The sequence below is a fragment of the Chenopodium album genome, chromosome 2, assembly GCF_948465745.1.
Source record: "Chenopodium album chromosome 2, dcCheAlbu1.1, whole genome shotgun sequence".
Taxonomy (NCBI): Eukaryota; Viridiplantae; Streptophyta; class Magnoliopsida; order Caryophyllales; family Amaranthaceae; genus Chenopodium; species Chenopodium album.
In genome coordinates, this window is record NC_137835.1 from 14257524 (window position 1) to 14329612 (window position 72089).

Here is a 72089-nt window from a genome sequence, read left to right on the forward strand (position 1 = left end):
ACGTGAAATCACATATTTAAAAAAAAAATTGAGAATTGGTGACACTGGCAGCATTCAGAGCGCGTCACGTGTCACCATGCATATTTTTTTTGGTTCATGGTTAAGAGGAGTATGCTGGAAATTACTACGTATTTGTTTGATTTATGTATATGGGAGAGAAAATATTTTTTTTTAATGTATGTGAATAGTAATAAGAGCAATTTTTTTATATTCATGAATAAGGATGCTCTTATCGAACAACGCCTTTAATAAAAAAAATTTAAAAAATAAAAAAAATAAAAATAAAAAATTGAATAGCTTAAATTGAAGATATATATATATTGAATAGTGATGCACATCTATTGTACAAACACGAAGCTTGAATACTCCTAGGACCGTAGAAGATAGTAATAATGCACAACAATCTTGTCCTGTGTGTTACTATGTAAAAAGGACCTACATGTCTAGGTAATATGATAACAATCAAACAACGTTTATATGATTCCTCCTTTAGTAGAATAGTAGTCCATACTATACTAGTGTTAGTATTGCCTTTTAGATTTCATCAATTTGTTCTTCTAATTGCAACAAAAAACACAAAGCCAATAACCATCATATACATGAATTCCACTTTTTGGGTTGTAAAAATGAACAAGAATTGAAAGATTGAAATTTAGCTAGTTTTTCTTTTATATTGGTCGCTAATGTAGAGACAACACATGACTTAACTTATTCATCTTCTTTACTTTGTCATGGTTCATTGTTTGTTTAACACTACTATACAAGTATTAGAGTTTATAGAGTTATTCATTCGTCACTCTTATTATGTTGCCTTCTTCTTTGTCTTTTCTTCTTAGTTTTATACTTTATTTACTTTACTTCTTACAAGCATTATCAAATTATACAATGTCAAGAATCTTCATAATTTTGCTCCTATAAAACAGCTAATAATACTCCTAATGTGTGCATGTCTAGTGGTAAAGCAAGGAAAATCCAAGCTCTAAAACACAAGGATTAAGAATAATGGCCGGGGTAAAATAATGTTAATTACATTATTGAGTTGCACTATGTGTGTAGAGACCTCAAAGGACCAATCATTATTAACAACAACTATATTGTGTTGGTGCATTGCAGGCCGATCATTGGATATATTACATATTGAAGCGTGATGGTAAACCTAAGTTTAATTTGACCCAATATGGAGATAACTAATGAAGTCACACTAAAATCTACAATAATTTTGCAAGACGAAGACACATACTAATTGATAAGAACTCCTATACTCATTAGATAGTATTTTAAGTCTTGACAACGTTATGTATTCGAAAGACATTAGCAACGTATAATCCACATACTTAAAATCGCAAAATATATTTTCAAAAAAAAAATAAATATAAAATAATAGTCACAACTCATCACAAGTAGGGCATGTTCTCTTACGTTGAAATTCAGTTCAGTTCAGTTCAGCTCCTAATTTCCTTCTCTTATAAAATATTCATTTCATTTCAGTTCAGTTCAGTTCAGTTCAGCTCAGTTCAGTTCAGCTGAGTTCAGTCAATGAAAACAGGCCCGTAGTATACGAATATTAATCAAGCTCACAAACATGTTTTTTAAGTGATGTGTGTTAACCAGTTGGGTGAATGGTTAATGGATGGAAGGGAGCATCACCTAGATTTAATTTGTCACCCGCTTCCCTTTCATTCGATCATTTTATTTGAATTTTCATTCATTTATTTAAAGCAGGCCGGGTGAACAAGATAAACATAACATATACCTATTTAGTATTGTCATCCTAATATAAAAATGATTTTTTAAAGAATTTCTAATTTTAAGATTACAAAAAAAAGTGTGTGATACCTATATGAATAAGGCATAGTTAATCAGCTAACATTGAAATGTCTATCAATAGATTTAAAACCTAACCCACCCTCATCCAACCTAATCACAAAATAGTTTTATTCAACATGAATGTACTTTAGTCTCAAGTTATAATCAATTATCAAATAATATCTCGTTGGCAATATCTTAATATGTTTGTAGATTTGATTGTGGTGAACATTTTTAAAGGAACTTTGTCCTACATTATTGACAATTTAGCATAGGAGATAAGATGAAGTGTTTAAGATACTCTGTTATTAGGGTCAAATATGGGTCAGATTAGGCCTCCAATTAGTCAGCTACCATTATCATTATGTCATTTTACATAGCTCTAACCTCTAATTATTTTTTACTAAAAGCATACTCTTATGGTCTTATTCTAGCATTAAAAAGTCATAAACATCCTGATTAAAGTGCATTTACAAAAAATTAAGGAAAAAACAAAATTCCAAATTATTTTAGACAAAAGCACCTAACTTACATGTGAATTGTAAGAAAACTAAAATGAAAAATAAAATTAAATTTTGGGGTAAGAGTAGTAAAATATGGATAAAGTTGTTGTGATTAAGGACATGATTGCAACATGGTCTCCACTCTCAGCTCTTGTCTCTAGGTGATTTTTTCCCTATTATCTATGCTCAATTAATTATTTTAACTTGTATTATACGAGTTTATTTTTGTCTAAATACAATGTCGTCCATTTTTTTTTTCACTAGTACAGTACAAGATTTCCATGAAAACACAAAAATATCAATATTTCTTTGTCCCCATTTCCCCACATTTAAGGTGTAAACATCACACCCCAACAAACAAAATAAACCCCAAAAATTTAGAAAATGAAAAATACTTCTTATATTTATATAAGAAGAGGGAATGTTATTGTCTAATAAAATATTTTTGCCATATTAGCTAATTACTAATTAATCACGGAGTACAATTTATACTTATTATTTATCACTCCATGTAATTCTAATATATCTACCCTTTGCTTATAAGGGGTTTTTTAGTTGTTTTTTTTTTTTTTTTTTAACTTTTACAAGTATTTTATTCATTTATAGTTTATACGGTGTACGAAATAAACTCATCATCAACTAAGGCTAAGGGCATGTTCTAATTTACTGAGCTAAATTGAACTGAATTATACTAAACTGACCTGAATTGAATTATTTATGAGAGAATGAAATTAGAAACTGAACTAAATTGAAATGAAATTAAGCTGAAGAGAACAAGTTCTAAGGGCCTTTTCTTTAATCTGCTACATTACTAGCACACTACATGAGTTGTTACAACATACTGTTCAACTCCGGCTGACTTTTATTTTCTAGTTCTTTCTCATTTCGCATTAGAATTTCTTTGTTTTTTTTAACTAGCTTATCTCTCGTGCGATGCACTGGTTTAAATAAATAAAATTTGCTAATTTTGTTTGTTTTATTGAATTCAAATTGACTGTCCCAAATAATTATTACTTTAGCCGTTTTATATTGTTCTTTTTTACTTGGGCAATTTGTCTCACAAAAAAAATTTAAAAGTAGGAAGAACTATATAAATCGAAAAGAGTAATATTCTTAGTAAGCCTGAATGACAATGATAATATAACATGGAAATAGGAGTATTAGTTAATTGTGATAAGTACAGTAAGTAATAACTTATTGACAAACTTTTAAATAAAACGGATGTTAAGTAAATTACTGAACATCCGGTATAAAGTGACAATAAAATGTGCAAAAGTTACAATAAAACGCACAAAAGTTACCCTGACATATATAAAAGTTATTTATGCTTCATTGATAAATTTGACAAAAGTGACACTAAATTTGACAAAAGTGACACTAAATCTGACAAAAGTGTACCTGATGTTCAGTAAATTACTGAAAACCGGGTGTATACAAAAGTTTTCCTAACTTATTTAATTATGTAAAATGTATGTAAATTATCACGTAATTTTTTTATTTTATTTTTTTTGTAACATGCTATAAACTTTTGGGCGGGAATTTTTTTTTTTTTTAAATGTTGACACGTGTATAGTTTTGGAGGAAAGTTGACATCAGTGGTTATTACTTTAGTATATTTATAGAAGATTAGAGTTTTCTAATGTTTTCTATTTTCTTACAATAGTAATATGCAGTCCAACACTCCAACTCCATACATTTTACTCCGTAGTATTTCACAGATAATTACGGAGCATTAAAATATGGAAGACTGTAATAGAAAAAAAGGTAAAAAAATTACTTGTAATAAATTGTACAGAGAAAGCAGGTAAAGAAAGAAAGATAAAAATTCAAAAAGAGGAAAGCAAAAGCATCTGAAAACTCTGAACCGTTACCACCTCACTCACTTTCTCACTATCACTTCACTCCACTTTCTCTCTCCTCCATTTTCACTCTTCTCTTCTCTCAGACTACTACTCTACTCTACTCTACTACCTCCCCCTTTCTCTCTCCTCTGCTACAATCTAGGGTTTATGGATTCCCCCAATTTCCCGATAATGTGAGTTAGGGTTAGGGTTTACATTTTCCTAATTCCTTCAAATCTGGCCCCAAATCCATGGGAAATTGCTGCAGATCTCCGGCTGCTGTTGCAAGGGAGGATGTAAAATCCAAGCAATCCGACAACAAGAGGAGAGAGAAAAACAACCAACATTCTTCCGCCAAGAAGTCGTCTTCTTCTTCTTCGATCACTGTTTTGCCCGACGTTCCCAAGGAATCGATCGACGAGAGGTATTTAGTTGATAGAGAGTTAGGGCGAGGTGAATTCGGCGTTACTTACTTGTGTATCGATCGAGGTTCGCGTGAATTGCTTGCTTGTAAGTCGATTTCTAAGCGGAAGCTCCGAACTGCAGTCGACATTGATGATGTTAGGAGAGAAGTTGCGATTATGAAGCATTTGCCTAAGAGTTCGAGTATTGTGACGTTGAAGGAGGCTTGTGAGGATGATAATGCGGTGCATTTGGTGATGGAGCTTTGCGAAGGCGGCGAGCTTTTCGATCGGATCGTTGCGAGGGGGCATTATACGGAGCGAGCCGCGGCGGCCGTCACTAGAACGATTGTGGAGGTGGTGCAGCTTTGTCATAAGCATGGTGTTATTCATAGAGACTTGAAGCCGGAGAACTTTTTGTTTGCTAATAAGAAAGAAAATTCGCCGTTGAAGGCTATTGATTTTGGCCTCTCAATATTCTTTCAGCCAGGTATATTGGTTTTCTTTTCTTTAATTGGTCATGAAAATGTAGTTTTCGTTTTCTATTTTTGTGTTTTACTATAATTAACTGCTCTGGAGTGGAATGTTCTGTTTTGTTAGTGTTTATACGGAGTTTTCGATTGCGGTCAGTGTGATGTTTGTCAAGAATTGTGTAATATGACATCTGAATTAAAGGGACTTTGGCACATTTTTTTGGTGAAATTTGGGGTTTTTATAGTGAATTTAAGGAAGGTACATTAGGTTTAAAGCGTAATATGTAGATTGTGGAGGTAAAGAGGTTAGGGGTTTAAGACTATAACAGGTTTCGAAAATGCTATGTATGTCACTCAATTTTCATCTTTCATAGTGGGCGGCTGATGATAACGAACCTATGTTCTATGGATCAATCTTTGTAATCTTTCCTTTGATGTTATCAAGAGACCGAGTTGTTGTGCTGTGTACTTGAAGACTTGATTGATTCTATTGCAAAATGAAATTATAGAGATGATGGTTGAAAGTGTGCTAAACTCCAATGGTACTACATCAATAGCCTATGATAAAGTCTAACTTTGAAAGGGAGGTGAAAATTGAACACAGAAGTCAAGTGAAGCATTAAAAGTCGTATTATGGTTTGATTACCTCTGGCCTCCGACAAACATCTTGTTGTCTCTTTAAGTACATTTTCACTATGTTCATGGATGGATTATGCAGAATTAATTTTCTGTTATATTATTGATCCTGCATAGTCTTATATCCAAACCCTGTCGTCGTCGGATCTTGTTACACCTGGAAAATATGCTGTGGCTTTGTTTTCACCATAAGATAGGTACAAATGTAATTCACTAGATAGTTCTGTTGAACTGATTTCCGACCTTGAGTTTAAATGTAGTCCACACAATAATTTCAATGTTCCTAAATCGTGTTTCCATCTTTTGATTGGGGATGGGCAAATTGGGCAACACTGATCATTTTGATTATACTCTTATCTTCACTCATATCATTGAGATGAGGAAGTTGGAAGCTATCATATATTATTTTCATCCTTTAAACAAGGTTTTGTAGAAAATTGTTTATTGTAATCCATCAAAACATTTCAAAGACTTAAAATCTATGCATGAACTACTGGCTTAAAATGTCCTGCTACCATTTTCGTGAGTCTGATTATAACATAAAGTGGACTTTTCTTGCACAAGCTTAATGAATTTTATTTGAGTAGGACAGCTACTCTATGTTCATTCTGATTGAGTTGTAATGTTTAGTCTCTTTTGTTCAAGTTTGGAACAGTATATGTTGCTTATGATGTTATATACCAATGCTGCCATACCATTCTGATTGAAGGTCTTGCTGCACTAGTACCTGCACAGAGCATTAATGTTACACAAGCATTAGAATGCAGGCATATATTGATCATATGTCTAAAATTTTTGTTCTTTACACATTTGTAGCCTTTTGTGTCTGTTTTTGATATCACTTCTTTGTTATTACAAATGATCGTTCATGTAATGTCTGTTTAATGTTGCTTAGTCGTGAGTCCTAGATTTTGGTTGTATAATAATATTATTCGTGTTGCCCATTTTTCCATATGTTCTTATGCTTTTTAGGTGAACGGTTCTCTGAAATTGTTGGAAGTCCCTATTACATGGCTCCTGAGGTGCTCAAGCGAAATTATGGTCCTGAAATTGATATATGGAGTGCAGGGGTTATTCTGTATATATTATTGTGTGGAGTTCCTCCATTTTGGGCAGGTAGTTATCTTTTGTTATTGTCTCCCTTCATTGTTGTCTTTTCTTTGCTTTGAGTAAAAGTTGTAGCTTTTATATCATTCCCCTGGCCATTTTGTTGTACTAATGTACCCTATATATCTTTCATGTTGGAAGCTGCATATTTCTGTATGACCTCGATGTTTCCATTGTGTTGTTATATTTTATTTACTGTTGTGAACATTTTGCAGAGTCTGAGCAAGGTGTGGCACAGGCCATTCTACGTGGTGCTATAGATTTCAAACGAGATCCATGGCCTAACATTTCAGAGTGTGCAAAGAGTTTGGTTAGACAAATGTTGGAACCTGACCCAAAGAAAAGACTAACAGCAAAACAAGTACTTGGTAATTCCATGCCTAGAATTTCTCTCACGAATATCCATTCTTTGATTATCATTTAGTTCTTGTACAGTAATATTGTTTTCTGCTTTAAGTCTTACTTGGAAATCGGAAAACATTGCACTAATGCATGCGTGTGAAACTAGACTGTTAACTTGTCTTCAAATCCTTAGAACTCACCTTCATGCACTATGGAAAGCATTAGAAACTGAGCTTCAATTTTATGTTGAAGACATTATCACCTTTCTAAAGAAATAAAAATGCTATTGAAGACATTATCAACTTTCAGCTTGTCTATATAACACTTCAGCAAGGCAGGGCCGAGGGGATGGTAGGAAAGAAGCGAGGTTTGTTCATAAAAGGTTGAAGGCAAACAATCCTCTCAACAATGGTTTGTTATCCAAGCAATGGAAAATAAATCCCCTTTTATTCTTTTCCCTTCCTACCAAACCCTTCCATCCAAAATATCCTTTGTTGATATTGGCCATAATTTAGGGAATTTCTGTCCTTTTGTGCTTATAAAGATTCTACTTTTGTCCGGGATTTACTTTGGAAAACTTAAAGGTTATAAAGGGATCTATAAGTAGAAAAATTTATTATATCTAAATTGTTTTAACATTTAAGTTTCTTATATGCATATGCACTAAGAAGCTCTTATTTTTAACTGGAAGATGTGTCAAAGTCTCACCAAGTATTTATCCTTAGGCCTTTATCCCTTGTAATTACCTAATTTATACTTTCCCTGTTCCTTTTTACTTGACCTGTTTTTTTTTTATCACGCTTGCCAATGCAAAACTTTAATGAACAATAACTTTAATTCTTCTTAAGTAAAAATTATAAAAGTTATATATTATGATAGTACTTATTGAGACGAATTTAAAAAGACCCCACAAGAATATGTTTTTCCTTGCATATTATTCACAAAAGGTGGTGAATATCGTAAAAGTCAAAGCGGGTCAAGTAAAAAAGAACGGAGGAAGGACAAAACTAAGCTTACCTATAAAAGTAGTTATTTACAGCTTGTACACATAAAAATGAATTAATTGTTTGGAGATGGGACTTTAGGACTATGAAAAGTTCTATGCAGTGAAAGAATCAATAAGTTTTGTACTATCCATATTCTTTATGTTAATAAAGTCAGTTGTCATTTTGATTTTGTTTCTCTAGGATTGTTTGCAGTGCTCCAGCTGCTAGCATAAGCTTCATTGTTAGTTAAAAGCATATTACAGTTGTGTTATGATGATGGAGGGTGATCAAGGCATCAAGCCTTTTGACTTTATTATTTTGGACCTCTCATTAGGCTATTTGGTGACTTTGTTAGAACTAGTAATCTGAGGCCAATTTATCTCTTCAGCTTTGTGGTTGGGTATAGCAAATAGTATAATCCTGGGAATGGGCTTGGCCATCCTCAATTTGCAGTTGATGTTCTGGCTAATTTTTTTTTTAATGGTAATTAGCCTTCTATTAGTGTTGTTTAATTAAAAGGAAGATTGACGTGATAAAAGGGATTGAGGAGCAGTCCTCCCACCCTAATTCCCCAATCTTCCACATATCTTGCTCATTCGACATGGACAGAAACAGGCAGATGGCTTTGCTATAATCTTTTCAGGGCAAAGTGGCAAACACTTCTGGAAACCCCCTCTGACTAAATTTAAAATCTAGAAAAAGCATGGATTTGGAAGAGGAAAAATAAACACGCTTTAGCTGAAAGGCAAAAGCCATGTACAAATGTCTTAGTCCCAGACATCAGCTATTGAGTCGGCTCCAAATCTCCAATAACCTTTTGTATTCGTCTTCTTTTTCTCCTTCTCATAGAATGCCATTCAGTTACTTCTTATAGAATTTGTTATACATGCCCCATGATATGTCAGAATTTACTTAACCACTCCTAGTACTTAAAGTACTAGATGGGGTATTATAAGCTCAGCACATTTTGTATGCAAAAAAATCATTTGTTTGACAGATACAAGGGACTGAAAGTAATGAACATCTGATGCAGATTGGATATTGTTGTGCCTGCGCCTTTCAAAGTACTGTTTAGTGTGCAGGCTATTCCATTGACATTTCATTAAGGAATTATGTTCCTGGTGCAGGATATACTCTTTTGCAAAAAGTATGTCGAAAAGCTTCAATTTAGTACTAACCTCGAACCTTCTTCAGCAGGTGGAAGAGAGACATATGCTGATGCTTTCTGATTCTTTTCTTCTCCCCTACCTCATTAATTTTGGGTGTATTCTCCACATATCTTCTTCTGTGCTCTCTTATCTCCACTACATTTGATTAGGCATCACTTATTGGATTATGGGGCACTACCAAATATAGGGGAACCGACACTCAGTTTATTGGAGTAAATGGATGTTATTGGAAAGGTGTACATTGTAACATAGCCAACAATGAGGTGCTCTATCCTTCTTGGTAGCCTGATGTTGTAGAAACCTCTAGTTGATCTACGAGAACCTGGAAACTGCCTGAGGCAAGACTAAACTCATACCAGGCATTGCCAGTATAACAAAAAGTACAAGGAAGATATGCAATTGCAAGTATCAATTCATATTTATTTTTTAAATGAACTGTCTTGTCACAACTAATCTATTTATTGACCTTATTCAATCTAAGAACCAATTACTTGAAGAGGACTATATTAGAACCTGGGAGTAGCTAACACTTCAATTGTCAATGAAAGTTAAATGTAGGAAAGTCTTCTTGTTTACTTGAGTGGACTAGCTTTGCTGATAAGAAGGATTGGAATTACATAATTGCAACCCCCTTTGCCCCTTCACTTAGAAGCCCTATATCCTCTTCTATAGGAGCAGAGCATGGTTTAAAATATAAATTCACTAGTGATGTCCATCAGTGATAATGTGATTAACATTTAATACACTCTTGAGTATTTGGGTAGTCAATCTATGTTGCTAGCTTGCTATATTTGCAGTCTTTGCTTGCAAGCTCTTTACAATCACGTTGGTTCTTGTGCACCACTACCATCAAATAAGTTGTTGATTCAACGTCTTAATATAGTTAATTTGTTCCATTTGACTTTGGCTTGTCCTTGAGTGGTTGGAAATAACAATTTTTGGCACCATTGGTAGATTCAACTAGAACCAGCAGCCTTGCACCAGCCAATGTCAAAAACTGGATGTTTACTTGTGAGTTGTGACACTTGAAGCTGAAATCCTGAATGCTAAGATGAAATTACCAAATTATATTTTGTCAAAAAAAAAAGAAATTACCAAATTATAGAACTGTTTTACATGGTGCACATATCTATTATCTAACATAATGAATCCCTAAGGTTGCTTATGATTTTTCTCTCAAGTTTCTGTTGGAGTGGGCTTGTTTAATTATATTTGAGAGTTAAAATTTTGCTTAATGTTCTAATTACTTAATGATGAGGCAGTTTGTTGACTTATTTGTTGGCTCACAGCCTATATGTTATTCCATTTGTCTGTGTACAGCTTTACATATGGTTTGCTATTATAATGAGGGAAAAAGTGCTATTCATGACTTTTAAAGTTGGAACCAGTTCTGATAATAAATAGTACATTTTAAAGGCTTTCTCTGGGTGAGAGTTATTCGTTATAAGGCAATGCATGTATATTGTGTTGGCTCCTTTTGATGAGTTTCTTGGATATCTTTGTTGGATGCATGTCATCCTCATTTTGTGTATATTATTTCCTTGCTTTGCAGAGCATTCATGGCTACAAAATGCCAAAAAGGCTCCAAATGTACCCCTTGGAGATGTTGTAAAATCAAGGCTAAAGCAGTTTGCCATGATGAACAGATTCAAGAGGAAGGCTTTGAGGGTTGGTTTCCTGCTTCTGCGACTGATTGGATTCTTTATTTCTAGAATCTAGTTGTGATATTGACATTTTGAATGACACTATTTTAGGTCATAGCCGAGTTCTTGTCTGCTGAAGAAGTTGAAGATATAAAGGAAATGTTTAAAAAGATAGACACAGATGAGGATGGAATCGTTTCTGTTGAGGAACTGAAAGTTGGGCTTCTTAAACATGGCTCTCAGCTTGGAGAGTCTGAAGTACAGCTGCTTATTGAAGCTGTAAGCACTCATCTCAAACTCTTCCCCTACCCCCCCCCCCCCCCCCCCCCCCCCCCCCCCCGATTCCCTAAATAGGTAAGATCCATGTTTCATCTATGATCCTTCCTTTTGCTTATATGATCATGTGTCCTTTATACTTTATAATTCTCAGTGGAGGCAAGATGATTTGGACAAGCTAGTTTGTGCTGACATGGGCTCTGTAGCCATGTAAATAGTGTAAAATTGTAAATAACTATAGTATTTTATGATCACCATCTTTGCCTTCAGATAGTTGTGGAAATGCAATGCACAATTTAGGGAAAATTTTGAATGGAGCTGCATAACATTTAGAAACCTGTTTCCTGCGTATATTGTCTACTATAATAAAAGTACAAGGTTTGGATGTTTGATTGATCTTTTTCTACATGTATAACTATTAAATCTATTGGAAGGGGTTTATACTTTTATGGGGTGATTAGACTCTGTAACTTTGTAATTTTTTTGGCTTTTGCTCAAGCTGTATCTATATGCTCGCAAGGTTTAAATATCTAGTGTTAATATATACTGGAATTTTTTCTCCTTTTTCTTCATTCCCTACTTCTCTCTATTGGGATTGGTCACATGGAGTGTGCCTAAATAATGGGTAATCACCCTTGGGAGATTGTTTAGATGAGAATTGGATCCTTGAGGCTGAGAGATATTTGATTAGTAGGGTAGGTTTCTAGTTTGATCAAGCTGCAATTCTTGTGTTCAATATTGATTGGTTAACTCTAATGCTGTTCTCTAGTAAAGATATCTCTACTGGAGTTGTAACCACCTATGGCTCGACCCTTTAAAGGGCACTCTAGCCTTAAGTGGAACTATGGCTAGTCCAAAATAACCTTAGTTGGATTAAATTGTTAAGAAGCAAGATAGATCACAATCAAGGACAATGAAATTTATTGATAAATGACTGCTCTTCCTGTTGTAAGAAGTTGAAATATTGCTAAAAATTTGCCTCTTCATCACATCCCATCTCTACCCTTCTAATTGAATTCTTTTGGTGATTTGTATAAATCTCCAGTCAGTCAATGGTTTGTTGAGCAATGTATTATTATTGCTGCAGGTTGACACTTTCGGAAAAGGAACGCTAGACTATGGAGAATTTCTTGCTGTTTCCCTTCATTTACAGAGAATGGGCAATGACGAGCACCTTAGAAAAGCGTTTTCCTACTTTGACAAGGATGGAGATGGCTATATTGAACCAGAAGAGCTCCAGAATGCCTTGATGGAAGATGGAGTTGAGGATTGCATTAATGTTGCCAATGACATCTTCCAGGAGGTTGACACAGATAAGGTAATGACCTTTATGACTGATTAATCATTCGCATATTCAATATTATATTTGAAATACCTTTCTGACTGATTAATTATTCGCATGTCCAATAATATATCTGAAATACCTAATATGAGATTCATAATTGCAGGATGGAAAAATAAGCTTTGATGAGTTTGCTGCAATGATGAAAACTGGAACTGACTGGAGAAAGGCCTCTCGGCATTATTCGAGAGGAAGATTTAACAACTTAAGCATGAAGCTTTTGAAGGATGGTTCTTTGAAATTGGGAGCCGAGTGATTACAGGTTTAGGTTTGTGTTTGTCCCCTCCTACACGACCTAATACTTGGTCATTTTGCATATATTTGGACCTGTTTTCTTTAATCATGTCATTGATTTTTGGGGGGCTGCTGATTGGATTGAGTAGTGTTTTCTGGCTTGCAAGGTCAAATCGGAGTTATGTTTGTAAAATCTCTTGTCAAATATGAATGAAAAGACTGCCTTTTTGGCCTTAGGTACGGCGATGTATGATTATGTTCCTCTTGCTGCTACAGCAATGTGTATTCGTTTTTGGTGAAGAAAATATCAGGGTTTTATCCTCTTATATGTTCTTTATTTCCTCCCTATAGCGTAACCTAGTCAACATGAACTGTTTTTCGGAAACCTTGTAGTAAAATTACTAATGGAATGAACAAAATTTCATCCATAGAAATATATCCTTAATTACAAGTTTTTGCAACAGCAAAGAGAGGAGTATTCCCGGACAGACTAATCCCAAAACGCTCACTCATGTCCAAAGTATCACAATCTACACCACCTGGCAATGTCCAATCGAACTTAAGCAAAAGATTAGCTAATAAAAACTCAATGTTTGCCATGGCAAGTGATATTCCCGGGCACATCCTTCTTCCTGCTGAAAATGGAATAAACTGCAAGTCTTGTCCTCTGAAATCTGTTGAGGAATTCAAGAACCTTTCGGGTTTGAACTTCTCTGGTTCATCCCAAGAAATAGGATCTCTGTGGATTGCCCAACAATTGATGGTAACGGCTGTCCCTGCAGGAACATCATATCCGAGTATTTCTGTATCTCGGGTTGGTTGTCGGAATATCAGCAGCGGAATTGGAGGATGTAGGCGAAGGGTCTCCTTGATTACCGCTTTCAAATACTTCATTTGCTCCAAATCACTATCACTTACATGTACATTTTCTCCCATAATTTTTCTAACTTCATTTTGCAGCTGTTGCATAACCTGAGGATGCCTCAGAAGTTCTGACATTGCCCATTCTAGCAGGATTGCACTTGTATCTGTCCCAGCTATGATCATATTCTGCATTAGACGACACACGATTACTTCACAGAGTCAGTTATTTAACAATTAAGGCTGGGCATAAGGATAACATGCTTAGCGAGTTAATTATATCTAGCTAAATCAAAGCATATATGCACACTTAACACTTACCAATACAATGGCTTTTACAGTATCTGTGTCTATGGGAACGAAAACGATTTGGAGCTTCATGAATGTTAAGTAAAACATCGACGAAGTCCTTCACTCTTTCATTGCTATCATCTTCAACTAATTGATCTTGGTGTTCACTGATCATCTTTTCAAAAAATTGGTCCAACTCTTTAGATACCTTATCTGCCTTCGAGTCCCACCCATTAAGGCGACTAATCCAAGCAAGCCAAGGAATAAAATCACCTATGTTAAAATCACCTAGTAACCTTACAACCTCATTAACAAGCTTATTAAAGACGGCACCATCACTAAGCTTCCTTCCTATGACCAGCCTACCGAGCACATCCTTGGTGTAATCCTTAAACATCTCACTCAAATTCACAGGCGATGATCCTGCTAGCCTTATCTTCTCAACCAGAAGAGCGGTTTCTTCTACTCTTGCAGTACTCAGAGAGCGAACCTTGTTGTTGTTCAAGAGGTGTAGCGCGCATATACTCCTCGTCTGCCTCCAGTGTTCGCCGTAAGGTGCTGCAGCTACATCCTTGAAACTATATAGAAGCTTGTTGGCTCTCTTTGTTATGAGCCTACTAGCAAAAACTATATCATGGGTTATCAGTACCTCTCGAGCTGCTCGAGCAGACGAGACAATGAGTGTTGGCTGACTGCCAATGCGAAGCATCATAAGCTCTCCGTGTTGCTTGGACAGGGATTGGAGAGAACGGTGAGGATGAGTGCCTAGCTGATGAATATTGCCCAAAATTGGAAGCTTTGGTAGAAAAGGAGGTAAATTTCTTTTAGAAACAGTTCTATTTTTGAGCCATAATTTATAGAGGATGTATAATAATGAAATGAATGAAAGAATTTTGGAGGGTTCTAACCATGATATAAGTTTCATGATAATTCAGAAAGTAATGAATGAAATGAATGTTTAATTTGCTGCTCGGAAGTATGAATAATCCTTACATATAATGAAGCTTACATGATATTTAATTATATAAACAATGACTTAATTATTATTTATAGTCAAAACTAAATATTTTTTTATTTATGTTGATTTAAACTAATAGAGTGTTGGTGAATTTTAATTATTACTAGATGTAAGCCCGTGCGATGCACGGTTTTTAAATATTTCATTTTGTATATATATATATATTTTTTTTTTGTAATTTCTTAATTTTTTTTTGTTTTTATTTTCTATTCTATTATTTTAACATTAATTTAAGGTAAAATATTTTGTTTAAATTATTCTTATTCAAATTTTACATATATAGAACTTGAATTTATAAATTGAAATAAATATTATCTCATTCATCGGGTAGTTAGATAAAATCATTAAATCAAAATATATTTTTTAATTTCTAATTATTTGTTAAAATAATATAAATCCTAATGTAAAATATAATATAAAAGATATATTTTTTATTCATAATTTAAATCTTAAATTACTAATTTTTGTTTTTAATTCTCAAATTTCATTTGTTAATTTTTTCTTAAATGGCGACTGAAAATTAAAATACTAAATTAATATATAAATATAATTTTTAATATTACTTTTGCTTATGTGGCGTGCGATGCACGAATTTTTATATACATTTTGTATATAAATAATTTTTTTGGTGATCTCTTAATTAACATCAAATGATAATTTATATTTTTTTAAATATCAAAATATAATTTTTAGTTTTTTAAATAATATAAACCCTAATGTCTAAAGATAATTTTTAGTTTTGTAACAAATAAAAATGATAAAATTTAGTGTTCTTAAATAATTAAAATCCTAATAAATTACTATTCGTTGTTTTTACCTACGTGGCAAAAATTTAAAATTTCATTCGTCACTTTTGTTTAGGTGGCGAGTAATTTTTTTAATTCTAAAATAAAATAGAAATCTAATTTTTAATTGGTCAAAAATATGCCTTTTCTTATGTGGCGCTCCCAATGCTCTCCAAAAATACCTATTTTATTTATATATATTAGATTAGAACTTATCATTACTTCATATAAATATCTCTAAATATAATTGAAAAAATCAAGTTATTACTTAACAACATAAAAAACAAAATTAAAAATTGTTCGCCATGTGTATGAATGTGACTATGTGACATGCGGCAAGCTCAATTGATGTTGTGACACTATAAATAACTTTATTGAAACATCATAATAATTATCCTTCTATAATATTATAAGTAAACCTATTAGTGCATGATTGGTACCCTTTTTTTTTTTTTTTTTTTTATACAAGACGAACTAAGAAAAAACAACACGACTAGAAGAAAAGAATAAAAAAAGTAAAAGGACCAAAAAAGCAAACGGCGCTGACGAGCATGAAATGCAAACCAATGAGCCGGAGCCACCCATTGACGAGGGACCTTCCAAAGTTCACAAGCTGAGAACTGGAGGATAATATCCCTGATATCCTAAGTAACCAGAGACAGGAAATTTCTCGACCACTTTTATGATGAAGAAGAGTAAAGAAGTTCGAGCAGTCAGTGTAATCAACAAGCGCCTATACCCACGACGATCAGCTGCCTTAAGAGTCCAGAGACAAGATTGTAATTCCGAGTGTAAGGGAGAAGATGACATAAAATCTCTTGAGGCACCACCCAAAACCAAATCCGAATCAGGATCTCGGAAAATCCAACCAGCACCAGCAATATGATCTTGAGCACTATAAGCACCATCAAAGACAATGCAAATATCAAATGAAGAGAAGGAGGGACCCTGAAGATAGCAGGGGGGAATTGAGGATTTAGGCCTATTACACGACTCAACATTTGACGAACGAATCATAACCCTGTAATCCTGAACTGCAAAACTTCTAGAAACTCATTCCTGCATGTGATGAAGAACTAATCAAGGAGAAATCACAGCCTGTCAAAATACCTTATGATTTCGAGCAATCCAGACAGCCCAAAAGAAGGAAACCAAACTTACTAAAACCTCCCAAGACTTGGAATGCCTTAAAGATAACACCAAAGCTGTAAACCAATCAGTGAAAGGCTTGTCTCGACGATCTTCAAGTGACGAAAGTTCAGTTGGAGCAGACTTCCAAATGGTGGAAACAAAAGAACAGTCGCAAAAAAGATGTTCTATAGTTTCCTGACCACCAAGACAAAGGACACAAGTTGGATCCACTGGAATTCCTCGAAACTGCAGAATTCCTTTGAGAGGAAGAGCGTTGTGAAGAAGTTTCCAACAAAAACACCGCATCTTCGGTAAAAGAGGCACACCCCAAAAAGACTTCCACCATGAAAAGGGAAAAGAGTTCGCTTCATCTGAAATAGCGGATTGACGAAGCAACATAACATAAGCTGACTTAGTAGTGAAATTATCATCCCTTGAAAATTTCCAGTAGACAAAATCATCCATCGGCCTACTGGGACGTTCCAGAGCCAAAATGCGACTGGCTGTCAAAGAATCGAACATCCTATGGACCGAAGTCGAGTCCCACGCGTTAGAACGCGGATTAATGATAGAAGAAACATGAGACAGAAGAGGTGTCTCACCATGATCAGGAAAAGTCAGAGGTTATCTGGGAACCCAAGAGTCCTCTTGAATACGCACCTGAGACCCAAAGCCAACCTTCCAGGCGATACCATCGAACAAAACTGACAGACCTTGCAACAACCCACGACAACCCCAAGAGGAACCTGGAATCTTCCTTGTCTGAAAAAGACGAAGGGAAGGATACCTTGCATTTAGAAGTCTTGACACAAGAAGTTGAGGATGATGATGAATCCACGACCAACATTGACGAGCCAAAAGAACGGAGTTGAAGGAGCCCAACCGATGAATACCGAGACCTCCTAAACCCTTAGGTAAATGCAGCAGGGAATTAGACCGTAAGACTAGACCACTAGAGTCTAGAGTGAGAATCAAAATTCCACCAGAAGCGGCCCAAAAGGTTTTCCACCTTTGAACAAATCGAAAAAGGAGTCTTAAATATAGAGAGCACATGATTAAAAGAGGCAACCAACTGAATTTATAATAACTAATTTCGCTGCTGAGCAAAGACCCAGAGATACCCGACAGTCGCTGAACCACCTTGTCAATTAAGAAGCTAAACTCAGAAACTTTACTACGTCCAAGCTCCACAGTACAAGAAAGCCCAAATAAGAACCCAGGGATGATTTGCTTTGAAGTTTCAAACTTTGGGCAAGAAAATCTCAATAGTCTTTCGGAGTGTTGGGGCTGAACTTTACAAACGATTTTTGAAGATTGATCATCTGACCTGACAAAGAGCAAAACTCGGATAAAAAGGCCGTAAGATTCTCGCAGGCTTCAGGAGTTACGTGCAAGAATAAGAGGGAATCATCAACAAAGAACAAGTGAGAAATCGCAAGAGCTCCTCGAGGGATGCTAATCCCTTTAAAGAGAGAGGCTCTTTCTGCCTTTTGAAGCAAAGAGGATAGGACCTCCATACAAAGAACAAACAGATAGGAGGAAAGAAGGTCGCCCTGACGAAGACAACACTGAGGCAGAAAGGCTGGGAGAGAGTCACCATTCAGCAAAACCTGGTAAGAAACCATAGACACACATTGACGAATAATATGGATCAAATAAGGAGGGAAACCATACGCTTGAAGTAATCGAAACAAAAACTCCCAATTGACCCTATCATAAGCTTTGTTCATATCTAATTTGATGGCTGCAAAGAACGTTTTTTTTTTTTGCTTTTGTCTTATTCATATAGGAAATAACCTCATGAGCAATCAGCGCGTTATCCGAAAGAAGACGACCCGGGACAAAATCATTTTGAAAATCACCTACCGAACTAGGTAAAACATGTCAAAGACGGCTCGTAAGACACTAGTGAGAGTGACGTACGATGTATTATGAATATGTAATAACTTCGGTTCTTTCTAACATGTTGATGGAGTAAGTAATGCAACCAGAAAGGTTTTGTCTCAGACTGAATTGGGTTGGTTTGTCTAACCGAGCAGGTGAACGTAACTCCTTGGTTGAAAACTCATTATTGTACAACTATCCGCTACATTGTTGTGTACCTTGTACTACATGACCGTGTGACATACATGGTCGTATACCTTACTCTACACAGTTGTGTGGTTTTGCAGACGAACCTGTCTACACAACCATGTATCCTCTTCTACATGACCATGTGTGTCAAATATTGTTTGGAGTGACTATCAGTTGGGTCTATTTGATCACATCATAAACTGATAGGTTGTTTAGATTTATTGGTTTCCATATATTGGAACTTTATAAATACAAACAAGAGCCTCTTCAATAAAAACAACTTTTCGAAAAACCCTAAAAACATTAAATACAAACCTACCCTTTTGAGATCTGAATAATTCTTGAGCAATTCCAACCTTTGATTCGGATACACGAATTACAAATGTAGTTGTGTAAAACTTGGGGGGTGTGCGTCACTGGACACCTGTACCGATTGTGGCGAATTTCGCTTCTAAGTCAGTAAGTTCCAAACCACTGCACAACAGAAGGAGTTGAGGACATGTATATGATTCAAGTATGGCGATCAAATTTGTTCTAGGGAAGTTAGTTCTTGATTTGTGTATTATCATTCATGGGATCAACAATTATTTTTCCAACAATTTAGAAGTGAAATAGTATTTTATTATACTGTTGATATCTTGAATTTGAAGCAAGCGAATTTGACGATATATATTCAAGAACCCTAATTTTATTATGAGACTTTAGTATAGTCGGCAGATTATAATTTATGTATTCTCTGCAAATCGGATGAAATCTATGGAGGAAGACTCATCATAAGTTTATACAATAAGTTTATTTATTTCTCTTGCGATCAAAATCAAGATGGATCTTGTTTGTGTTCGGTGTGGAATATATTGGAAGTGCTTTCTCTGATATATATGTTAATCGGCTACACTATTCAGGACCTGTTCTGATTGACTAAATTGAGCTAAACTGAATATTTTATGAGAGAAGGAAATTAAGAATTGAATTGAACTGAACTTATTAGAACTGAACTGAACTGAAATAAGTCTAAAGAGAATAGGCCCTTAATTCTAGTAAGGAAATTTAATGGATTAGTGTCAGAGTATGAATTCTTGGATTTACAAGAGACAAACCCCACCAAAATTTCAAGCCTTAAGTGGTATTATGTGTGTGGTTAATTAATTTGCTTAAGTCAACTGTACGTAATGGTGGTTTGAGGTGTTGACGTAATACAGTAATAAAGTTCCTTGAATTGTACTCGTACAAAGTATTTCTTTTGTTAATAGGAAGATACAAAAGTCAAAGAACAAAAAGCACAAAATAATTTTGAAGATTACAATAAAATTAGTTCACATTTTGACTACTCCTACAATCCTACCAATTAAGAAATATTTTATCTTTTTCACATTTTGACTTTGACCCTATTCATTAATTTAAATCTACTATTTCGTACTTCGTAAGATTAGATTTTGTCATTTATAGTTACAATAAAACATAGTTGTGAGGGATTTTGATAAAACCGTCTTAAAATATATTTTCATAATAATAATTTTTTATAATTTTTGACTTATTAATAATTAACTAGGTATAATAATCATTAAAATTAAAATAGCATATTGGCGAATGTTTGTGTCAACTAATAAAAAACAAAGCAAGTAAGTATAAGCTAGCACTCCGTATTCACAAAGCATGAAATCAATCTCCCTTATAGTTATACATCATTTCGTTCCACAATAGTTAACATATTCAAATTTGATAATATGTTAATGCACTGGTAAAGTATGTTAATGAACCAATAATCAACTACGGATTAAGCTTTATAAATTAAATTAATTGAAGACAATTTCATAATGGAATATTTACTGTATTAATTAAGTTTTTATTACAAAATATATTGCATCTAGTCATACAACACCCATATTATAATTGAGTTGAAATTAACAAATACAAAATACATATTATATAAAATCAAATAAAATTTCATATTTAAGAATATCTGAGTATATACAAGTGTTGTATTATCAATCCGACAATTCTCCAAACCATCTAAGTCAAATAAATCCATATCGACAAATCAATTTTAGCTAGACTAATATTATTAACTCAATAAAATTAACAACTCATGCGTATATCCCAAAAACTTAATAAAATAAACAAACACAAACAAAACTTGTATTGATTGAACAACAAATCAATTAGTGTTTTAAGCAACCTATGTTTTAGGGTCTTAGCCTTTGTTCTATTCAGCTTAATTTCACTTAAGTTCAGTTAAGTTCCTAATTTCCTTCTCTCACAGACAATTCATTTCAGATCAGTTTAGTTCAGTTCAGTTCCAATCAGTTCAGTTTAGTTGTTTTCAGTAAATCGGAATACACCCTTAATCGCGGTATGATTTGTTTGGGTGGATCAATAATTTGGCACAAAAGAAGACCTAATTTAACAATCCTTATTGAACTATAAATTACGCATTAGTTTTAAAACACTGGTAATGAAATGTACTTCATACATGTTGTACGAAGTAGTTATTAAGGAAATAAGTAATGCAAAAAAGATAAAATAACAAATTATAATATGATAGATCATTTAATCAAGAAACAATGATTGTAATATAACACATCAATTAACGTATCGCTACATAAAATCAATCTTACATAAATCATACCAACTAATTAAGTGTACTCCTAAACAAGATCAACTATAATTAATTAGTACCAAGGATAATCTTCTACTCTAGTACCAAACAATGTGAGGGTACGTTTAGGACCAAGAATGGCAAAATTAATACGATTCTCCGATCGAAACGACGCGACTCAAATGTTATCCCCTATCTTCAACCCCTTATCCAATCTCAATTTGTTCCAATTGTGCTTCAAAACGTATCTATATGAACCCTTGTTGTAGTTCCATCGACTTAGATGCATATTGTACACGGACGACCCAATGATCACCTTCACGTCGATGTGAGCGTTCTTTTTAACACCAACTTTCTGTTCAAGAAATAAATCTTCACCACGGCTTAGAAACACTGGGACAACTTGCTTCTTAGGGAGTGATAATCGCGCTTGTTTACCATTCATGTCGGATTTTGTAAGCTTCTTGTCCAAGAGTATTTTAGCATCACTAATGTCTTTAAAATCCATATTATTGCTCTTGATGTGTTGACGCAATAACTCTAACAATGCACCATTATTGTTCTTACGAATTTTTTTTTTTTTTTTTAAATCAAGTAACAAGTAAATAATCAATCCATATTAACCTACAAAACCAAAAGCAGTTTTAATTTACGACATGTCGGCTAGTAATATACAAGTATAATCAGGCCCGTCTTTGGACATGTTTTTCTTCACAAACAGAGTAGGGCCCCCAAATATCAGGGGCCCATAATTTTTTCTAAAAAAATCATAACCTACCACCATTTCCAAACTAAAACCTAAAAATTCATCCTAAATCTTTGACTTTGCCTTTTAATTTTCAAAACAAAATTAAATTGATTATGAAGATATAATTGAGGATTTTGCGTCAAAAAATATTAGAAGGATGACACTTTTTAAATAAAATGTTTTTATTTGTTGTTTTATTGAATTACTATTAAACTTATTAGTAATATGAATATTTTAGCCCTATAGTAATTTGTAGTACTGTACTTAAAAAAAAAAAAAAAAAAAAAAACCATTTTATAATAATAATATTTTTAACCTTTTAAAATAGTCCTCTAAAAATTAAAGGGCCCAATTTTATTAGTTAGAACAGGGCCACCAATTGTCGGAGACGGCTTGAGTATAATTTTATTTTATTTTTTCAAAAATTGGAAGCAATAGTATTAATCTTTTTCATTTCTTATCATATCTTGCAAATGAATTTGTTTGGTCGAAGGATTTTTGTTTGCAAATTGTTTTCTCCGTCCCAAAATAATTGATACCGTTGGTTGTTTTTTATCATTAAGTTTGACCATCAAAATATATTATATGTAATGCGTAGTAATTTTTTATAAAAACTTGATGTTCCAATCCAATAATATACATTTAGGTTAAATCCAACCTATTTGTTTATAACATTTTACTTTATATAATATATTTTAAAAAAAAAAAAAGGTTAAAGTTGAGAAAAAAAGATAAGTCAAGTGTATCAATTATTCAAAGGAGGAGGGAGTATTCTAACATCCTTATTGATCATTTCATTTGTTCTAGTGCTTGTGTTTTTTTCCTTTAGTCACTTTTCAATGCAAAATTGTATTGGATAATTAAGATATCTCAACATATACTATCATAATATAAAAATTATTTAAGAAGTTTTCAAAACTAAAAATCGAAAAGAATAATCTAACAAAAACTCACTTGTTTGTGTTTAAATGAAGAAAAATCAATTAATTATAGATCCCATTCGCATTGGAATCTTGAAGAATCCAAATAAGAATAATGGGAAAATAAAAATGGAGGGCATATCAAAACATTTTAGAATCAGAAAGTTTTAGTGCAAAGTTTAATAATAACATTATATAACCATTATAACAATAAACTAAGGAATAGCAAAATATTACATACACCAATTAACGTTTCTCAACATATAAACATACATTTCACCAACTAATTAAACAAGATCAACATTAAGTCTTTAACATATACTCTACTTCTTTTTACTTCCAAGCACTCTTAGCTTTCATACATCACACCAAGTAGTTAATTTAGTACCAAGGATAATCTTCTACTCTATTCCCAAACAATGTGAGGGTACGTTTAGGACCAAGAATGACAAAATCAATACGATTCTCCGATCGAAACGAAACGACTCGAATGGTATCCCCTAGCTTCAACCCCTTGTCCGCTCTCAATTTGTTCCACTGGTGTGTCAATGCGTATCTATATGAACCGCCCTTGTCGTAGTTCCATCGACTAAGATGCATATTGTATACGGACGACCCCATGATGACCTTGACCTCAATGTGAGCATTCTTGTTAACACCAACTTTCTTTTCAAGAAAAGCCTCCTCATCACGGCTTAGGAATACCACCGGGACTATTTGGTTCTTAGGGAGTGACAATCGCGATTGTGTACCATTCAAATCGGATGATGTAAGCTGCCTATCCAATATTATTTTAGCGTCACTGATGTCTTGGAAATCTATATTATTGTTCTTGATATGTTGGCGCAATAGTTGTAGCAATGCACTACTATTACCACCAATAATAGGTTGATTACGGTTAACTCTAGGACGTTTCGAGGCATAAATTCGCTTTTTAGGAAGGGGTTTGTGAGCCTTCAAAGTGTCGTCGGGTTGATTAAGAATAGGAGTTTGTTGATTAGTAGACGAAAAAGCCGAGGCGTAGGTTCGTTTTTTAGGAGGAAGAAGATTGTTGGGAATCATACTTGATTGAGGTAAAGGAAGTAGGAGGAAGGGATAATGAGGGTTTAAGGATGGGTTTGGAGTAGAGATAATGAACGAATGCTGAATAATGTGTACGTAGAGTATATATAGGGGGAATGAATAGCTTAGCATGCACTAATTAGAATAGGATTAGGAAAATTTGATGTTTAAGATAGAGTTAATGAACTTGATGTACAAGTACTTTCCAAAATTAACTTACCAAAAGAAATTACTACGAGTAATAGATTTTGCGCGTAAACATCCATGGTACCAAATCCAAACGGCTATCTTTTTATAATCAAGTAATAATCTATCACTATCAATCAATTACATACTACTAAAAGCGAATCTAAAGACACACGTGTCAATGTATTATTAAAAAATTTCCCGCCAAAAATACCTTCTAAAAAAATTATTGTTACTTAAGGAAAATAAAAATTATATCTAAATTATGACATAATTTGTTTTATATAAAATATAAATCTTTTCCTAAAAGATTAATGTTTTTTAAATATTTTCTCTTGCATGCTTTTATTTTTAATATACTCTATATTTTTTAATACTCAAGTCATTATATTAAAAAATTTATAATAAAATTGTCAAAAATATTTAACAACCGTGCATTGCACGGGATTTAACCTAGTTCTCTACTAACCAATAATATTAACATTATGGAATTTAAATTTATATAATGCATCGTTAATAATCGGCTAGTAATAAATAATACAACCTCTGTTAATTTTTATGTGCAACTTTGGGGTATTATTTGTGAGATATGCACATAGTAATTCTTTTTTAGTCGGTTTAGTTAGCCCTGTTAACCACACAAAAAAAAAAAAAAAATAAAAAAAAAAAAAAAAAAACATTTAGTATATTCTAGGTTAAAACCCATGCAATTCACCATTTATATAAAACCTATTTTTAATTTGTACACTTTAAAAATAAATCGCTATTTTTTTTTTTTGAAAGAAGAAATAAATCGCTATTATGCATGAATATAAATACATATTACGTATATTTTGTAATTTTAAAATATTTTATTTTCATCAAAATTATTATATAGTATCTATTTATGTTGTACAATAAATTGATAGGTTTTAGTTGTAATATTTAAATTTAAAAAATGTTAAATATGATAACTCTCCAAAAAAAAAAAAAAAAAAAAAAAAACCCTGACATCAATCATTGCATTTAGGTGGAAATTTTTTTATTGAGATTGCAACACGTGGGTAATGTTGATGTCAGCAACTTCTATTTTAATAATAGTTAATAGATATACTGAATGTCTATATATAATATTTTAACATTAATAAAAATAAAATTTCTTCGCTTTTGATATTCAAATTCACATAATTTTTGTTCCTAGTTAAAGCTTCATTTTTATTAATATTTCGGTTTGTGTATTTCTCGTGTTGTTGCATCAAAGAAGTTTTCTACTGATAAACATCATTTTATGTTGTTACTTGTTACACCGTGTTTGATTATTACTCCCTTTTTTTTTTTTTTTTTTTTTTCAGGTTGAGGATATTAGATTATTTTGTGATTTAATTCAAATGTGTTGTATCTGACTGTGCAGGGGTGTTGTTCAGGAACTGTAGAAAGATTGCTCAGATCCTCTCATGCCATTTCCTTCTCTCCCTCCTCCAGATGTGGCCTTTCATTTAATGTGGCGCTACCAGCTCGAATAATTTCCAGAAATGGTAAGATAATGATATCCATAAGACCATAACATCCTTTTTATGTAACAATGGGTAGCATTAACCAAAACTACAAACTTTCTTGAATTACAGCAAATCAAGGACTCGTAGATAGCCCCAAAATTGCAGGCCTCCTCATCCGCTACGAACACAGCTGCCACTACAGCCTGCTCAGAGCACCATGTGGATCATCCAAAGCCACCATCACAAGTATCGAAAATCAAAGAATTGTCCCTGACTAGTGACCACTGCTTCTACTGCAGCCTTTCTACTCTACATGCACTACCCTCGGCCACATGCTACCTCCAAGAACTTGTCAATTACTTCGAATATAGATAGAAGAAAAGTTTAAAGGGAAGTAAAACCTGTGCAAGATTTATAAATTTATAGCCAAATTCAATTCACCAAACAGAAGTAAGATTTTTCTTGAAAGAAAATGTTTAAACTTCCAAGTTTTCATGTAAGATTTCCCTTAAAGAAAAAGATGTACAAAATGAGAGTGAGAAATCCGTGACTAGCCCATATACGCAACAAAATCACACTTCATGTGTGCAGCTATTTTCAATTCACTTAAGTCTGACAGCGTATTACTTTGAATAACTAACTAATTTACACAACAAAACCAAAACTAATGTACCAAAACTGCATTATCTATGAGTCTGCATCTACTTTAGTTAGTCCTTGTACAAGGCGGCCGTTTTGAAGTAGGGTGGCAGGGAAGGGAGCTTGACAATTGCTTATGTGTGATTTTAGACGAGGTATATTAGGGTGAGCGCTCTTACAGCGATGGCACCGCAGCTCTTTTGATAGAAGACCCTCATCTTGTATTGAGGGTTTCCCAAATTTCTCAACGTCCTCAATCACATCAACTACATCTCGGAAGAATTCAGTGTTAAAAGAGTTCCAATGCTTCTTGTTCTTCAAATGCTGCGAGTTGAAGTCCTGACTGATGACATGAAGATGCAGTTGCCTCATTGATGGAACCTGGTGTGCACAACAGAATATAGAACTTATTAGCCTGGTATTTGCGGGTCAGACACTTTGAGAGTGAGGGGTAAGGGATCCCCACCTCAAAGTGTCTCTAGTGGGGATTGAACCCCCAACCTCAAGGTTGGAAGGTGACAATCTTACCACTAGACCAAGCTTAGCTTGGTCTTCTTTTTACCAATTTGATGTTCTCTTTTTCTCATGAGAGTACCTGTATAACAGTATGTAAAGCAACTACTCCAAAACAAGAATTGCAAAAAATGTTTCCCCCCCCCCCCCCCCCCTTTTTTCGGGAAGCAATAATGCTTGTATTAACATGATAGCTATTAGCTAGGTACAAATAGATCTTGGGACCATTGAAATAAAATGTACCCCACCTTTTACAACACAAAACCTTATACAATAAAGCAAGAATGAGCCTTGTAACAGGTTTGACCAAGAGGCCCATTTTCTCCGCTGCTTAATAATATAGGGCTAGATTTAGTTCTTAATTACTTTCACACTTCAGTTAGCTCATGAGAGGCAAATTTTCATATAGATAGGTACAGAATATCACATCATGAATAATTTCAAGGACAACTCTAAGTATAGCAGCACTTTGTTTTCATTATCACAAACATCATGGAACAGGAATATAGAACATTAATGAGCACAGGAGACAACATACTGAGTGAAATCCAAGGCGGAAAATTAGCGATTCATCCTCCTGTAAGAACCTCTCAGTCCATTTCATGCCCACTTCCTGCATTGTTCTCAATAACTGAAGGTGTTCTTGGCACACATCTCCAAGGCCATCCAGACCATCCAAACGAGCAAGCACAAGAATGTGTATTTTTGCCTGTTAATAATTTGGTGTCCATTAACAAATTGAAGACAATGAGTACGAAAAACAGGGGCCAAGAAGAAATTATGAAGAGAGATTCTTACCTTTGGGTAAGCATCATTTAGTACAACGACGTCAGTCGTCGTATCTATAACAGTGCTCTTATGCTTCTCAGGATTCATTGCTATATTGTACAATGCTTGAGCCCAAGATGACCAAGCTTTAGATGCACTCTTTGACTTGTTCTGTTTCTCCTTCTCCTTCCCCAAAACATTGATACCAGATCCAACTTCATGCTCCAGTCCCTTGTTTTTCTTGCTTCTTTCTTCATCGTGTACAATCTCTCTCTTCATCTTTTGCTCAGAAGCATTCTCATTTCTCTGCCCTCTGTGGTCCTGCAGTTCAGACCTCTTAAGAATGGATGCAAAACCTTCAAAGAGTGATGAGTAAGCCTCACGAAGGATTTTACAGCCCTCATCATAGTCATTTTTCAGACAATTTGGTCTTTGGGGATTCATATTTGGTCCAACAACATGAATGACATGTGTCACTCCTTCCCTAATAAACAAAGGTGAATCAGCGGGGACAGGAATGACTACAGCCTTTCCTGGAGCAAGAGAATTGGCTCTTTTTTTGGTTGCAACCTCTAGACTTGGGCCTGCAGCACTAAATATGGCAGCGTTCACACCCCCACCTCCGGGCTTGAGTCGCCTGTAACATAAATGTTAAGTGATTAGGCACATGAAAATATTAATGTAGTCAGTGACATTTGCAATAACATTTTTAGAAAGGGCATGGAATTGGCTTAGACCCTGGATGAAGAGGACTAGAGAAGAGATGGACAACTAACAAAAACTTATGGTTACTCTCACAGTCACTTTGCTTCTCTGATGTGAGATAACTCACATGAAAGTTTAACATAAATAAGGTATGAGCTCAACAGTATGATAACTGATTAAGAATGTCAATATATCTATTAAAAAAAAATAATAATAATAATAATAATAATAATAAAATTAAAACGTAAAAAAAAAAACAAAAAAACATAAAAACAAAACACGCAAGGAAATGATAAGAAAATACAAAGTGACCAAATTCACCAATGTATACTCATTAAATAATTACTATCACAGCATCTAGCCAAGAAAATCAATTAAAAAAAGTACGCAACTCTTTCCTTGAATATGAATAACACATATAGATACCAAGTGAACGACTAGATAAGTCCGAATCAACCAATTTGTGGGTGAGGCACAGCAAGTAACCCTCTGACTATATAAAAAGTCACCTTTGCACAAATACATATAAAGTCAACCCTCAAACAACATAACAAGTCAGACTGGTCTCATATATATAACTGTACTACATAGGTACTCCATCTCACATGATGACATGAGCATTAAAAACCAAAACACAATCTCAGTCATCTTCAGAAGCAAGTCTAAGATAGCAATATGAATGTCAACCAAAATAGTCAAGCCATCAATTATTTTCCAAATTAATATTAATCACCTTTGTGTCTATCATGAACATCACATCCATGGATTTCAAAAATATAAGAACAAGTAATCAGACAAGCACTTGGGTACAGATTATCGAGTACAGAGTCTTTTCAGCCATAGCAACAAAAGATATCCACGTAGGAAAGCTGTAATTGCATCAAGCTAGCTACAAACTACCTTGGAAAATCCTATTCTAGGGAAATGAATAGGGGACAAAGAGAGAATGTTTTTGGACCACAAAGGATGGGATATCTAACAAAAATGCAATAGTCACATGGTGCAAGACTCAAAATATCTAGAAAAAATCATATTGAAATACAAGAGCAATCTTTTGAATCCAAATAAATGGAACTTCATTCCTTATTGGACAGTCAGCATACAAGGCTCCAGGCAACCCAGGACAACATGAGGGAATCATATGTATCCAGCCTGACTCCAACCTTTGTACAGAGAGAATTCCCACGACTTGAGCTCCTAACCTCCAAGAGATTATCATAAGTCATAACCTAAAAACTGTCGAAATTGTCATCCTAAGTAACCAATACATTGACAAGCTACAAAATTTCAAGCCTAAGATGCTGAATTATGCTAGTATGCTACAGATAGAATTAAGAAAAAAGCTAAGCCAAAACTTAAAACCAAGTAAAGGATGGTCATGACACAGGGGTGGGGGAGGCTAGATGTAATTATGTAAATAACACGTTATTAAAGATAATAGTGCTTAACATACATCTATGGCTTTCAACTCTTTGTACTTTATCAATCTTTTTCCATATAGCTAGAAATTGAGGGTCATAGGTTCATACACTCATACTTGCTAATACAAGCAAGTCTGGGAAATGCTGCTAGATTGAGAGAAGTATGCCCATCCTAATATCGCTGATAATACTATGCTAGAGAAGTAACGCTTGACTATATGTAGCAGCAGCAAGATGCAAGCATACACAAAGACAAAGCTTGCTCAAGCTTTACATTTTAAAGATACAAATCCAAAGTAAGCACTATTGTAAAGGTATAAATAGGAGCACCATATATCTCACTACACACAGCATTATTCAAACAGCCTTTAGATTCCATACCCTTGAACCCTGCAGGTTGCAGAGCACTTGCATGAAAATAGTGTGTTTGATCCTTTTTACCCCAAATTCAGAACTTATTCTTAGAACTTATCAGGAATAATGTTTCCAGAGATGGCATCTTCAACAATATTGACAGTTTGGTCAACATAAAGCTCACAAATGGTGAACAACTAAGATAAAGATGCTTACCAATTAGCAGCATTGGCAATGACATTGCAGCGTAAGCCTCCTTTAGAATACAGACAAGTAATATCTCCCACAAATGTGGAGAATTTTTCAGGATTGATGTTTCTTTGTACAGCTTTAGACTTGACCAAAGACAAAATCTTTGATCTATGAGTCAAATCCACCAAGACAAGTCTAGCATTCTTCAACTTATTCATATATTCCTCTACTTTATCAAGAATAATATCAGATGCCTTATCTTGGTCAAACTGAAAGTCTGCGGTTGAAATTGAAGGGAAAGCCAGGGTGGCAGATATGTCCAAGGAAGAAGATTCCTCCTTGGCATTTGTCAAATCCGCAGGATCAGAAACAGACTCCAGTGCCAAATGATGTTTGTGCTCCTCATTACTGGCCCCTTCAAAGGCATCAGGTTTGGATCCTTCACTACAGATTTGTGATTCTTTCACTGATTTACTAGAGAAAGAGCTCTGGGTCATACTTGAAACAGAACCCAAACTAGGAGGGTCAGCTTTTTTCAAAAACTTCATTATACCAACCTGGACCTTAGCATCTGGGTTCTTCTGACCAAAGCAGCCTGAGGGGAGAGTATCCTGTGCACTAAGTCTGCTATAGGTTGTAAAAGCATCATCTACATCACTCTCACTGTGGCAGATGGTGATCCGAGAAAATCCTTCACTCAGCTGTGGCAATTCCTTCTTCTGAAGCATTCTATTCACAACTGCAGCAGCTCTTCCACCCTGCAAATTCCCTTCATGCCCTGAGCGTTTGACAGACCGTGAGATACAGAGCTTAGCAGGCAAATCTAGCACCACAGCATGCACATCTACTTCATGACTGCCAAGCTTCACAAATTCAGCACGCTGTTCTTTATCCAGGTTGCATCTGTCGATGAATACACTTTTTTTGTCTTTCAGAGCAACAACTGCAGTGCTTATACACTGAGCTTTGGTTCCAGCTTTACCCTTATTAATATTGTCCTGCAAATGAGATCAACCAAACAGCAGAACTTCTTATTCAGAAGTCAGTCACAGCCAAAGCAATGTTCTTCCAACCTAAAAAAATGTATGATAACTTCTTGGTAAGTTACGTTCTGATGGGCTACTAAGTTCATATAAATTCTGATACAAGCTAGTAAGTTCAATCCAAACCTTAAATAGTTCAAATAAGTTTCAAATTAGATCTGATAAGTTCGTGATTTTAAAGGGGAAAGAGCATATCCTAAGATAGATATCAGAGATTTTAGTCAAATTACAGGATATACATCAGTGAAGGTAATTGCGAGTTGGTATAAACTACAAAGTATCAACTAACAACTCATTCAAAATTTTAATTCAATAATAAAAAGTCAGTATGAATACATGATATATTTACTATGTTGAATTACTGATGCTCTTGGAGCATAAGGTGCCAGTATCCATCATTACAACCTACACTTTAAATATATGGACGAAACTCGGCAGCAAACACACGGGTAGAAGGTTGTTTAGCAAACACATAGTAGATTAGTAGCATACTACTTGGTAGCATATTGTCAAAACTATATTGTAGAACTAACAAATCATGCTATTAAACACAAGGCAATAACTAACATTTCAATATCATCGACGATAATAGTTTCACGTCTGTCAATACACATCTTATAACATCAAGCTGTCACAGGCGTATGTGTGCATAGTGTAAAATTTCAACGTTGCAATTAAAAATATATCTAAAACACCAAAAACCCTTAAAAATATTGAACCAACATAACATAAGAATAAGCAAAGAATTCTTGCAATTTGTAGTTTCAATTAGAGAAAAAATAAACCTGGCAGATTCGGGCCCAGCGACGAGAAGAGGCGCCCATGACAAGGTCACAGAAGGTGGACTTGCCGCTGCCTGGTGCACCCACCATTAATACGATCAAAACCTTTCCATTTTCTGCTTCATTTGCTGAACCATTAAAACCCCATTTCAATTTCATCCACAAAATTGAAGAATTGAATGTCAGTGCAAAAATTAACAAAATTATTCATTGGTAGGGTAATTGTATAAGCTAATTATATAAACAAATTTTCGACAAAATAATTAGAATAAAAGAAGACAAAAATTGGGGATTACCTTTACTCGGGTCAGGGTTGAAATCATCAACTTCCATTTCTTTCTCCATTGTTGTAAGTTGTAACTTAGAACTCCTTTAACTTAATTAATGGAGACATCGATAAATGTTCTTCAGTTTTCTTTTGCCTTTAATTTTTTTTTTTTTCTATTGAAAATTGTTCCATGTATCCCTGGTTTAGAAAAGTGCAACGAAAAGGGTACCCATGGACTCCCCACATAGACAAAGATTTCTATTGGTTAAAAGAAGTTGACCCACTTGATTCCACGTGAATAGTTTTGAAAATTCCTTTGAAAATTTTGCTAAAAAGAGATTTTGAATTTTGAATTGTAAATTTGACTTTAATTGTGCTTTTTTTGGTGAATGACGTTGGAGTATTTGCAAGAATACATCACAGAGGGCCAACAACGGCGGCTTTAAGGTGAGGGGCGAGGACGGCGGCTTTAAGGGGAGGGGCAAGGACTAGGGGTGAGCAAAAATTTCGGGTACCCGGAATTGGAACCTGAACCGGTTAAGGACCGGCGGGTCCGGAACCGGAATTGGACCCGGTGGTTCCAATTCCGGGTAATAAATTAAGAACCCGGTTATTACCAATTCCAATTCTATTTCTCAACTTTTTGGAACCGGAACCGGTTGGGTACCCGGTTACCTTATATATGCTAAACTAAATAAATTTTAAGTAATAAAAATATGTTGAATGTATCTAATTTATGCCTTAAACAAGTATTATTAATACCTAACATAAATACAAATTGATTAATGCACATATAAATATAAGTATTAAACGCTAAAATTGAACCTAACTAAAATAAGAATTATAATTTGTATTATATTTTAACAATTACATACATAAGTGGGTACCCGGAATCGGAACCGGTACCCGGTGGTTCCAATACCAATTCCTAAATTTTAGGACCCGGTTGAACCAATTCCAATTCCGGATTTGAATTTTAGGACCCGGTTCCAACCAATTCCAAGTCCGGGTCCTAAAATTTTAACCGGGTACCCGGTTTACTCACTCCTAGCAAGGACGGTGGCTTTAAGGTGAGAGTTTATGATGGTGGCTTTAAGGTGATTAACTGATGAGTAAGGTGGTTGGGGAAAGGAAGGATTGATGGTTGAGTAAGTGGTTGGGGAAAGGAAGGGCCGATGGTCGGCATATTCAGAGAGTGATGTTGTTTAGAGTATGAAACAACGGTTGGCAAAATCAGAGGGTTATGTGGTCCATACGATGGTCGAAAACAATGAAGGCTGAAATCAAAGGCAAACTGCGTCAGGTGAGTGAGCGAAAGAGACACCGGAGACCATTGTTGTAGTATTGAAATTGTTACGTAAATATTTTGTAATTCATCATCCGTATTATTTTAGTTTCAACAATAATTGTTTTAGTATTATTTGTATAATATTAATATTAAAAATGAGTGTTTTGTTAACAATTCATATCAAATTCTTAGTTGTGGACTTGTGGTATAGTATGGACATAAATATCACAAAATGTTATAAATATGAAAAACATGTTTGTTGGTGAATATTTCCCTGAAATTCTTAGTTGTGGTTACATAATATGTGATTTTCAACTTGAAAAGAGTTTGTGAATTTAGATAAGTTAATTGTTGTAGAACTTTTAGAAGATGAGTTCTCATAACTATAGTAATTGAAAACATTTGAGAAGAAATAGTGGGTATGTGATTGTTGGTGAATTGGTGAAGTGAGTTGATGTAGTACATATAAATGGAAGAAGTGTTACCATTATGATGGTTTCAAAACTTGTATTATTGATGTTAGATAGAAAAATTAGTATGAAAACATGAATATTATAAGGTAAATACGAATTTGCAAATGGGTTGTTGATGTCGGTTTGGGTGGGTCTCGGGTGGCGTTTATGAAGGGTTGATAAAGGGGTTGTGGGAAAAAAGGCGTGTGTAGTGCTCGACCACCGGTATGGAGGAATATTAAAGGGTCAAGGGTAAGGGAGGTGGTCAGTTTGGTGGTTGGCGGTGGATGAGGGCTTCCATGTAGTGGGGGTGGGTGGTCATTTAAGTTTATAATAATATTTAAATACAATTAATTAATAATAAGTACAATTAAGTGTGTTGTATGTCATCTGATTTATTTGAATATAAGTATTTTCAAAATTTAGCTTATTGCTGAAAATATTTACAAAATTAATTACTAAGAAGACTGCGGTTGCACATTATTATGAATAAATATCAATTTTGCATGACTCTATTATCTAGCAAGGAAAATTGTTTAGTTAAGTTATTTAAGTGTTGTCTTAAACTCTAATGGAGAAATCTAAGCTAAACATTATTTGTAAAATTTTTAAAAAAAAAAAAAAAAAAAAAAAAAAAAAAAAAAAAAAAGGGTTTTCACCATATGTCCTTGAGTTTTTTGTTTATTCACCATATACCCCTAAACTTTTTAAAATTCATCATATACCCTTGAGTTTTCACAAAAATACACCATATACCCTTGATGACTAATGATTGTTAATTTTGTCAATTATTACAGTTAATTATGAATCAAACCACCCTAAATACATTCACTAACTCCTGAAACCACAACATTCCTTTTCCCACCCCCAAAACCACCCTAAATTTTCTTTTTTCGTCCTCAAAATCAATCATGCAGATATGGTTATGGAGATATGTAGTGGTTTTAGGGGCTTGAAAAAAGGAGAAGAGTTATTTTGGGATGAGGGGAGGAGATCTAAGGTGGATTCGAGATATAATTAACCAAATTCCACTCATCTTTTTTTATGAAGGGTATATAGTGAATTTCTGTATCAACTTAGGGGTATAAGGTGAATTTAAAAATATTCATGGGTATATGGTGAATAAACAAAAAACTCAGGGGTATGTGGTGAAAAAAAAAAAAAAAAAAAAAAAAAACCATGATTAATGTCTAAATTTGTGTGTCGATATATTGCTCGGTTAAGATGTTGGTGAATATTTTGGCCCTTAATAATCCAATTTGAGGTGAAATTTGTAAAGTAAAGTTATATCTTAAACGACTCATTTTGTGTGACAAAATATGTCTTGGTACAAGCATGTTTGTTTACTATCAAGCAAATCGATGTGTTTTTAAAATAATTTTTTCCCAATTTATTCGTGACCTCAAATTTAACTAAATATAACCTTAATATTTTTCTTTATCTCATTTGATTTGGCCTTAATTTTTAATCATATTTGAAATAAGTAAAAATAAAATGAACTAAACATGGCCTTATCATGAAATATTCCCTACATTTCGTAGTAATGATCGCACCACTTTTCTTTTACACCTGTTTAATAATAATTGCAACACTTTCTGTTTTAGTAAAGATAAAGACTCAGATCACTATTATTTTATTGTTTCACACTCTCACTATCCCCACTTAAATAAATATTTTATAATTTTTGTTCCTTAGCTTATTATCTTCACTGATACAACAAATTTTTAAAAGCATCTAGTTCGCATTAGTTTATTATGGACCACTAATATTAAAGACACTATAACCATTTTATAAATAGAAAGTTGGTCACTATGTTATGATATATACATATACATATAAATATACAAACGTATATGTGCGTGTGTGTGTGTATGTCATTATGAATAATAAAGGTCACCATATTAAACTAGGAAAACTATGTACTGTCCAACATTGTTGAAGCTTAAAGGTTTTGATGATGATGAACTTAAACTAAAGCAAACTCAATTAATAAAGGTTTATAAGTGTTTGATTAGTACAGGTGAAGTTGACCTTGGAGGTGCAAGAGTAACTTAAGCTAAGAAGACATGAAGAGACCTTTGAAGAAAAGTCAAACAATATAGAAGAAGAGTTCTCTAACAAGAACTGAGTTCCTTAACAGGAATGGTTTCTAACAGGAACTTTGAGGATGCGAGCTAAAGACAGTAAGTTCTGGAAGGAACTTAGTCTGCGAAGTTCCAGTTGAAGACTGAAGAACGAATGACAGCAGGAACTTGGTCTTGGTCTGCGTGAAGCCCAAGTAATTCAGTATTACAGAAACGCGGCACATCAATATCAATTTTGTTAAGATTTTATCTTCTATATTTATTGTTAATTATGTTAAGTAGATATGCACGAAACTTATTAGAAGCATGACAAGATAATTGGCAAATTTAATTAAACGGAGAAAGATAAAAGAAAGATTTTAAGAAAAGATTTTCGAGATAATTTGTTTCTTAAAATCTGGTTTTAACAAAAGATTTTATTCGTCTTGCTATGACTTATCTTATCTTATTTTTCGAAAAGATTTCCTCTTAGAAGATTTACATAAAAGTTCATTTTGTGATTTATGCTAAATTAACTTATTTATCTTTTGAAAAACCCTACTTGCTATATGAGTTAATCTTGTATAAATAGTAGAGATCACATTTTCATAAGTTTTTGTGAGTTTTGCGTGAAGAAATCTCTGAGCTTAATTTGTGTAAGTTTGCCAAGCTTTAATCTTGTCATATTAGTTTCGGGTTTCGTACATTGCTTGCCTAACATATTCTAGGTGTTATATTTTCTGTAATTGGTTAGGTTATTGGGTGTGTGTGTGTGTGTGTTTGAAATTTATATTGCGTACGGGTAAGATAGCTTTGAGTGAAAAAGCTGTGAAAGAGTACTGTGAGAGTACGAGAGAATTCAAGTTGGGAACTTGAGTTGGGTAGGATAGAGACCTATTGTGTAGCAGGTTCAATTTGGAACTTGTGAGTAAAGGTCTGTCATATAATAGGTTTGTAGTAACTTGGTGTTTGCCCTATTATAGTGGATTGGTTTTTATCTGGAAATCCCTTAATTAGAAGGGTCGAGGTTTTACTTCCAGTTGGGCCCTGGAAGGTTTCCTCGTAAAATCCTGTGTGTGTCGCTAAGTTCCTATTTATTTTGTTTTATAATTTGCAAAAGTAGCCACGCACTAGGAACTCACCTACAATTCACCCCCCTCTTGTAGTGTTCGTTTCAACTAACAAACATAACGTGGGCTTATACGTGCATATTTTAGGTTAACAATAATATAAAGTCACATAAGTTTTAATAATGGTTACCATGTTAAATTTAGGGTCACTATGTTCAACAATATGTCAGTAGAGCATGTATGGACTTTGGTCCACAATAATTTTATTGTGAATTATGTCCACACGGGTTTTTTCTCACTTATACTTCTTTTTTAACTTTTATTATTATTTTTCTCTTTCCTCATAACAATTAAATATATCTCCACTAACTATACTTTATAAAATTCATCTTATGATACCTATCATATAAATTTTATCCTATGATACCTATCTTATAATTATTTAATAATCCCTATTCTGCTTACATATTTTTATACTTCGTATTATATTCAATTCAATTTAAATGTATGTGCCGGTCAAAGTGTAATACTTATACCCTCACTTAAATCTCAATATGTTAACGATAATGAAATTACCTAGATTAATGTACATATAAGGTCAATGTTTGGACAAACCAGACAATTACATCTGATTAGATATGAAAAATTAAGTTCTTATAAAATTAGATTAGCAAATGAAAGATAAATTGTATAGGGATACCGCTTAAAAATGGAAGGAGTATAAAATTTGGTAATAAAACTATGCATTGCACGAGATTTAAGCTAGTTATTTCTCTAACTTTGAATCTTAAGACCTAAAATGACCCCAAAAATCTGAGCAATTTTCTTGGCACACATTGAAAAGATTTTGAGCACGAAAATCGAGGCAATAATTACAATGTAAAGTAGAATTGATTATTGGACAACTGTGATTTATTAAAGTAATTTACCAATTTACGTTGCGTTTTGTTCACCTTCTATAAATATACTAAAATAACAATCGCTGACATCATCACTTTTAAAATTGTACACGTGTCAAGCTGTTGTTAAAATTTTTCCCGCCTAAATCATTGCTAACATCATATGTTTGTTTATTTTTTTTTACCTTAATTATTACAATTTTTTTAAGACAATTATTATTATTATTATTATTATTATTATTATTATTATTATTATTATTATTATTATTATTATTATTATTATTATTATTATTATTATTATTATTATTATTATTATTATTATTATTATTATTATTATTATACTCCATATTTTATATTATGAATTTATGAGTGACTATCTGACTTCAAAATATAATTACTCTTGGTTAAAGAGTACTCTGTAATACATAATTTGCTTAAGTTTTTACTCTTATTCAAAATTAATAAGATCTAAATATCATTACAAATGACAATTAATGGTTATGTTTTTATAGTTTATTTTATATGAGGGACATATATAAAATATATACTTCCTCCGTTCTATTATTATTGCACCACTTGCCTTTTTAGGAAGTTTCACAAATATTGCACCATTTCCTTTTTAGGAAAAAAATTATTTGTGTTTACACTACAAATACCCAACATACCCTTACTTTTTACACTTACTTTTTAGTTTATCAATATATCACATGGGCAATTTTGTATTTTTACCTTTCTCTCTCTTACTTTTTTCCACTACCAAAATATTTGCACCCAACCCCTATGATGCAATAATAAAAAAAAACGGAGGAAGTATTTATTTCAATAAATTTTTTTATGTTGTGCATTGCACGGGACTTATCTAGTTATTAAATAAGTTTTAGGTCTAATAAATTCATATATTGAATTTAATAACTTCTAATAAATTTTAGTCCAATTAAATAATGTGTCGTAAATTATTATTATAATTTTAATTTTCTTCGATCAATTTTGATTTATTATGTACTCCCTCCGTTCCTAAATTAAAAGCCTCTTTCTCTTTATTATGTGAGTAATAAATGCTAGAAAGAGGCTATGTATTCCTGTAGACACCTAAAAATGTCTCCCCAAAACCAAACCCGATGATGAACAACCTTTCACCGCCACTATTGGTCGGGTTTAGTATTTAATCCCGAGAGTGCTTAAAAAATCGTATTTTATTAAATTCATATTTTTGAACAGTCCATGGATTAGTCTTGATGTTTGGTAAAAACATAGTTTTAATTTCAGCCCAAACTTATTAATTAATTTTAAGCCCAAACCTTTTTTTATTTTATTGTTTTATTATTTATTTTTGGCCCAAACCTTTTATTTAATTATTTTCTTATTTTAGCCCGAATAATAAAAAGTCAGAAAAGGCCCGAAATTGTCAATCGGCACTTAAAATGCCGAAGGAAATTAGGGTTAAAAATGTATTTAAACGGAAAAACAGGCAGGAATTTCCCGCGCCACGGCAGGTACCTACCGTGTCACGGGAATCCTTCCCGTCTGACGGTGGGATTTTCCGTGACACGGGAGGTCTGCCGTGAAACGGGACATTCCGTGTCTTTTCCGCGTAAACCCTTGACGCGTTTTCTATCCCGTTTTCTGAAAATTTCCCGCGTCACATCAAAAATGTACCGTGTCACGGGAAAGTGTACCGTCTGACGGTGGAGCTTCCTGTGTCACGGTACAGTTTGACCGTGTCACGGGATACTTTTTTAGGGTTTTTATAATTTTAGGGTTCCGTGTGCTCCCTCAGCACATTTTCCCTATAAATACCCCCTCATTTCTGATGTACGGGGCACCGAGTAATTCTCTGATTTAATTTTCTCTCTTCTATGCTTTAGCCTAAACACTAGCCTACCCTTTTCACTTCAAAATTCCTTCTTCAAGTACTCAAAGGATTCCATACTTTACTCGTGGTTCTATCCTTAAGCCAAGGCGTGAAAGGTAGAATTGTTTGAGGGTTTGGCCCCAAAATCAACTTTACTTTATTTAATTTAATTTAATCGTCGTTTTATTATTTCCTTGAAGTTACTAACTCGTTTATTATTTTGTAGTTGCAAACAAACAGAATCAAAGTAAGGATCATGCTCCTTTTATTTTTATTATTTTTCTAACGATTTTATGTTGTTGGAATTGTGATTAATTGGTTTTAATATTAATGTTATTCTATTATTGATCACCATAATGCATGTTTAAAGGGAATATGTTATTGAAAATCACGCCTAATAAGATAATTTGGACAACCGTTTTAGGATCCTTTTAATCTTATTATTAATTGAAGTGATCACCAATATTTTAGAATTATGTGTGCATTAATATTAAACCAATTTAGTTAAATAATAGTTTGGAGCGAATTGAATTATTGTTTGTATGCCTTTGAGATTACAGGAATGCTTTTCAATATAAGAATCGAGTAGAGGCCAATACGGGCGAATGTGACTCCATGACTCACTTCGTACCATCATCCCCGATCCTCTTTTCGTGGTTCCGAACCATATGGAGTTAGTAATCTCATGGATTATGAATGGGGTGTAACCTTCACGGGTCAATCGTTGTTGCCTATCGTTGTCCCTTTATTCGTGGTTGCCTTAAATGATCCGTGAACGGTTTACAAGTTCCTTAAAAACTTGTTGGCGGCTCCCTACTTTATTTGTCCCTAATCGTTGTCCCTAATCGTAATGTCAATTCCCACTTCCTATGAGTGCCAAGCATATTCACAACATGCTTTTATGTAGGCGCACTTCGAACGACGCCTACAATTTGGCGACTCCACTGGGGAGGATTCTTAATTATTTATCGATTTGAGTGATCGGTATTTAATTAAGATGAGTGGATGAGACTTGAAAGATTCTTGAAAAAAATATTCATGTGATTAATTTGGCATTTTTGCATCTGCATAGACGTTTTAACGTCGCATTCAGGTCTGTCCCGTAAGAAAAATTGGATAACTTGGTTGCGCGCGAAGGAAAATAGGGCACCAATCAGATCTTCTGACTGCCGTGCCACGGCAGAATCTGCCATGTCACGGTACAGTGCACCGTCTGACGGTGCACAGTACCGTGACACGGGAATTTTTGCCGTGTCACAGTGCACAGCATCGTGACACGGGAATTTTTGTCGTGTCACGGCAGTCCTAAAATCAGTCCGGTGGCTTATTTTCTTTCCTCACAGTCGACTTCCTTTGATTTTTCTGAAAAAACGTATGTGTTCTACATGCGTCTTAGCCCCGGGGGATTTAAGCTCTATCGACCCAAAAACGCTCATGGCAATAAGGGTTCATCCGAGTTATTAAATCCACCCAAACCATGGAGTCGAGTTCGATTTCATCACGAACTCGCGGAGCCGCCCGTTGGCATACACCCTCAAGGGAGGCTGCCTTGCTAACGCGTCCAAACTCTTAACCATGGTACCCTTTTGACACCCAAAGCTTGACCAATAGTTGAACATAGATCCTGACTCTAGGTTGCGAACTTTTTTACATCATCGTGCCTAAATGCTATGTGGTTGTTTGGTGATAACCTTCATGTGTTTGCTCTTTTGTTTAACCCATGACCGAGGGTTTTTATTCTCACATAGTAATTAGTACGGATCTAAAATCGGTTAAAGTCACAAAACTGACCTGGAATTGCGCACCGTGTCACGGCATGTTCTGCCGCGCCACGGCGAACAGTATCGTGACACGGGGCTGTCTACCGTCTGACGGCAGACTGCACCGTGTCACGACAGGCTGTACCGTGACACGGTGCCCAGAAAAGTGTCCTGTCAGTCCTTTTTTCGATTTTTGTGCGAATGCTGTGTCTAGTTTTGTGTCGTGTCTAGTTTTACAGTCAAAACACGCATCCATAAACTCACTTAATCACTCACATGTCGTGTTCACACACTTTTTTGCTTTAAGTCGTGCACCACTTTTTTGACCGTATTTTAGGGAAGTCTTGTTTTTGTGTCGTTTTTTTAGAGTAAGTCGGATGGTATCCTCCCTTTAAAAGTAAACAAGTAGAATTTCAAAATTATAGTTCTAAAAAAAAAAAAAAAAACATGTAAAATATTCCCGTGACACGGGATTTTATCCCGTCTGACGGGAGAAGTTCCCGTGTCACGACAACAAAAAAAAAATGTAAAATATTCTCGTGACACGGGATTTTATCCCGTCTGACGGGAGAAGTTCCCGTGTCACGGCCAAAAAAAAAAACATGTAAAATATTCCCGTGACACGGGATTTTATCCCGTCTGACGGGAGAAGTTCCCGTGTCACGACAACAACAAAAAAAAAAAAAAAAAAATCTCGTGCCACGTCAGCATCTACCATGGCACGGGAATGGCTGCCGCGCCACGGGAAACTCTACCGTGTCACGGCAAATTTCCACCGTGACACGGTGGAATTTTCAAAAAAAAAAAAAAAAGAAAGCGTCAGTCAAGTCTTCCGTGTTAATTTGGTCCTCGCGTCAGTCATTTTGGTTATTGTTCACATGTCTAGCCATACGATCATACCACGAGTCTTATAACATCACTTAGTCACTCACGAGTCAAGTATAGTCCACACACTTTCTTTATGTTCCGACTCGAGTCGTGCATCAGGTCGTTTATGATCGTATATTAGGTTCATGCACCCTTTTTTCGTCATAATAAAAAATGAGTGGAGTTTTCTCACCTGTTTTCAAATGTCTATTTTTTTCCTTCCTTTCCTATCTTGAGCAATGAGTTAAACAATTAAGTGAATTATTTTATTTCACAGTACTTGGTCAAGGTTACAGGGATAGATCAATACGGTTCGAGCCATTACCGCAACAATCTCTCAGATCTAATAGGCGTTCAAAGAGAACTTTGTCATCTCCGTTACTCATCACCTTTCAATGGCCACTAAAGAAGACATTGAGAACATCAACAAATCCATTGAGGCACTGTCTTCCATGATGCAAACCCTTACCACTAGGGTCACTACCATGGAACAAAACAAGGTCACTGTTTCCACCCTTGACAAACTGAAGGAACAAATGAGTAAGATCTCTGAGGATTTCACTTATGTGGAACGGCCTCCCACTCCTTTGGATGTGAAGGATAGACTCCCTGGAAAGTTCTCCACTGCTGATATTCCAAAGTTCAAGCCTACTGACAATCCAATATTCCATTTGAAGGCGTTCTCTGCAACCATGGCTCTTAAGGGATTGGACGTAACACTCTTCCCTACGGTGTTCCCTCTCTCCTTAGAACATGCTTGCCAACAATGGTTTTATTCTTTAGATGCCAAGCATACTACGACTTGGCAAGATGTCACCGAAAGTTTCATGAATCGTTACAAGTGTAACATTCAAACTAAAACTTCTGAACGTGAACTCTCCATTCTCAAACAGAAAGAGAATGAAGGCTTCACCGCTTACCTGAACAGGTGGAGAGAAACAGCTTCACTCTTGGTAGATCCCCCCAAAGAAAGAGAGATGGTTCGCCTCTTTATTCAAAATCTGACTCATAAATATAGGGAACATCTCAAATTTCTTCCACTGAACACTTTCGAAGCTGTATACGACATCGGCATCAATATCGAGGATGAGCTAATAAAGACTGCTGGTAGTAACAATAATAACACTTGGAAAAACAAGAAGAACGACCATCCTTCTTCTTCGTCTTCTAAGCACGAAAATACTACCAACAATATAAGCCAAGTTGATCTCAATGAAGTGTTAGCTCTTGATACTCCATTGCCCAAGAAGAAAAGAACTTACACTCCTTTAGGAATGACTTATGATGCGGCCTTTGATCGCCTTTACAGTCAAGGCTTGATCACACCTATTGGGCCATTTCCAGAGCCAAAACCTGAAGAAAGGAGCGCCAAATGGAATCCCAATGCCTATTGCAAGTACCATCAAGGAAGGGGCCACACTACGGAGCAATGTTGGAATTTGAAGGACGCCATTCAAGACTTGATGGATGCAAACAAACTTCCTGTCCCTCCAGGCGGCAAGAAGTAATGAATACAAGGCACACAGATCCTTCGTGCAAGATTTCATGATTTCTTTCTTTATCATTCTTCTCCATTCCCCCATTCATGTCTAGCATAGGTTTTCCACTTTGAATTTTTTTATATGTTTCATGTGTTTCGTTCACCTTTTCCATTAATAAAATGAGCAATTTTCCTTTACATCTCGATCATAGAATTTTCCATTCATTCATTCATTCTCAATAAAAAAAAATCAATTACCGAACTAAACCCAAGGTACACCAATGACTTGAGGCACCTTTGCAACCATGTCATTCCCTATTAACCGTTCAATCACATTCCATTTCTTCATCAACCATTTTGAGCCTCGTCTAACGTTTGGCCTTCATTTCTTCAACCCACATTCACTTAACCCCGGGATTGGAAGATGTGTAATTGTATAACATTCAAAAAGCAAGTAAAAAAAAAAAAAGAAAGCAGCAAAGCAACAATAAAACAATGTCTAAAGGCAAGTGTTCCAATGTCTTTGATATGAACACGTCTCAAATTGCGTCTCTCATCGAGTGCTCGGTACCGTGCCTGAGAAACATGAATGCTAAGTGAGTGATGGACCGCATGATCTGAGATTGCCTACATTGATTCAAAAGAATTAAAAAAAAAAGTTCAAAGCAAAAAAAAAAAAAAATATGTTGAAAATAAACTTGCAAAATTCAAAATTTTCAAATACACAATTGCATATCTTGGGGATTCTCTCGGGTCTTGAGCCTTTTACCCCTTTCTTCCTTAAACCATCAACTTAACCACATTACAACCCTTGAAAGACCTCTTTGAGGTGTACATACACTTGTGCAAAGTTCGGTTAGAGCTACGTTCGGCCTGATTCCTAACGGATACGTAGGCAACCTCACATCGAGGTGCGGCCACATTCATATTCATATCCATGCATGATCGAGTCAAAGAATATCCAATGCTTATCCCTACCCATTTAGAGCTAGACTTGGGGGCTTGAACCCAAATCACATTAGCTTACCCAGCCTAAAGAGTCACCATTTTGACTCTTCTCACATAAATTTCCATCACCATAGCCTTTGCAGCCAGCCTTAGTATCACATTCACACACTTCACTCACACATCCATATCCATATCAATCATCCTTCCCTTTAAGAGCCCTTTATCATGAAATCTTGTTTCAACACTGTGCATGTTTCATCATATTTAAAGACAACATTCAGTAGAAGAAACATTGTATACTTGCTTAGCTTCCTGACCTGAGCAATGTTCATTGTTTCGCATAATGTGCTAAGAAACATTTATATATCAATGATTTTTAATCATACAAAGCATATCGTGCTTAGCTCCTTGACCTAAGCAACGTTCATTATGCAATAATCACTATACGTGCTTAGCTTCCAGACCTAAGTAACGTTCAAAATCGCTTCTTTACACCATATATGATGCTTAGCTCCATGACTTAAGTTCATTCATCTATCGTGTCACATGATGTAATTGTCCTTAGCCTCCTGGCCTAAGAACATACATCATGCATACATTATTTTCAGGACAAACAATTCAATCCATACGATTCATTTCGTCTTGCTCAAGGAGGAAGTTCAAAACTTCTCTCCCTTTTCATTATTTTATTTTGGGGAAGTTCAAAAAACTTTTTCCAAGTTTTCATCGAAGGAAGTTCGAAAATAAAAGTTCAGTTTTCACATCTTTCTTTTTCGAGAGAAAGTCGGTACCCTCCACTCATGACAAAAATTGACGGAAAATTTTTGCTTTTGCATCTTCGTTTGCTTGTGTCTGCACACACACACATATACACACACACACACACTCACAAGTCATACACGTGTCATGTCACATCAAGTCAAACTTGGTCAAGTTAGTGGTCAAGTCAATCACAGTATATACGAGTCCATTGGCAAATTTATTTTTGCAGGTCCATCTACAGCCCACGTCCGGGGACAAGCGGACCATCTACAGCCCACGTCCGGGGACAAGCGGACCACCATCATTTCATGACGCAAGGTTCTCGATACACAGAGACTTGCAATCTCATCATCTTTCGACTTTCCTCAAGCATGGAAAGTATTATCCGGTGGATTTTTCTTCAAGTATAGAAAACCGCCAAATCGGCTTTCCTCAAGCATGGAAGGCATTATCGGTGGAATTCTTCAAGCATAGAATGACACCATATTCATCAGTCGGCTTTCCTCAGGCTTGGAAAGCGTTATCGGTGGATTTTTCTTCAAGTATAGAAAACCGCCAAGTCGGCTTTCCTCAGGCTTGGAAAGCGTTATCGGTGGATTTTTCTTCAAGTATAGAAAACCGCCAAGTCGGCTTTCCTCGGGCTTGGAAAGCGTTATCGGTGGATTTTTCTTCAAGTATAGAAAACCGCCAAGTCGGCTTTCCTCAAGCTTGGAAAGCGTTATCGGTGGATTTTTCTTCAAGCATAGAAAACCGCCAAATTCCTTTGTCGGCTTTCCTCAAGCATGGAAGGCATTATCGGTGGATTTCTTCAAGCATAGAATGACACCAAATTCGTTCGTCGACTTTCCTTAGGCATGGAAAGTATTATCCGGTAGCTTTCTTCAGGCTTAGAAAGGTACCAAACTCTTCAGTCGACTTTCTTCAAGCATGGAAAGCGTTTCAACAAATGTCACTCGGTGGATTCCTTCAAGCTTAGGAAGCTTCCAAATTCGTTTGTCACCAATACACTGGTGCCAGATACGTATTCTATCCCTTTACTCTTTTATCTGTGGAATTAACATTTTTCTGCAGGTATCGGCGTATACAGAGTGATTTAGGATCACAGAACGTCTTAAATCATTCTCCGTCCCTATCGGCTACTTTGACTATCGTTTTCGAAACTGACGTTTCTACAAACTCAGTCAAAGTGGGGGCTTCTGTAGACACCTAAAAATGTCTCCCCAAAACCAAACCCGATGATGAACAACCTTTCACCGCCACTATTGGTCGGGTTTAGTATTTAATCCCGAGAGTGCTTAAAAAATCGTATTTTATTAAATTCATATTTTTGAACATTCCATGGATTAGTCTTGATGTTTGGTAAAAGCATAGTTTTAATTTCAGCCCAAACTTATTAATTAATTTTAAGCCCAAACCTTTTTTTATTTTATTGTCTTATTATTTATTTTTGGCCCAAACCTTTTATTTAATTATTTTCTTATTTTAGCCCGAATAATAAAAAGTCAGAAAAGGCCCGAAATTGTCAATCGGCACTTAAAATGCCGAAGGAAATTAGGGTTAAAAATGTATTTAAACGGAAAAACAGGCAGGAATTTCCCGCGCCACGGCAGGTACCTACCGTGTCACGGGAATCCTTCCCGTCTGACGGTGGGATTTTCCGTGACACGAGAGGTCTGCCGTGACACGGGACATTTCGTGTCTTTTCCGCGTAAACCCTTGACGCGTTTTCTATCCCGTTTTCTGAAAATTTCCCGCGTCACATCAAAAATGTACCGTGTCACGGGAAAGTGTACCGTCTGACGGTGGAGCTTCCCGTGTCACGGTACAGTTTGACCGTGTCACGGGATACTTTTTTAGGGTTTTTATAATTTTAGGGTTCCGTGTGCTCCCTCAGCACATTTTCCCTATAAATACCTCCTCATTTCTGATGTACGGGGCACCGAGTAATTCTCTGATTTAATTTTCTCTCTTCTATGCTTTAGCCTAAACACTAGCCTACCCTTTTCACTTCAAAATTCCTTCTTCAAGTACTCAAAGGAGTCCATACTTTACTCGTGGTTCTATCCTTAAGCCAAGGCGTGAAAGGTAGAATTGTTTGAGGGTTTGGCCCCAAAATCAACTTTACTTTATTTAATTTAATTTAATCGTCGTTTTATTATTTCCTTGAAGTTACTAACTCGTTTATTATTTTGTAGTTGCAAACAAACAGAATCAAAGTAAGGATCATGCTCCTTTTATTTTTATTATTTTTCTAACGATTTTATGTTGTTGGAATTGTGATTAATTGGTTTTAATATTAATGTTATTCTATTATTGATCACCATATTGCATGTTTAAAGGGAATATTCAATTGAAAATCACGCCTAATAAGATAATTTGGACAACCGGTTTAGGATCCTTTTAATCTTATTATTAATTGAAGTGATCACCAATATTTTAGAATTATGTGTGCATTAATATTAAACCAATTTAGTTAAATAATAGTTTGGAGCGAATTGAATTATTGTTTGTATGTCTTTGAGATCACAGGAATGCTTTTCAATATAAGAATCGAGTAGAGGCCAATACGGGCGAATGTGACTCCATGACTCACTTCGTACCATCATCCCCGATCCTCCTTTCGTGGTTCCGAACCATATGGACTTAGTAATCTCATGGATTATGAATGGGGTGTAACCTTCACGGGTCAATCGTTGTTGCCTATCGTTGTCCCTTTATTCGTGGTTGCCTTAAATGATCCGTGAACAGTTTACAAGTTCCTTAAAAACTTGTTGGCGGCTCCCTACTTTATTTGTCCCTAATCGTTGTCCCTAATCGTAATGTCAATTCCCACTTCCTATGAGTGCCAAGCATATTCACAACATGCTTTTATGTAGGCGCACTTCGAACGACGCCTACAATTCCGTGTAATCATTGACAAAAATATTCCTCCTCCATCTTTTACTATCCAATGTGTCATCCTCATTCAAATCCATATATTTCATATCATTCCTAACTCCTTTCAACCAAGTCATTTTCGGTCTCCCGACCCTCTTCCTTGTTTAATCCCTCCACGGTCCCTCTCTTCCACTCTTTGTACCGGTGCACCGTCGGATCTCTAGTTTACATGCTTAAAGCAACACAAACGATTTCCCCTACAATGCATGCCACACCTACTTTGATTTCTTACATTGTTAATAACCTCACTTCTGATTCTATTTCTTAGAGTGTTCCCGCATGTCTGATCCACCTTAACATGCGCATTGTCGTAATCTCCATCTTTTTAATGTGCTTTTTCTTGGAATCCCAACATTCGGTCCCACAGAGCAATACTTGTTGTAGCAAGTAACCTATCTACGTGTCAACACATGATTGGTCTAAAATTAAAAAAAAAGAAAAATAAAAAAGGGAAAAAAAACCTAAGAAACCTCCTAGCCACCACCCATCCTTTTTCGCCATCGAGAAGCCCATACCCAGCCCAACCCCCAACCCCCAGCCCGCCGACCATCTCCCATTACCCCTGAAAATGACCAGCACCAGACCTTCCTTCTTGATCTTTCTTCCTCTCGCCTCCTCTATCGTTTGACGTGCCAAAAACACTATAAAAACACTCTGAAATCCCAACCTCGACCCCAAAAAACCCCTACCCACGCCGGAAAACTACCTATCTACACCGAAAACCCAACCCCATCGTCAATTATCAACCTTCAACAATCCTTTCAATCTTCCATCACCGCCATCACCATCAAATTTTGGCTCGGCGCTACAATTCCTAAAATTAAACTCCTCCTTGTCTTGATAATAAGGTCATTCCCACTTGTGGAGCGTTTCTTGTACGAGTACCATCCTCATCATACTCCATAATCCATAACAACCTCATTCACTAAGACACTAAGATCAATGATTCTTTTTAAATTGTGTTTCCAGGTTTTCCATTAGATATAAATACTATGTAATTAACAAAAAACACTTAACATCCCCAATTTAAATACAATGATACCAACATTAACCAAATTGATACTAAAATATTTCATGTCAGACTAAACTAAATACAATGCAACACTTTTTAAAATTACACAAATTGATAAGCTAAATTATATTAATCCAAATTTGTAACCCATCATCGTCAATCGACACCCTGTAAATCATTATATCCTCAACAATTATGCATTTAATTTATTTTTCAATCACCCGTAACAACACTTAATTGCAAATTAAAACCTTAGTTTGTCAACTAAGTCAATTTGTAGTGTAAAACCAGAAGATGACTATTGTCTGCTGTAGGGAATATTTCAAGCATTATCCCAAACTTGAATCCCACTGTGATCATACACTTAAGCATGGTGGCGTCCAAAGGGAAAGAAGATAGAGCAAAAGAGTCGCCAACAAGTTTTAGGAACTTGTAAACCGTTCACGAGGTGAAGGTTACACCCCTTAACGATCCAAGAGATCGTTAACTCCAATAGGTCTGGAACCATGACTGGTAGTTCGGGAATGAAGGTACAAATCCAACCTAAAAGAGATTGAACCTGCCCTAATAATATGCCTCTACTTTACTCTGATCGTATTCATGTGCGCTTTCTGACTAACATGCAATCAATAGGTTTACCCTAAACCTGTTTAATATATGTTGGTTGAATATTAATGCATAAACAAATCTATTATCGGCGATCACTTGAATTATAATCATATTAACCCTAAACAAGATTATTAATTATCTTATTAAGAGTGATTACAACTACCAATTCCCTTTAAACATGCATAAAAGACGTGATCAAGCAATAACAATAATAATATATCAAGCAACATGATATTAACAAATAACAATCATAAATCACAAAAATAATCATAATCATGTTAAATCATAATAATAGCAAGATCCTAGGCACGATACTAACAAGATTAATAACAAACCCTAGCATGTCACTAATTATCAAAAATCAAAGCTTTAGCCCTAACATGATACTAACATGAATATTAGGAAAGAAAATAGAAAGCATCTCAGAAATCATAATTGATATAAGCAAATCACCCTAAATATCATACTAAAGAAAGCATCCTAACATGATACTAGGAACATCCTAAACATGATACTAAGAATCAAAATATCAATAAAACAATTAAAGTACTTACTTGGATGCCTCGTATCTCTTTCTAATAACAAAATACACGCGTTAGTAACTTCAAGGAAAATAATAAAATCAAACAATTAAATTAAATAATTGAAAGAGAGATTTGGGACCAAACCCTCAGAAATTAAAACTTTTCACATCTAAGGCGAAAGCAACTTCGAACTTGGCTAGGTGTTTCTAGATCTTGTGAATGCGGAATTTTGTATGCAAAAGGGTTGGTTTAGAAAAGTGAGAGAGAGTAAGCTTTAGCTTAGAGAGAGAAGAGAATTAGAAAACTAGAGAGTTGATGATTGAAAACGGAGGTTTTAGGAGGCTATTTATAGAGAAAATCAGCCGGACGGATAGAAAAACAAATCAGAGTTTTGAAAAGAATAAAAATAGATTAGCGCCAGACGCTAGACATTAGCGCTATGCGCTAAAGGTTAGCGCCAGGCGCTAAATTCTGTCGTCAGACGCTAGAAATAATTTCCACGCGTTTTCTTAATTTTGATAAAATTTAGCCGTACAGAAGGGCAAAATCGTATTTTCCTCAAAAACACTTCTCTTATTCTGATTAAAACTCTAAAAAGTCAACTAAAGTCAATTTATCAATGCTAATTAAATTAGGAATGAAAAGAACCTTCTAGAAGAATCTAGAAGACTAAAATCAATTCTAATTGCATTAGGAATGATAAATCAATATTAGGCCCTCCTCTAGATCATTGGGCCGCACATAAAGATCAAACCGGGCCCAGTTTAGTAATTTGGCCATAACTTCCTCATTATTCATCGGAATTGGGCTTATAATATATCGTTGGAAAGCTCTTTTCAAACCCCATCCAACTACACCATTATTGGACCCTTGCCATGGACCAAACCAAACTGGATTGGCTGTTTTCTTAAAATAGGTTTTCAAAAACAGTGGGAAAGAAAAGAATTAAAAACTATCCGCAACACTAGACCTTCCACACTTTCACTTCATTCGATTATGATTCGACGTGAAAAGTACTCATCACTGGGTTTGGTTTTGGGGAGACACAAATGGGTGTCTACACCTGCCTTCAAATCTAAGTTCTTTGGAAATATTTTCACCTTAAATTTTTATCAATGGTTTGCTAAGGAGTAATTATTTACATGAATTTTTAGCGTCAAAGTTTTTCAGTACCATTGAGCGCTAAATTTCCCTCTCTTTCCATTACAAAGGCGGGCTTTACTATCAAATTTTACCGCTTTAAACTCCCGATCTACTTTTTCATGAATGATTTGCTGTCATCATATCATATTAATGGTTGTTTATTATGCGGGGAAACACATAGAGTAAGTCTATGTGTATCACCTCCCAAAGTGCAAACTTTTAAAGTGAATTGCTAATGCATTGTATATTCGTGTACCAGAGGTTGATTAAAAAGAATGCGCTAAAAACCATGATATGACAAATACATGTATGATTGACGTATCAAATTAAATTATGTCCACATACAACTCCTTTTTACAAGTATTTTATATTTATGCATTAAAACGCCTAAAAGCATAAATTACATCAAAATTTGAAATTCATCGACCATCTTATATATTTGAGTGTTACAATTTGATTTATTAATAAGTTTAGTTGATAACTAAATGTTTTAGCATTAAAGTAGCATTACACTATAATAATTTATTAAAATTTGATGTTTAGGGGTGTCAGTCTAACAAAATTAACATCTCAAGGATACATATTGTATTTGAAATTTTTTAGTGATATACAAGGGTACACAAAACAAAATCCATTTATATTTTAGGAAAAATTGGCCACAAGAACACCAACTATGATAAACGTGCGTGTAGCAGCACAACCTTTTAAGGGTGCGGTCTATAACACAAACTATGTAATTGGGTGCACATATTAGCATAAATGACACTTTGAACTAAAGTTCCATGGAAAAAGTGGAATCTTTATTATTTTATATAATTGTTTAAACATTATTTAAAATTATATGATTTTTCATCATGCGTGACTAAATTAGCCTTACCTTCTATTTTTTTTTTTTTTTCCATTTAAGCATTTCTTAACTTCCACCATTTTATGAAGCGGATTCCTTCAAAAAAAAATTGTGCTACTATTTTCCTTTGTTCACTTCTCCAATTACTTTTTCGAATATCGATCTCACATGATTGAATTAGTTTCCTTTCCCTTACCACTTAGTTAAATACTAAATTGATAAATTAAAAAAAATAAGGAAAATTTGTCATGAATAATACCACCTTTACGCGGTCTTCCCAAAATAGAACGACCTTTTGATTATTTCGAAATAGAACGACCTTTAACATACATTTGCTGTAAATGGAACATAACCTGCTAGTAACTTGTTTAATAGGTCACCTATGACACGTGTCACAATATCATTGGCCAATTTAATTTTTTATAATTTTGTTTAAAAAAATGAAAAAAAAATCTTTAAATTAAATTATAAACAAAACTAACCCCCCTCCCCTTCCCTTTCATCGGTTTCCACCAGCCCACAACCCTGTTCCAAAGCCCTTCCCTTTCCTGTCCCCATTCCCGGCGCCACATCCCCTTCCCTTCCCCAATTTCGGACCTATCTTCTTATCGAAAACAACCCCGCAACCCTTGCCAGAAATGACCTCAAAACCATTTTTCTTCTTCCCTATTGCCGCACAACCACCTTATCGAAACCCATTTCCCCGAAACCCTAACCTATCGGGAAAGGATAGAGGTTGCGCAAATTGAGGACGAGGTAGAAGTTGGGCCGTGATTGAGGACAAGGAAGGGAGGAGGGCCGAAATCGCGGACAGGGAGGGAAGGGGGTGTCAAAATCAAGGACGGGAAAGGGAGGGGTGGCCAGAAGTGAAAATGGGAAGGGGATGGGGGGTCGGAAACAATGGCGAGAAGGGGAGGGGGAACCAAAAATTGGGATGGAAAGGGGAATGGGGTTTCCAGTGAGGAGTTTGGTGGAGGGAGCGGGTGTATTCCGGTCAAAGGGGGAGGGGCTGGGTAAAGGGAATTTTTTTATTTTTTTTTTAGTTTTAAAGTTTTTTTAATTAAACCATTAATATTTAAATCAAAAAATGTTAAAAAAATACAATATTAACAAATGACGACGCAACACGTGGCAAATGTAACCTGTAAAACAGGTTACTGGTTTTTTGTTCCATTTATGGCAGATGTGTGTCAAAGGTTGTTCCATTTTGAAATAATCTAAAGGTTATACTATTTTTGGAAGACCACTGAAAGGTGGTGTTATTCTCAGCAAATTTTCCAAAAAAAAATCATTTGAATACCTTTATTTCAAAAGATTTATGGATACATAGGTAACTTTCTAATACCAAACCCCACAAAATGATTTAAAATACTTAATTCAAAAAATAATTTTAGAATTGGATTTTAGGATATGCCAAATTGATTTTCTTGTTTTTGATGTACAACACTTAAATTATGGAGGTTGAGAGAGAATAATTTAAAGGGAAAAAATTAATTATAACGGAAGAGAAACTAAGTCAATCATCACAAGAGATGTAAAAAAAAAAGTAATTGAAGAAACAAACGATAGAAAATAATGGCGAATTTTTTAAAAAAAACTCAATTTAATGGTTAATTAATTACATGAGATGAAAATGATGTAGAATAGAATTAAAAATATATATATATTTAAACAAAAAAGCATTAAAAATATTTAAGATTTCACTTTCATAAGAAATCTAAATTTTGCCAATGTCATTTATGTTGTTATGTGCACCCAAGTGTATAGTTTGTGATGTTGAGTGCACCCTCAAAAGGTTATGCTGCAACACACATTTGTCATAGTTGGTGTTGTTGCGACCAATTTTTCCTATATTTTATTGCTTTTAATCTTGTTGATATAAGAGTAAAAAATAATCTAAATGCAGAAATTTATTATTAATATAAAAAATAATAAAAGACTAAAATACCCACAAACGAGCATAACTTTAAAATCCTGATATTTTATTGAAAAGTATGCTAGAGTATTCATAGTACAAGATTAGAACATTGAACATAGTAAACTATGACTAGATAAAACATATGACTAGGTACACTAGCTAATTATAAGGAATGTACTTTAACTATCAAATAAGGAGTAAATCAAGGGATTTACATATTGTAACAAATAATTATAATGATGATATAATCATCTTTATCCTTTATATGTCCCCGCAAGACAGACGTTAGAAAATCATAATGGTGGTGATGGTGGTTTAGAATGCAATGTTATGTTTTTCCATAATGGTTTTGGAAAGAGAATTTCATATTTGGTAACACATGGTAGGTAAACTATGGGATACCAAAAAAGGGGATTGTTTCTCCTTGTAAATGGTTTGGAGAAAAAAAAAATGATGATTGACATCTTTTGGTATATGAAATACAGGGGTGCCAAAAGAGTTTAGGGAAAGTTTGACTTGGGATTGAAGCTTTTTAAAGGGAGCGCGAGTATGGTCACTACCATTTGTCGGCGTTGGCAAAGGGTTTTAATAGTGTAGCCATGGATATGATAATGGTGTAGTAGCGGAAGCGGGAAAAAAAGGATCAATTGCTCATGATACCATGAGTTATGAGAAAGAGAAGGTTGGAAAGCTTGATTATATTGAAAAGTATACAAGAGTTTTCATAGTACAAGATTAGAACATTATATTGAACATAGTAAACTATGACTAGATAGAACATATGACCAGGTACGTTAGCTAATTACAAGGAATATACTTTGACTTAAACTATGACTAGATAGAATATATGACTTGGTACGTTAGCTAATTATAAGGAATATACTTTGACTATCAAATAATTCACTTTCAACATTTTCCAAAAGCAAGCCACAATACTCTAAATCTTGCTTTAAATATCCTATTTCCATGAAATTGTCTTAATGTTCAAAGAAAACTATTCAAAAAATTGTTTAATGATAATAAATTTATAAAACAACACAAAACCCACGAGACTAACATCGGATTAACTGTTTTCCATTCAAGTAGTTTCTTTTTCTCAATCGGCCTAGAGATAGTGCTATATCAACGAAACCGAATTTCCATATAGATTTCAAGGACAATCTAATAACCCTAGACCACGCCAAATAATTTTCACCTTTCAAAATCACATGAGTAATCAAGTTTCCGGGTTGATCGCTTGAGCCAAGGCAGAAAGGAGAAGAGGGATCGATTTTTCTATCATCCACCATCGTTGATGAATCGGTAGAGTAGAGTAGAAATAGAAAAAAAAATTAGTGTTTTAGGGTTTAGTGTGGTAGAGACTCCGATACCATGTGTCATGAAATAATTTTTCGTAGTTTCTAATAGAGTATGAGTAGCGTATTTATACAACCTAACAAGAGATTAGGCCTCATTAGCTATACAATATACACAATATATATAGGCCCTAACTAAAAAAATCTTAAACTAAATAATTTAAACTCTAAAAATAAAATCACAGGATTAAAAAATATATGTTTTCGTTTTTTTGTTTTCCTCCTAACTTTTACTACCAGTATCTTTATTTGTGTATTAACTTATTCAAGATACATTAAGAGATAAATCCAACATCATCTTAGTTACGGAGGAAATACAAGTTGATATAAGATATCAACAAAACTTGTTAATATCAAGTTTAATTTTGTAAATTTAGCTACCACACCAAGGTAATTTTGTAATTTTAGCAACCACACCCCCTTTCTCTCCCCTCTATCACCACCGTGCAAACTCTACTACCACCCACAGCACCACCTTTACCTTCACGAATCGACCCCAGTCGATCACCAATCGACCCTAGCCAACCACCACACGACCGCCGCAACACCACTAACTACCACCCACGGCACCACCTTTAGCTTCACTATCCTCTACCTTCGCGAATCGACCCCAGCCAACCACCACAGGGCGCTGCACCAACATTCGACCGCCATAACACCACTAATACGAGCAAATCCCTTTCCCTAAAGGGTTTGTATGGCCCCAGTTTTCATAAATGGCCGCTTTTGATCCGCGAATGTCGTCGACCTTGTGCATGGGAATGGAGGAGAGAGAAGGAAGTAGTGGCCATGGGAATGGAGGAGAGAGAAAGAAAATTTGGTCATGTGAGGGGAGGAGAGAGAAAAATTTGTGATATTAACAAATTTTTGTTGATATCGGTTATCAACTGGGTCTAGCTCCTTAGTTACGTAATACTCCATTTGTTTTAATAAGAAATTCAAAATGTGCTAAAAATCAATATGCATTACTTTCGCAACCTTTGTCCTTATATGCTCTGTTTAGTTTGATGTAAAACTTTTTCAATGATAGGTAAGGTATCATCGAATCATATTTTTAAGAAAAATCACAATTACAAATTAATTTTTCATTGTTTGGTTCCTTACAAAAAATAATATAGAGAAATGAAAAATAGGAGTGAAAATGTGAGATAGACGAAAGAAAAGTAAAGAGGAAGTATGAAAGGACGAGGATAATGAGGCTTCCCGAAAACATTTTACATCAAACCAAACGGGTAAATAACACTATGCACTCGTCGATTGTAATTATCTTACACACAATACAAAATCAATCGATCACTTATACTCATTTGCTAATTTACAATCATCCAAAATGGTTGTTTGATTGTAATTATCTTACACACAATACAAACTCACTCGATCACCTATACTCATTTAGAGGCCAAGTAGGATGTCAAGTGGCTATGTTTGCGAGGGTTACCTTATATTTCTCCAATGGCTTGTTTGATAGAGTACGGGGCATGGGAATCTGGGATTGTTCTACTTACAGGGCGGGAACAGACTGGGTAGTTCGTGATCTTGATTCTTCTGAGGTCCTGGGAGTCGGTTGTCGGGCTTTTATGGCAAGTTCAGCATTGCAGTTTGAGCTTCAGGCTTGTATATGGGGTTTGGGGTTAGATAATCGTAAAGGTTTGTTTGAAAATCCGAATTTATACAGATTGTCCTGTCCTCCTTGCTCTTCTTCCTCCTTTTGGTTCAATGGAAATCTTTGCTTGGCGGCTCATTTAGGGGTTGCGGGCTTCAGTTTAGTCTCTTTTGGTTTGCCAGGTTCTAAAGGTTCCTCGTTTGTGAGTCAATCCTGCTCACTAGTTGGCTGGTTGTACTAGACGTCGTCAATTGTTGTATCTTCGGTTTTAGTTTTTTGGGTTGACAGCCGTTGTTTTTGGCTTTTTTTCCTTTTTGGAAAACAGGTATGTTAATTAATACTTGTAAGTCTTTAAATACAATACAGCCAAATGTATAAAATCCACACCCCCCATTTGTAGTGATCTACAATCACATTTTCTTGTGTTATTTTGGTGACTAATGACTTTGTGAGATATGACTGATAAATGAGAGGTAACATATATTTTTTAATACTACGGAGTAGTAGCTAGTAATATTTGTATTTTATATATGGAGTTAGCTAGAGTATATCTGTATGTATGTGGGAATAAGATTTGCTTCACTCTGGAACTGATTCATGGCAACTGTTTATTTTTGTCCTAATCCCTTTCTTTCACAGAAATGACACATTTCTGCTCATTTTCTTATTAATTTCAAGGACAGTAATCATCACAAATATGAGATTCAATATGTTTTTCTTTGACATGACTCAAAATGTTACTACAACTGACATAAGTTTCTTTCTCATTCCCAATTTTAGTCCTTGTCTAGTTGTCTTTTCCTTTTTTTCCTATTGATTTTGATACCAAAATGTTTATTAAATGTTTATTATAATGGGAAATTCATCCATATTGTTCAATCCTTTAATTTTAAAAAAGGAAAAAAAAAAATTAAAAAAAAACAATTATATAGAAATTTATGGTCCTGGCGAGGCTCGAACTCGCGACCTTCGGCTCATAAGACCAACGCTCTAACCAACTGAGCTACAGGACCAGAATGTTATTTTCAGTGCAAATTAATAAATTTAAATAATTACTTATATATACTTCACTTGTTAAATAGGAATAACAGTTCTTCATTATTCATTAAATAACATCAAACGTTTACAATCGATTGATGAAACAACTTCATAAATCGACCCCCTACCAAGATAAACAAACATGTAAATAATGTAGCATAAAAATAAAAGTACAGACACATCACATGCACTAAATTTTACTCTAGCTAATTACCCCCACATACATATATAATCACTGTTTAATTGATTGAAATTACTAATAGTTACATACTTTGTTGACCATGAACATGGAAACTACACCCATCTGAAAGTTGTATTGCACGGTAGTTATTAGTCGCGGCCACCATGTTGATCTCTTGAGGGTTGCAAATACCGCCATCGAAACCACCTTCGATTTCACCTACACTACAACCACCACCGTCACCTACATGATTTTCAATCATGTTATTACAATCATACATTAGTGCGTAACAATATTGTTCATAATAGTATGCATCATTATGAATAGTAGTACTAGTACTACTACTAGTGTTAATAATAAAACTATGATCATATTGATCTTGGATATTAATATTATTACTATTATTAGTAGTAGTAGTAACGTTGTTGTTGTTAATGAGGGTTTCATGCAACCAAATTTGAGTTTTCAAAAACTTGACATATTGAATGGCTTGTTCCAACATGGAGACAGTGTCAAGCTTAGCACCACCAGGGATTAAACTCTGTAGCATCTTGAACCGGTCGCTTATTCTATGCCTTCTTTCTCTCGCCGCTACGCTTTGTGGGTCGGTCGATAGCCTCACCCCGCCGGCCGCCTTGTTGTTGTTGTTGCCCTTGTTATTCTTAGCATTTCTAGAATTATTATTATTATTAGCCCTTCTTGTACAAGAAGAGGGTATCAATATTGGGGTTGATGATGTGGAAGAATTGTTATTAGGGTTGTAAAAAGTACTGTAGTCCATAGACAGGGAGGGGGAGGGTAAACTATATGTGTTTCTCTAATTTTTTTTTTTTTTGCAGTTTTTAGTTAAATTGAAAGTTACATTTCTTGTGGTATATATATAGGCAATATAGCTGATAGGAGGAATTAAGGTATCCGTATAAATTAGGCCATGTTTTTTTGAATTGAATTGAACTGAACTGAATTGAACTGAAAATAAGTCTGAAAAAATAGGGTCTTACTCTCTTCAATCTCGAGTGCATATCACAACACTTGTGCAGGCCACCCTGCACATGCTCAGAATCACCCCTGGAAGAAGGGCCTCCAACCACATACTAGGTCAACCTTGATTCTCAAAATAATGCTAAAGTGGTGTTTAATAAGGTATTTCAATTGTTTCTAGGAATTGTAAAACAAAAAAAAAAAAAAAAAAAAAAAAAAAAAAAAAAAAAAATTGTCTATAGAGAGATATAAACAATTTTTACTTATTAAGTAGAATAAATGAGACAAGGAACTAAAGAAGTATACATATTCTAATTTAATAATAAACTAAGAGAAGAGCTAGAATAAAGAATATACAATGAAATTTAGATGATTATTTAAAGTGGATTTAGGGTATGTTAATGTTCTCTTTATCTTAATTTCAGTTCAGTTCAGTTCAGTTCAACTCCAATCAGTTCAGTTCAATTCAATTCAATTCCTAATTTTCTTCTCTCATAAACAATTTAGTTCATTTCATTTCAGCTCCAATTAGTTCAGCTCAGTTCAGTTTAGTAAATCAAGACAGACCCTTAAACACGCTAAGTGAATTTTGGTTAGTTATAGGTGGATAATAAAAAAAAAAACCTAGTGGTTCTCATGATTAATGGTGAGTTAAAACAAATAATATAGTGAAGTTTAATTACATAATGGAAAGTAGAAGAATTTGAAGGATTAAAGTTCATAATGATCCAGTAATATCTTGTACACAAATCAATAAACATACGGGTTAGTATAAGAAGTTTTTTTTTTTTTTTTTTTTTTTTTTTAATTTAACGACAAGTAAATGATAATAAAAAGTTCTGATCTGGTCGATCTGATCTGAATTTATTAAGAAATAAGTAATAAGTATCTGAAATAAGTTGAAGAGAACAAGTTCTTATTGTTTATTTTATCACACTATCATATAATAATAATAGTTTGATGTATAATAATAATAGTTTGATGTATATAAAGGGGTCAGGGACTCAGGGGTGTATAATGTAAAGTGTTGCATAAAACAAAAGTGCTGCATACATTAAACTTGAGAGTGAAATTTGTAACACATGGAGATATTAACCTTATTAAACAAAATCATGTTAATTTTTAACCCAAATTACCCGTTGTTGCCCTGACTGCGCGAGAATCGACTTGGCTAAAAGTTGTTGTTATTTTTTATTGAACAGAATATGACCTGTATCCGACTATAAAGTATAAACTAATATGGTTTAACCACTTAACCCATATCTAGTTACATTCAAATTACAATAAAATGGTGACCTATTTAATTTGATTTCATTACAAGTTTACAACCCAAAACTATTTCAAACAAATAAAACATAAAAAGTAGAATGAAATAACCTATAGCCATCATACCAGGACCGTTTACAATTCATAATCCATTTAGTTTAAATCATATTTGCCTTGAAGGCTTGAAATCTTTTCAACCTAGGGAAAACCCAAGTAAATCCATTTTACCGATACCGTATAAAGTATAAACATATCTTTTACCAACCCATCTTGTGTGCAGCTGGCCACACCGTGTACCACTTATAAAAGAACAAAGTAACCCCTTATAACACCGGCCAAGTAACCCCTATAACATTGATCGAGTAACTTCTGTTACACTTACCAAGTAACCCCTATAATATTAATGAAATAACTTCATGATAGTTGATCACATGGTGTGGCCAGCCACATATAAGAATTTGTAATCTTTTACATTGTTCCATCAAAATAAATAAGATTGTTTTATTCCAAACAAATTATTAACGAAATATATGAATATATGATTGCAAACAATAAAAAAAAGTCTAACACATGTTTCAAAACTTGTTATTAGGAGTTGTTCGCAAGAGTATAAGCTCATTTGCATTCTTATCCAATTTACCACCAATTCTATTATGCCACAACCTAAGCTAAAATGAGCCTGAGCCTGCTTTATTTTAGCCTAACGTTTCCAACCTAGCTCGCTTCAGTCAAAATCAAATATGATCTGCCCCAATTTGTTACAGCTTAACTCGATATGAACCCAAACTCACTTTAACTAGAGTGACTATTTCTAGCACACCTAATTTAAATCGGAACCAAATACCTGTTGCTTTGATTAAAATCCATCCCTAATGACCCAACCAAATTTGAAAGCTTGCAAAAATTCATTGAATTAAATTGACCTCTAATTTTCATAACCTACTAAACAAACTCGTTTCAAATTAATTTGTTCAACACCATCCAAAATCAAACCATCAACCCGAATTGACACTAAAAACATTGCAATGTACTAGGACTTTTCTTTTCTCATCATTCGAGTCTAAGGTAGCATAAAAACTTTGTAAAATCCCTGCTCCACGCAAAGTCCAATCAAAATATAGATATGAAAAGTGGTGATGCAATAATGTGTTAAATTTGTTCCGCCATTACTGGGTTTGGTTCGAGCTACCTAGTCTTAGGGACAGGACCCCCCCAGCTTGACACCTGCTCATGAAAGAGAGAGAAAAAGAGATTGGTTAACTTGACAAAATAAAATCAGTTGTACTGTTTAATAGACAGACTCCTACTCAAGATTTGCTTGCTAGCTTAGGGTAGTTGAACTTTACAAATTACAAACCAAATCATACTCAACTTGATATTCTATCACATTACTTACATCAATTACAGTCAACTTGTCTTCTTGTTTTTACCTCTAGTCTGTTTTAAAAATTGATTTTGGCATATCCTTAATTGATTTTGGCACACCCCTATGTGAGAAGAGCATAGAAAACAGTGCTCTCACGACTGTGCCAAAATCAATTAGAGATGTGTCAATATCATTTCCCATTTTGTTTACATGCTTTTTTTATTACTCTCTCCGTCTCATGATATAATTCTTGTTTTTCTATTTTGGAGTGTCAAAAACTCAAAATGTTGTTCCTATTTCTATTTTTAGATAATATATCAAGATTATTATACCATCACTTTTTTATGTTTATTCCTTCTAATTCCTACATTGCCCTTAATTTTGCATATGCCTTGTACTTTTCTCTACTTTATTTCGCTCTCTAACTTTTGTCTATAATTGTATTTTTTTCACTTTTATTAATGCACTTCATCCACTTTCTCCTCTTATTTCTTAAATATCGTGAAAAAACCACAAACAGGAACTATATTATGGGACATATAGGGAGTATTATATTTTTCAAGTTTTATTTAAGTCAATTGTCGAGTTTTGAATATGTCCAGTTCGAAAATATCTAAATTGAATCGAATGTATTAATTCGTCAAAAACTCATAAATAAGAACTATGTTATCTTAAATAACTATCTTATTTAAATCTATACTCCCTCCGTCTCTTTATTAGATGTCTATTTCTAGTATTTATTACTTACATAATTGACCAATTTGTAATACTTTTACCAATTAGATTACTTTGATTAAAAATAAAAAAAATAAAAAATAAAAAATAAAAAAAAAACTTGACAATTATTAGAATTAATTGGACTTGATTGAAACTTATCTTGACTGCCCTGATTAGTTCCAATAATTTGTTGGTGTATAACCTTAACAGATGGGGACAGAATTACTCCAATGGAAAAAAAAAAAAAAAAAGGAGATTACTCTTATAAGTGTGATTAAACAACAAGAGTTATTCTTTTAATAGTCAAAACATAAACAGAACTGTACTCGAATGAACAGATGAGGTTGCCTTTTAAAAAAATGAATTGAGGGTACTCTTAAACAAAATTACCCTCACTAATTAAAAATTGTAAATGTAAATGAATAAGAGTCATCATTATAAATTAATGCGGTCACTCTATGTGGTTGATTGCTGAAAGAATATTTGTAGTGTCTTTGTCATTGATCAAAGATCAAATATATATATATTAGTACCAAGTGTTGGGAGGGTCTTTTGTTCCCTCTAGGGTTTTTCCCTTGGAAGGGTTTTCCTAGCCTTCATTACTAGGTTTTTTCAGTTCTTTTGAAGGTTTTCCTTCACTCCTCTTCCTTTTCTCTTCATCTCTACAATCTCTTTTCCTCTTGATCTCAGTTGTGAACCTTTGTAGGGGCCTCCACTGGTGTTCTTGCCGGTGGTAAGCCCCAAAAACCTTTAAATTGCTTTCAATAAACAGATCTCATCCTTGAGATGATGATTTTTCTCTTGTGTTTATTTTCCTTTTATGTTTCTTTATTAAGAGTTGAAGATCTAGGGTTTCATATTGTCTACAAGAATTCAGAGGACCACATGAATATTTTCACTCAAACGACTACGCATTCTTGGATTTCAAGCCGAAACAGTGCGAACTCACAATTGCATTGCTTCAGATGAAGTTTTTTATAAAGGCGATTGTTAATCAATTCTACGATATATTTAGTTTTAAGGTGTGTATTTGTGCTGAAATTCTTGATTTCTTAAGAATTATATGTAAGTGCCGTTTGACGATATTTTATTAATGAAATCCCTTTTTCTTCTTGTAAAAAAAAAAAGATCAAATATACTACCTCCGTTACATATTATTTGCAACGATTTGACATAAAGTAGAGAGGAAAAATGTCTAATCGTTGCAAATAATATGTAACGGAGGTAGTATACTAGAGTCTACACTTTACCCAAGGGTTAGGGATAAGAAGGATACATTAGTAAAATACAACTAATAATATACATAAACAATTACCAAAAGAAAAAACTTGTTGCTCGGGTTCGTTTGGCATTGTTGTGGTTTTCTGGTTTTTGGTTTTTTGTTGTATAAAAGTATATGATATATGTCACATAATGAATCAAAAATTATTTAAACTTAATAAAATCATAATAATTTTGAAAACTGACAACCAAAAAGTGGAAAAACCTTTTTCTTGTTTCCTGTTTTTGCTTTTTAGTTTTCAAAAAAACAAGAAACTGAAAACCAAAAATGATGCCAATTACTTAATTAATTTTTATTTTTTTACTTAGTTATTATTTTTATAGATAGGTGAAGAAAATCACAAACTATTGGGTCAGTCCAACCTGACCAAATAGTTTGTCAGTCAGGCTATTGTTTTTTGTATGATATTAAAAACTTCTCACAACCTCATTTCCACTCACCACCACCAACAATACTCCCACTCAATCCTACAGTCCTACTTCACTTTCTCTCTCCTCCCTCACCTTTTACCCACCCCTATTTTCTCTCTCCTCAACTTCTGCTAAATTACTCCATTTTATTTGTTCATAATTCATACTTGAATGGAAGAGGATGGTAAGGATAAATATTGTTGATTATATTTATTCATGATTTATGCTTGAATTGACTTGATAATTGATTGAGATTATCGGATTTTTCAAAAAAAGACCAAAAAATCGGTTTGGGGCTTTCTTGTGTGATGTATAAATGTTGAAATTGATTGTTCTATATGATTATATTGTATGTTGAATTGTGAACGTTTTGATGACAAATGCATGTATTTTGGTTGAGAAATTAAATGACCATGTTATGTTATACTCATGAGTTTAGTACGGGACCTTCAATGGTTCCACTATTGTTCATCTTTTAACTATTTTTATAAAATAAATTCTGTTTTCTTGATTATATCATCTATAATAAGTTGGATGATATCCTCTATAAGTTGGATGATATCATCCATTGTCCAGATGATATCCTATATTAGTTCCATGGTATTCTTTATTAGTTCTATGATATATGATATCATTTGTAGGTTGGATGATATCCTCTATTAGTTTGTTGGATGATATCTACCTAATAGAGGATATCATCCAGTTAGTAGAGGATATCATCTAGCCAATAGAGGATATTATCCACCTAATAGAGGATGTTATCTAGCCAGTAGAAATATCATCCTGTCAATAAAGGATATCATATACTCCCTCCGTCCCTAAATTACATTCCTGTTAGGAAATTTACACTGGAATTAAGGAAGAAAGAATAAGACAAATAACAATAATTAGATAATGCAATAGGAAGTACAAAATAAACATTAAATAATATTTTTGAGTAAAACAAAGATAAATTAGTGATTACTCATGACATGTCATCAATCCTTTGCAAAAAAAAGAACAATCACATGCTCCTATTTGAAAATTTTTAACCAATCATATTCATTGTAATTTGGCACAAGGATTCTGAAAAATTAAAGGCTGAAAAAGTACATTAGCAAACCAAACATTAAAAGTGGAATGTAAATACATTATTTATACATTAAAAGTACAACTAAAAAAGAGAGTGTATTTGGGATATTTAGAAGAAGAAAAAAACTTACTAAAAATAGAAAGGTGGAATGTAATTTTGGAATACCCAAAATAAAAACGAGGAATGTAATTTAGGGACAGAGGGAGTAACTAATAAAAGATATCATCCAATTAGTAGAGAATATCATTCAGTCAATAGAGGATATCATCCCGCCAATATATGATATCATCCCGCTAATTGAGGATATCAAAAATTTGCATTTAGTTTGTTCAGACATTTCGTCAGTCCGGACTGACACAATACCTTCTCGAAGAAAATATATCCTTGCAGCTGAAAATACTTGAGTGCATATTTTTTGAATATAATGCATAAAATCTGAGTGTCCTCTTATTTGCTAATTACTCCACCATTTACTCTCTCAAATTTTAATTATGCTTATAATTGACTGAAAATAATTACATTTTCAAACTATTCCTCTACAAATTGACTTACATTAGCGGAATCGAAGCCAAGTGGATGGGAGGGCCTGGCAAAAATGGCATAGAATTTAAGTACTAGTTGTCTGAAAATATATGGATGTTGTTGGTCAATTAAATTGTACGATTTATGTTGTTTTGCTTAGAGCCCGTTTAATTAAGGTCTAATCAATAAGCATCTACTATTTATTAATGAGAATCTTCGAGCTAAATTAATTGAACTTCGTACATTATGATAAACAGCATTTGAATTGTCTCTAATTTTTAGGGTTTGCATCAAACCAACCATCCAAGTTGGTGAAAAACAATTATCTATCCATCAATCCCATGTTAAATTAATGTTGTTGTTGTTGGGTATTTTCCCCTCTTTTCCGGAGAAAATGCTAATGAAAATAACCTTTATATATATATATATATATATATATATATATATATATTAAAGGACCATTTCAACCAAAAGCTTAAACTAATGGTTGAAATCTAGGAATATGTTATATACTCTATCACTCCCCCTCACATGAAAGGCCCTTTGGGCTTGAAATGTGGATGCAGCACAGACCCTCTCATACCCGGCGCGAATTAATTCCACTTAAAAGGAGGGGTGGATGAGATTCGAACCCGTGACCTCTATGTCACGTTGGCTCTGATACCATGTTAAAGGACCATCTTAACCAAAAGCTTAAACTAACTAATGGTTGAGGCCCAGGAATATGTTATATATATATATATATATATATATATATATATATATATATATATATATATATATATAAAGGGGAGTTTTTTCTCGAGTTTTTTGAAAGCCACGTAGGACTTAATTTTTCTAACGCGCCACGTAGGATAATAAATTTTAATGATAGCCAATTAAATACGAGGACATTTGTTGTTAAAAAGGAATATATTCTCTCTAAAAACCTACGCTCCTCCTTCTCTCTAAAAACCAAAAAAACCCATTCCCCTGTTCCCCTTGCCGCCGGCGACCAGAGCTTCCCTTGCTCATCAACGGTCGTCGGCGAGCATCCTTTAAAGGTTTATTTTGGTTTTTTCAATCTCCCAAGATTAATTCTAACGCTTTGGTTGTTTTCTGGAGTAAAGTTAGGGTTAGGGTTTCAAATTTGGGGGTTTTTTCTTTAATTGTTTCTTGAGGATAAGGCTAGTTCTAGCAAGTTAGTTCCTCTCTTCTCAGGTGGGTTTCAGTCCGGGTCTTCACGTGGTCGGGTTCCACTTCTTGGGCGGCCGTTATCTGGTGTTTGAGAGTGTTTTTCGCGGCTGAGACGAGGACTAGGAAGGCTCTATTTCGAGTTGTGTTCGGATCTGTCATTTCAGAGACGAGGTTGATGTTTTTAGGGATATTGGGCTAGCTCTAACGTCGTCGTTAGGGGATTACCAGAAAAGGTCATCGCGACATTTATACGGTGAAGTTAGGGTTACGGTTTCATGGGTCTCTTGGTATTGACTTCGAAATCTCGGTTTGATTTCCGTTTTATGCCTTTCCTTTGGTTTGTAAGTCCTCTTCTTGCCTTGCTTGTTGGTTTGGTCAGTTTTAGTTTCTTTCCTACGGAGTTAAGTTTGTTAATGTTTTGGTTATATAACTTCCTTAGTTTTTGGGTAATTTGCCGGGAAGTAGTTGTTCTTCGATGCTTTTGTTGTTTGATTTGGGTTTATTTGTGTTTGATCAAGTGGTTTTACATGATGTTTGGGGGGCTAAGGGGGTGTGTTAAGCCTCTCGTTAAGTGGTTTGGTTTTCGGGTTTCAGTAATTTCAGGGATGGTCCTTGTTGTGGTCTGTTTTGGTTCTTGAAGGTGGTCTTGGCTTGTGTTTTTTATTTTGTTACTCTTTTTTACATGTCCGGTCGACTGAGTAATGGTGGGTTATCACTTGGTACTCACCGTTTCAGCTTAGCAATAGATTGTTAATCTATTGCTTTGAAAACCTTTATCCCAACCCTGCTCTCCAACATGGGGGCTCCCAAAAGTTTCTTTTGGGGGTTTTTAGTATGGTAATGGTCTCTTCTTTAGAGAAGGGATCAAAGGTACCCATAGTTAAGGGTACCGAGCCTCTTGTAAAAGGGACTCAAATTGTGTTGTTAAGCCTTGGTCGTCTTTTATTACTACCTGTTTTATCTAATGCTAAAGATTCTTTGTGTCTTTTTGAGCCCGAGTTAATGTATGCCAACAACCGCGTGTTCTCTGCCTTTCCGTACTTTTCCCAATATCAACAGAAATGGAGATCCAAAGCCAACACAGGATTAGTTGGGAATCTTCTACAGCATGTTCGAAGGCAACTTGGGTGCTCAAGCCGGCGTGTTCTTGTGAGGAAGTTGTACTTATGTTTTATTTGTACTCTATGTAATCTTGGAGCTAGTAAAGCTCTTCTAAGTAGCATAGCGAACTTATTCCATCGTTTGTAATCCTTTTCTTTGATCATTAAGCATATGTCAAAAAAAAAAAAAAAAAAAAAAAAAAAAAACGAGATTATTAGTTTATTGTAGAATTAAACAATTTAAATGACACGTAAGCAAAATTGGCGAATGAGATTTTTCAATTTAAATTAATTAAATATAAAATATTATTATATGATATTAGGAATTTTATCTAAATATATAACAAATTTTAGCGCATATATATATATATATTATTTAAAAATTTCAAACAAACTGTGCATCGCACGGGCTTTATCTAGTTATCTTTTATTTGATAGAGACTCAATACTAATTACAAATATTTGTTTCTAGTTTCCACTTACCTCGTTTAATTTGTATATATTAGATTTTTTTTTTAATTATTTGTTATGTCACCAATAATTTTGCTCTTTTCACATGAAATATTGTGCTTTACTCTGATTTTAACAAATCTAAGATGGACTAATCTAGTATGACTAAATCTAATTTGACCTTTATTTACACTAATGTATATGAAATAAATACAGTCTAGTGTGACTGTGTTAGCTACTTAGCTTTGTCTTACTGTGTACTTTATAAATACATATTCAAGTACTACATTTTCCCGTGAGGAGATCTTCCTAATTTTTTTTTTTCACATTTAAAAAAAAAAACGAAAAAAAAAAAAAAAAAAAAAAAAAAAACTCAAGCTCTCCATAATTTTCATAAGTTTGACAAGCCCTCCTCATAATGATGTAGGTAGGAATGGAAACGGATCGGATTCGGGTCGGATGTGGCTAAATCCAAACCGATCTGTTAAGTAAACGGACCCTGGACTCGGATCCGAATCCGAAAAATCCGAGTCCGAATCTGATCCGACTCATAATTTTCGAATCCGAATTCGGTCCATTTACACGGACCTCCGAAATGATCTGAATATTTTATTTTATTTTTTTTGTAATGTCATATACCTATAATTGCTTGTATTGTCATACCAATTAAAGTATAAACATAAAATATTTAAATTATAAACTAAGTTACATAACAAAATTTTGCAACAAAACAAGCAAATAATTGTCCCAGGTTATTGAGCATATGCTTATACTCTCGGATTCGGACTCGGATCGGACTCCGTCGGACTTTGCGTAGGGTCCAAGTCTGGTTCACCTCCTATTCGGATTCGGATCTATTTTATCGAATTTGGATTCGGACTAATTTTAAACGGATTCGAATCGGATTTTTTTTCCTTTGGATCGGATCGGATCGAATTCGAATCGAACTCGGATTAAATTGTCATCCCTAGATGTAGGGTTGCTACAAAGCTAAAGGATCACATTACAAGCAATTAATGATATTCAATAATAAGTAAACAAAGTTTAAAAGTTACAATGTGAACTAATTGAATATCAACCTAATTTGATTTAATCTAATCCTAACAAAAAATAATTATTGTTAGGAAAAATTGCCAATTACTACCGCAAGTTAATACTACTTTGTAAATTACTACCGCAAATTAAAAAAGTTGTGAATTACTACCTCAAAAAATTTTAAGATGTTGCGATTACTACCAAACCCCCATTAAACCCAACTATAACGTCATTATATCACTTTAATCCATGGTTAAAACCCTTAACCATGACGTCATTATATCCCTAAACCATTTTTTTTTGGGGGGGGGGGGTGTGGTGGTTAAAGCCCTTAACCATGGTCAAACACGGGTTAAAGGGATATAATAACGTCATAGTTGGGTTTAATGGGGGTTTGGTAGTAATCGCAACATCTTAAAATTTTTTGCGGTAGTAATTCACAACTTTTTTCATTTGCGGTAGTAATTTACAAAGTGCTATTAACTTGCGGTAGTAATTGACAAAATTATCCTTATTGTTATAATATTCTAAAATAAGTAGAATTGATCTGAATGATATACACATTACGAAATATGAAATATACTTTAAAAATATACTACGGAGTACCATATACGTACTAATATACCCCACATAAAACAACCTATTTGATACCCAAATTTAGACTTCGTCACTCTATTCAATTTGCTTTGGGCCTACGTAATCTTGAGTGTGGGGAAGGACCGGAAAGTTACAAGAATCACACCCCTGGAATTCCTCTAGTATTAGTTGATTCTAATGATATTTGTTCCCTTCATCTTGAGGTCATGAAAGTCCTTTTTTTTTTTTTTTTTTTTTTGCGCACGCTAATGTTGTAAAAATTAATCAGATTATTAAATAAAATCAATTTATCATTATAAGACCACCTAAAATGAGATAGGGTTAGAATTACAGTGATCAACACAGATGGTCATATGATAATAGTAAGAAGATGTTACACGAATATTTTTCAAAAGTATAAAAACATGGAGTGAAAAATTTAATTTTAAATATGTTGAAGTATTTCCTACCAAACAACACAGGTAAGGGTCTGTTCATATTTACTAAACTGAGCTGAACTGAACTGAACTGAACTGATTGGAACTGAACTGAACTGAACTAAGCTGAAATGAATATTTTATGAGAGAGGGAAATTAAGAGTTGAACTGAACTGAACTGATTGGAACTGAACTGAACTGAACTGATTGGAGCTGAACTGAACTGAACTGAAAATAAGTAAATATGAACAGGCCTTAAGTGTCTCATATTGAAATAATAAGAGAGTGTTAAAACACTTTATAAGGCTAATAAGTTACTCCTTCTATTGGCATATAATTTTGGGATGGAACCTCCTTTAGTCTTGTAAAGTAGTCTCTCTCTTAGTATGCGGGTGCGGCCTAAACTCTTATTTAACAAAATAGCTGGAGCAATTGATTTAATCGAGACATCCACAATACATACTCGGTAGAAAATAAGGCAAGTAAATATATATATACCAA

At 34.4% G+C, this 72089-nt stretch overlaps 2 protein-coding genes, 1 non-coding gene and 1 pseudogene across 3 annotated transcripts; 1 reads left to right on the plus strand and 3 right to left on the minus strand.

Moving 5' to 3' along the window:
* The first annotated feature begins 4153 nt into the window (after positions 1-4153).
* On the plus strand, positions 4154-13092 carry LOC145596694 (calcium-dependent protein kinase 13-like). The gene is made up of 7 exons (XM_081652911.1): positions 4154-5041; positions 6633-6776; positions 6983-7135; positions 10817-10932; positions 11019-11186; positions 12271-12501; positions 12632-13092. The coding sequence occupies exons 1-7, from the start codon at positions 4402-4404 to the stop codon at positions 12779-12781; spliced, it is 1602 nt and encodes a 533-aa protein (XP_081509037.1). The 5' UTR covers positions 4154-4401; the 3' UTR covers positions 12782-13092.
* A 108-nt stretch (positions 13093-13200) lies between these two features.
* LOC145568902 (cytochrome P450 736A117 pseudogene) lies at positions 13201-14836 on the minus strand (annotated as a pseudogene).
* An 11506-nt stretch (positions 14837-26342) lies between these two features.
* LOC145596703 (transcription factor bHLH140-like) lies at positions 26343-32799 on the minus strand. Its single transcript, XM_081652919.1, has 6 exons — positions 32619-32799; positions 32326-32450; positions 30522-31495; positions 27856-28462; positions 27596-27766; positions 26343-26925 (listed from the first exon to the last, which is right to left on the minus strand). The coding sequence occupies exons 1-6, from the start codon at positions 32665-32667 to the stop codon at positions 26593-26595; spliced, it is 2259 nt and encodes a 752-aa protein (XP_081509045.1). The 5' UTR covers positions 32668-32799; the 3' UTR covers positions 26343-26592.
* Positions 32800-58918: 26119 nt separating this feature from the next.
* Positions 58919-58992, minus strand: TRNAI-UAU (transfer RNA isoleucine (anticodon UAU)). Its single transcript has one exon. It is a non-coding gene; the product is annotated as a tRNA-Ile (tRNA).
* Positions 58993-72089: the final 13097 nt, after the last annotated feature.

What these genes read in the sequence shown, in the direction of transcription:
- LOC145596694 (XM_081652911.1), top strand. Translation starts at nt 4,402, where the DNA reads ATGGGAAATTGCTGCAGATCTCCGGCTGCTGTTGCAAGGGAGGATGTA. An exon ending in CTCAATATTCTTTCAGCCAG is followed by an intron (nt 5,042 to 6,632) that starts GTATATTGGTTT and finishes TATGCTTTTTAG; the next exon opens with GTGAACGGTTCTCTGAAATT. An exon ending in AGTTCCTCCATTTTGGGCAG is followed by an intron (nt 6,777 to 6,982) that starts GTAGTTATCTTT and finishes AACATTTTGCAG; the next exon opens with AGTCTGAGCAAGGTGTGGCA.
- LOC145596703 (XM_081652919.1), bottom strand. Translation starts at nt 32,667, where the DNA reads ATGGAGAAAGAAATGGAAGTTGATGATTTCAACCCTGACCCGAGTAAA. An exon ending in CAACCCTGACCCGAGTAAAG is followed by an intron (nt 32,451 to 32,618) that starts GTAATCCCCAAT and finishes TTAATGGTTCAG; the next exon opens with CAAATGAAGCAGAAAATGGA. An exon ending in ATTGCCAATGCTGCTAATTG is followed by an intron (nt 28,463 to 30,521) that starts GTAAGCATCTTT and finishes TTTATGTTACAG; the next exon opens with GCGACTCAAGCCCGGAGGTG.